Raw genomic sequence first — 70,914 nt, forward strand, 5'->3', positions numbered from 1 at the left:
CGCGCTTGGCCTGTGCATTTTTTAAATCTGAGTTTCTAAGAGCTCTACAAGATAAACAAAAAATTATCACCATTTTATAGCTGAAGAAACTGAGACTGAAAGGGCAAGGTTGACTTGTCTAAGGACATGAACTAGTAAGTAGTGAAATCAGCTTATAACAGCAGGCATATTTTAAATTGTGCCATTTGGCTTATGCAGCACTTTCACGTATATTTTCTCTGACCAGTAGTGCAGGGCTCTTCCCATCCTGACAGTCGGCTTGTGGCCTCTCCATCATGCCCAGCTGGTTATTAGCATGTTGCTGGCCCAGCAGATTTTAGGCTATAAATAGATGTATTTGTTGTCTGACTGATTCTTTTCCTGGAGTCAGCCACATTTACCCTTGCTAGAAACCAAGCCCTCCCTGCTTCTTGGCTCAGGTTAAGAGGCAGTTTTATGAGGCCCTGAGAAGGCACATGACTGCCTCCTTACACTTGTGTGGCACAGAAGAGCTCTCCAGGTGAGTACTAAATTGCCAAAGCTTAAAGGATGTGGAAGGGCAGTTTTGGGGTGGGGAGATGGGTTTACAACGGGATGCAGCTGTAGTCCCAACTCTATTACCTGCCAAGGGGTGGGGCTTTGCTGCTTTTTTATTTTTCGTTTTCCAGAGACAGGGTTTTGCTAGGTTGCCCAGGCTAGACTTTTACCCCTGGGCACAAGTGACCCTCCTGCCTCACCCTCCTGAGTAGCTGAAACTATAGGCAAGTGCCACGCCACTCAGCTCTTTCGGCTGTTTTCTACTTTCTTCAAATGTGTAGTATTTGGTGGTTAGTAGAGAAAGGGAGAGGAATGATTTGTTTCATAAACTCAAATTCGACTTCACAGCTTCTGTCTTCCTGATTTCCATAATTCTCATCTTCTATGGCAATCTCTAACTGCTGTTTCCCCGCATTCCCCCTTCCTCAGTCATTTATTTAAATGAGAACATGCCTTCTTCATCAGGAGCGTTTGAGGTTTGAGGTTCACTTTGTGAATTCTCTGAGATCAGCAGCTACTGCATCTTTTTCTTTGAGTTCTCCCTGCTCACAAGTGCCTGGCCTACAGTGGGTGTCCCAAATACTTGCTGGCAAGAACTTTGCAAGGATCTTGGAAGTTTTCAGAGAGAAAGAACTCAGAATTAAAGCAAAATAAATAGCACGTTTCTGCTTTAAAAAATAAGACTTTATGATCATTTCAAGCATTCAGGAATAAAAAGGGAGAAAATAGTATGATGATCATTCATATACCCCCACCACATATTTCAACAACTGTTAACATTTTGCTGTATTTGCTTCATCTATTTATACTCATAATCTCTGTGGAAGCACTGCAAAACAAATTATAGACATCAGGATACTTCCTCCCAGCAGCTTGCATCTTTAAAAACTAAGGACGGACCAGGCGCGGTGGCTCATGTCTGTAATCCCAGCACTTTGGGAGGCCGAGGTGGGCGGATCACCTAAGGTCGGGAGTTCAAGACCAGCCTGACCAACATGGAGAAACCCCGTCTCTACTGAAAATACAAAATTAGCCGGGTGTAGTGGCACATGCCTGTAATCCCAGCTACTAGGGAGGCTGAGGCAGGAGAATTGCTTGAACCTGGGAGGCGGAGGTTGCGGTGAGCCGAGATGGCGCCATTGCACTCCAGCCTGGGTAACAAGAGTGAAACTCCTTCTCAAAAAAAAAAAAAAAAATTGCTTTCTAAAAGAAAAGAGCAGGCCTAATGTCTCTGGAATACACCAGCACGCTGGGTGCATGTATAAAGGTCTCTGGGTCTGAGTCTTCATTGTATATAGGTGATTTCCTGGATTCCTTTTAACTCTAAAATCTCCTATTCCCCTGACAACAGATCAAATTTTTGACGAATGTGATGTCATGCTCCTTGTTGTCTCATTTACAGCCATTAGCTCTCAAGTATTGTGACACTTTGAGTAATCAAGGGCTATAGTTTTTTATGAGTTTGTTCAGCTTTGGTTACTTTTATACAGGATACATTCACAGCTAACCTAGTAACAGTTTACCTTCCAACTTTGAAGGCTGCATTTGCTGCTATGACATAGGAGTTGGTATGCCAATGGATGTCTTGACCAGCTGAATACTAGGGGCCCTTTGTCTCATCACTGTAGGCCAGGAATTTCCAGGCAGCCACTTCCAAAGCTACTGCTTGGTGCCTTGCCAGGTTTGGGGGCTTGGTTTAAATCAAAGTAGCAGACACCAGCCTCGGGTCCCCAGGCTTGGTGAGAAACCTCTAGTGAGCTGCTATTCCAACCTGTCTCCACAGGGGTAGCAAGCACAACTCACTGCTAGACTCAAACTATTTATTTTTTCCAATGACAAGATTCCAATTATCTTCAGGCTACTAAAATGTTCCAACAGCTGGGCGCAGTGGCTTATGCATGTAGTCCCAGCTACTCCAGAGGCTGAGGTAGGAGGATCACTTGAGGCCAGGATTTCAAGATCAGGGTAACATAGTGAGACCCCCATCTTTAAAAAGATAAATATTTCTCTATTTACGCAAATACCCTTTGGGTTAGCAGCACAAGGCTAGGTGGGAGCGTATAATCTGGAAGATGATTTCAATGCTGTACTGATAAATGGAATCTTCTTGTACATCAAGGACCACGGAATTGTGAGAGGAAAATTATCCAGGTTTAAAGCAAGTTCAAATTAGTATTTTAAAACATTATTTACTACTATATGAAAAACTGCTAGTGAGCAGGGGACTGGAGTAGATGCTAATAAAGATGATTATGAGACGGTTCCTGACATAGCTTTCTCTTAATGCTATTGGAGTGGAGTGTAAATTACGACGTTCTTTTGGAGGCAAACTGACATTATTTTACACTTACATCCCCTTTGACATAGTAATTCTGTATCTAAAAATTATCCTATGGAAATGCAAATACATGAAGATAAATAAATGTTCAAAGTCATTCACTGCAGCCTACAAAAAAATCTGGAAGTACTCAAAAATACTAAATAGAAGCACTTGGATATGAAGATATGGTGAGTCTAGTATAAATAAAAATTTAATGATGCTAAATTGATAATTTTCTCTTTCAACTAGTCATATCAGACTCCTTAAAATTTTAGCTAATTAAAGTAAGACTAAGAAATGCTCAGCCACATGCACAATGTGGGTATGAATTTATCTTCTCACTGATATATTTCAGATGATTTTGCATTGCATGTACACTTTTTGCTGTATGTTGTGTGGTGCTTTAATTCTGGTATTGTTCTCACAAACTTTAATAAACAACACAATGGGGCTAGGCGCAGTGGCTCACAGCTGTAATCCCAGCACTTTGGGAGGCTGAGGCGGGTGGATCACCTGAGGTAAGGAGTTTGAGACCAGCCTGACCAACATGGTGAAACCGCATCTCTCCTAAAAATACAAAATTAGCCGGGCGTGGTTGTGCATGCCTGTAATCCCAGCTACTGGGGAGGCTGAGGCAGGAGAATCACTTGAACCTGGGAGGCAGAGGTTGCAGTGAGCTGAGATCGCGCCATTGCACTCCAGCCTGGGCAGTAAGAGCGAAACTCTGTTTCAAAAAAAGAAGAAAGAAAAATGACTAAGTTTTTTCCCTTTTATTTAATACTAATTATACACAGAACACTTGCAGTATCAGCAATTAAGTTCGTCCCTTCAAAAGCAAATTCTTATGGCCAGGAAACAATGCTAATAATTATTTCTTGCCGGGCGCGGTGGCTCACGCTTGTAATCCCAGCACTTTGGGAGGCTGAGGCGGGCGGATCACGAGGTCAGGAGATCAAGACCACGGTGAAACCCCGTCTCTACTAAAAATACAAAAAATTAGCCGGGCGTGGTGGCGGGCGCCTGTAGTCCCAGCTACTCGGAGAGGCTGAGGCAGGAGAATGGCGTGAACCCGGGAGGCGGAGCTTGCAGTGAGCCGAGATTGCGCCACCGCACTCCAGCCTGGGCGACAGAGCGAGACTGCGCCACTGCACTCCAGCCTGGGCGACAGAGCAAGAGTCCGTCTAAAAAAAAAAAACAAAAAAAAAATTATTTCTTGTACCCATCCAAGCTTGCGTAGGAAGAGCACTGACCGGATTTTCTAGCCCTCTGGAGCTCCTCAATTACCTACAGTGCAACAGCACAACTGAGGCCTGATGCTGATTTTCTGGTGCTTTTCATGTTGCCAAAATCGGCAGGCCTGACTTCTTGACCATCAATTTAAGTTAGGTTTTAGTTTGGAGAACTATAGGGCTAGGCAAGGGAGTCCTTGCAGTAGTGGTCCAGGTGCTGTCACCCCAACCATCAACTGGAATCTGTAACAAATGGAAATTCTTGGGCCCTACCCTATACCCACTAAATCAGAAATTTACTGTTTAAAAAGTTCTCTAGATGTTTTAGGAACCACTATTCTAATTTACAGATGACTCTTGACACATACAGATTTTCTTCTGCCTCTGCCACCCCTGAGACAGCATAACACCTCCTCTTCTCAGCATACTCGACTGAAAACAAGTATGAAGATCTTTATGATCATCCACTTCCACTGAATGAACAGTATTTTCTCAACACTTTTTTCTCTAGCTTATGGTAAGAATACAGTAATACATAACATAATGTGTTTTGACTTTGTTATTGGTAAGGCTTCTGGTCAACAGTAGGCTGTTAGCAGTTAAGTTTTGGGGGAATAATAAGTCATATGCAAAATTTTCAACTGTGCAGGGGGTCAGTCCTGCTAGTCCCTTATTGTTCAGAAGTCAACTGCACTTCTTTTAAAATTTTTTTAAGAGGCAGGGTTTTGCTCTGTCACCTGGACTGGAGCGCTGTGGTGTGACCATGGCTCACTGCAGCCCCAACCTCCTGGACTCAAGCGATCCTCCTGCTTCAGCCTCCCAAGTAGCTAGGGGTTAAATCTTGACTTTACCACATAAACCTCTTCACAAGCATTGTCACTTAATTCTCAGAGAAATCCAGTTTCGGATAAGCAAACAGGTTCTGAGAGTTTAAGTAATTTATCCTAGTACTTTGCTACCATGCACACGGACCCTCATCTACCACCACCTGAGCTTGTGAAAAATGAGGAAATCTTGGGCTCCAACCCAGACCTGCATTTTATTTATTTATTTATTTATTTATTTATTTTGCTCTGGTGGCACTAATAGAGCATCAGATTTGCATTTTATCAAGCAAGGTCTCTAGATAATTCCTATGCACACTAGTTAGGGTTTGAGACATTTGGCCCACTCCACGTTATCCTAAGGGGTACAGCTGGGATAAAGGATGAGCCTGAGCCAAGTCTGAAAATGGCCACAGAGAAGCAACAGATGGATCAGAGAACCCTTCACGGGCAGCAAATAAATCTTTTCTAAAAGAGCCCAGGAACAGAGCGCCGAAGTTGGAAGAGAGAGGACAGCTCACTCAAGGGCCTTGTAATCGTGCTGAGGAGCCAGAAGGCAATGGACAGATACAGGAGTTTACACTGGAAGATAGAAATTTACATTTCTGAAGAGAAATGGAGAATCAGTAGGTTTTCAGCAGAGTTTTGTGGTGCAGCCACAGAAATTCTTCAAATTTACTAATCAAAACCAGGCATATAAAATTCACCCGAGTTTCCAATTTCAAACTAAGTTCACAAGGCTCTTCATTAGAAGTGCTTCAATAGTAAGTACCAAGTAGAAGAAGAACCTACCTTTTGGTTAGTTTTTTAAATAGTTAAACCTTCAGCCCTTATGAGAGGTGGTTACTGTATGATTTAACTATGCTTTCTCTGGGCCTGCAGAAGACTATTCAAATAACTAGTTTATTATTTAGGTTTCTCAAAAACCTATCTTGTTTTGCATGTAAACCTTTTGACTATATAGCTGGGTAGGTGGTTAGGCCATTTTCATCAAAAGTTGGTCATAAACTAAGTCTGTTTTGTCCTAAATTAGGAATGTATCTGCAGTACAAGTGGGTGATGCAAAAATGACAATGTTCTCCTGGGAACAAGATAACCAGCTTTATTATGTAATTTTGTCTAGGGATGGCTGCATGTATTTTATCAACATTTACTTCAAGCAAATTAAATTTGAAGCCTAGTAACATCTCTGAAAGTTTATGTCATTTCATTTTCTACCCAGTTGGGTACCTCCCAGTTGGGAGAGGTAAAATTGACCATTATCCGTGATTTACAAATGAGGAAACCAAAGAGGGGCTGTTGACTTGAAAAGCAGAGGTGGAACTCAAAAGCCATAGTCATTCTAGTTTCCATCCACCAACAGCTTTTACTGAATTGGGCTTTAGTATGATGTCTATGACATACACAAACTGGCAATACATAACAGTGCTGTAAAACTCATGACTGTCATGACTATAAGGTGGTCTACCAGGCTTCTGTTTGCATATTCAACACTACCACCCAGAAATAAAGGTTTCTCTTTGCCATTCTATTGTCCTACTTTATACCTCATTCCCACTGGCACTTTTTTTTTTCTTATTTTTTCTCTATTCTCCTTTATGATCACTTTGTACAACCTTTAAAAAAGTCACTTCAGGTTGACTACTTTAAAAACAAATCAGGGTTTTAAGAATTATTTTGGTATGCCTTTTAGAATTGCAAACAGTAAAGGGAGGGATACTGTCTCCCACCCTTTTGAACTGAAAAGTTTTGCTCACCTAATTTTAAAATTTGAATAAGAAACAAATCTTTATTTAAACAAAGAGAGGTAGAAAGATTATAGGTGGAAAATAAAAAGGCAAAAGAAACACACTAGAGTGGGGTCTTGAATTGGTCCACTTAATAACTGCCTTCCAAAAGATTAAATTTCAAAACAACTCTCACTTTTCAGTTGTAATTATCAAAACAATAATCATCACATGGCAAACTATAGAAAGAGCCAAAGATTCTCTACCTAAGATATAAAGAGATCACAAAATTGTCTTAAAATACAAAGAAAATTTTATTTGTATATCAAAGACTCTAAGAAATGATGACATAAGGTTAGCAGAGCTGATGTCAAGACACAAATAGGTTTGAAGTTATAGATGATAAATCACTTTGTTTTACTGAACCTTCCCTTGATTACGTTATAGACAGCATCCCTGGTATGCTCCCAGTTGAATCTTAAGCATGATGTGTCCGGGTGATATAATCGTAATTCCTTTCTGTTAATCCTCGTTATCTCTCTTTTTTTTCTTTTTCTTCTTTTTCTCTGGACTCTGAAAATAGCCAACAAGAATGCTTTGAAAGAGCTGTAACTGTATAGGTGAGTAATCACTTTTCTTTATAAAATGCAAAATCAATGTTTCCCTTGAAAACAAATTTAGGGAAAAGATTAAAATTGAAAATATGAAAAACCCACCTATAAAAGTAAGCTTCAGCAAATCATACTCTTCCCCTCAATGCAAACTTGATTTTTAGTAATAAATTCTAGATTTGTAAAATGGCCTTTTATAATATAAATACAAAGCCATTTCACTTTTACCTCCCCATCAATGAAAACCATTTTTTAAAATGCTTGCTCATTTCTGATATAGAAAATAGAATGAAATGTGGAGAACTGGCCCCTCCAAGTGAACGCCGATAATTAAAAACAAACATACAGCAATTGCTGTGCTGGTACATGGTTCTTCCTCAGAAAGTGGTTCTTCCTTAATGTGTTTCTTTTTACCCTTTTTCTTCTTCTTCTTCACAGATGTTTCTTCTTCTTCTGCCACTTCTTCTTCCTCTTCTTCAACTGAATAGGGTAAGTGTAAAGGCACAACAAATTAACACTGTATCAGATCTCACTCCTTCCAAAAATGTATGAGTCCTAGTTTTTTTCTGTCATTCTCATCAACTACCCAGTTTGTTTTGTTTATTTTATAATTGGGAAGGTCCTCCAAGGCCTACCACTAACTTTAACAAATGATATAGATAGAGCTCAGAGCAATTTTCTCACGATCATGAAGTCATGTATAAAAATCAGGATTAAAACAAAGATCATCTGATCTCCAATCATTATTGGGAAGAGAGTCAATTATATTAGAAATGGTTAAGAGCTTCCACTCTGAAGTCAGAAGGCCTGGGTTTAATCTACCTGCTGCAGCCCTGAAAAATTGTATTTACCCTTGGTAAAACTCCGTATCTATAAAACTTAAGAATGTCTTATCTTACTGGATTGTTACTGAGATTTAAAAAGATGATGCATAGAAAGCACTAAGTATAACGCTTAGCACACATTACAATAAGGACTCAACACATAGCTATTATTAGACATTCAGTGACCAGCTGGGTGCAGTGGCTCACGCCTGTAATCTCAGCACTTTGGGAGGCTGAGGAGGGAGGATCACTTGAGGTCAGGAGATCAGATCAAGACCAGCCTGGCCAACATGGTGAAATCCTGTCTCTAATAGAAATACAAAAAAGTTAGCCGGGCGTGGTGGCGCATGCCTGTAATCCCAGTTACTCAGGAGGCTGATGCAGGAGACTTGCTTGAACCCAGGAGGTGGAGGCTGCAGTCAGCCAAGATTATGCCACTGCCCTTCAGCCTGGGCAACAAAGGGAGACTCTGTCTCACAAAAAAAAAAAAAAAAAAAAAAAAAAAAAAAAAAAAAAAAAAAAAAAAGAGAGAGAAATTCAGCAATTCAGTGACCAAATAATATTCATGCCAGACTCTGTACTAAACAATTCGAGCAAGGCACAAAAGGCAAAAATATTCATTTCCCTATGAATCTTTTTTATTTTAGTGGCAGAGTGGAGAGACATAAACGATACATTACATAATAAAGTGGTAAGAATAAAAATAAAGCAGGAAGGGGAATGTTGGAAAAGGGCAGTATATATGGCCATTTTGGGCAGAATGGTCGGCAAACACCTAAAAGAGGTGAGGGAGTGAATGAATGATACATGTATCTTGAGGGAAAATCGTCCAGGTACAGTAGAGCAGATGCTTAAGTCATAAGGCGTGTTGGGAGGGCAGGTGGGATAAGTGGATGATAATAGGTTCAGGAAATAGCAAGCAGGCCAGTATGGCTGGAACAAATTTAGATTTAAAAAGCTAGTGGTGGTTCCACTGTGGCTACCACATACTTTCAAGTGGAACTGAGAGGATTTGCTGTCAGACTAGATTGAGTTATGAGAAAAAAGTCAAGGTTGATGGCCAAAGCAACTGGAATTGTCACATAGAAAATGGGGGAGGACTGGGCGTGGTGGCTCACGCCTGTAATCCCAGCACTTTGGGAGGCCGAAGTGGGTGGATCACAAGGTCAGGAGTTTGAGACCAGGCTGGCCAACATGGTGAAACCCTGTCTCTACTAAAAATAAAAAATTAGCTGGGCGTGGTGGTGCGTGCCTGTAATCACAGCTACTCAAGAGGCTGAGGCAGGAAACTTGCTTGAACCTGGGAGGCAGAGGTTGTAGTGAGCCCAGACTGTGCCACTGCACTCCAGCCTAGGTGACAGAGAAAGACTCTCTTGGGCGGGGGGGGGGGAAAGGGGGGAAATTGTGGGATGAAAAATTGACAAATAAATTGGAAAAGCTTATTGGATACACAATTGAGGATACAAAGGACAGAGTTGGTGCCTCAAATGCTACGTTTAGGGATCTCCTTACTTTTCAATAAAAAGAAGCATAAAAGTTAAATGAATTGTTTGTTTTCTCTATCAAGTATACTATCGACATTTGTAGATCATACACTTTTGACCACTAAGCTACTTAGAAACCAAGTTAAAGCAATCATTGTGTTAATGCTTTACTCTTTTGCTAGACTTGCTAGTAGGTGTTCAATAAACCCAGGTGTAACTAATAATGAGGCGTCTGCTTATCAACTTCACAAGACAGCCTAGTTAACTGGTGAGCACCTATTAGATATTGTAACTATGACGGCAGGCTACCAGTATGTATTCCTTCTAGTCCACTCCGTGTAAGAGAAACAATGAAGAAAATCACTGTTCCATCAATTCTATATTCATTCTTAACTATAAAACAAAAAATTTTCAACAACCAATTTAGAAAACACATTCCTTTTTTCTCTTAATTCTCAAAATAGTTCACGGAGGAGAAACTGAAGTTTTGGAACTCTTAGTAAAATACCTAATTTGACCAAACTTCTCATATTTCCTCTGTGAAGTCTGATAAATTTAATGATATCATAAATATTCCCAGAGAACATAATGGCATTATTAAAACACCATTAGCGTTCAATGAGCAGTTTTATAATAAAGTGCGATGACATGTACTTTTAAGACTCACAAAATCCACAGTTCTAGAGAAATGAGTATAAGTTGTGTTAAAAAAAAATTCAAACTAACCTTTAACTTTAATCTTGGCTTTTTTGGCTTTTTTTTCAGTAATTTCATCATCTTTATCTACCTGTTCTATTTTGCGTTTTTTAGAACAGGTTGGAAGTGTGGAGTCACCAGAAGGATCGTAAGTCTTCACTTCACTGAAAGACCCAAAAAGTTTTAGAAAAATCTCTACAAGTATCTGGAATTGAAATAATTCTCAAGAGATAAAGAAAATGCCATTAGATAATACTTACATAAGCACACAATGTTGTTTCATTTTAGTGGCTTTAGGGTAGTTTATGAAGACTAATAGTTTCCAAAAGTTAAAGGTATTAATATTTTTCAAGTAGGTCAATCACATTCAAGAGAAGTGGTGAGCTAAATGAATTCTGATTTAGTAATCAATGTAGTTACTATGGTACAGGAAAACACTCAATCAGCATGGGGGAAATGAAAGGAGAAAATGTCTTCACACCTAACTAGAAAGTGAAAACTGAACCAATCCAACTTTCAGAACACTGCGCAATGAAAAAAAAAAAAAAAATCTAAACCAAGCTTAGTATAGAAGTCTTCATCATAAGATCACAAGAACAAGAAAAGATACAAATACATACACATGGAAAAGATTCCTTAGAACCCAACATTTGCTTTTGTTCTAATGTAAGCAGAAAGAAAATACTGAAATGAGTGCCTAAAATGTGAACTGATGCTTTAAGCGTGTATGTTTAAAGTAAAAAGCACTAATTGCACAGGAACATTAAAAAAATTGGTTCAAAACAAGCTAAAAAATGTTCTGTTTTTTAAGCAGACTTGTAAACTGCATGACTATTTAATTTTTATAGGTTAAAGACATTCATAATTTAAGAAACGAAGACCCATGTTTGTCAACTAGAGATAAGTTATAGACTGTAAATACTGCAGAATGTATAGCTATTATAGAAAGCTTGGAAAATTCACAAAAAAGAAAATGTGAATGCCCACAGAAACACATTTGATTTCTCTCCAGAAAACACTAAATTATACTTAAATATGTATTTATAATTGGTACTGTTCTATATATTACTCTCCTCATCCACTTATACTGTAAGATTTTACTATTAAAATTCTTGAAGGAGGCCAGGTGCTGTGGCTCACGCCTGTAATCCCAGCACTTTGGGAGGCCGAGACGGGCGGATCACGAGGTCAGGAGATCGAGACCATCCTGGCCAACATGATGAAACCCCGACTCTACTAAAGATACAAAAATTAGCTGGATGTGGTGGCGTATGCCTGTAATCCTAGCTACTCAGGAGGCTGAGGCAGGAGAGTAACTTGAACCGGGGAGTCAGAGGTTGCAGTGAGCCGGGATCGTGCCACTGCACTCCAGCCCGGCAACAGAGAGACTCTGTCTCAAAAAAAAAAAAAAAAAACAACTTGAAGAATTATGACTCCTGAAAGTTTAATTTATTGGGTTAATGACTAGGAACATTTTGAAGAATCTTGATACATACTGTGAAATGGCTTCCTAGAATAGCTATACCACATTCTACCTCCATCATCACAACCTCACCAGCACTGAACATTGCCTCAAATGATAACTCAAATACCCCTCCACATATAAATCTTTTGTTAATCTGATAGTAAGTTTGAATGCTTTATCATACCTCAGGCATTTTTAGACTTGTTTTCTGTCTTTATACTTTTTACAGAATAGGTTTCTGTAGGGATTAACTCTGAACGAACTTTTTTTGAGACAGAGTTTTGCTCCTGTTGCCCAGGCTGGAGTGCAGGGGTGCGATCTCAGCTCACTGCACCCTCCACCTCCTGGGTTTCAAGCAATTCTCCTGCCTCAGCCAGGCACCCGCCACCACACCCAGTTAATTTTTTGTATTTTTAGTAGAGATGGGGTTTCATCATGTTGGCCAGGCCTGTGTTGAGCTCCTGACCTCAGGTGATCTGCCCGCCTAAGCCTCCCAAAGTGCTGGGATTACAGGCATGAGCCACTGTGCCCGGCTGAGTGAACTTTTTGATAAAGAACATATTATAGAGGAACTTTAGATTAAAAAAATTTACTATCAGTATCTGGAAATGAATAAATTAAATATGCATATGAATGAAAACTAGTAGAAGTTAATGTGGAAAACTAAATGGCATGGAAAAAAATTAGGGGTGCACAACATGGTTAACTACAGCTAACAATGTATTATATTCTTGAAAACTGCTAAGTAGATTTTAAGGTGTCCTCACCACAAAAAAAGTACATAAGACAATGAATGTTAATGAGCTTGACTTAATCATTCCTCAATGTGCACATTTTCCAAGACAACATGTACACAATAAACATACACAATTTTCGTCAAATAAATAAATCTGAAAAAACTATGGGCACATCAAGGTGAAGTTTACAATAAAAAATTACTGTCAATAATTAACATTTAAAAAAACTATTCACCCCATCCTCACTTAAATGTACTCACCTTTTGTGTTCATATTTTTCTGTTTTTGCTAATGCCTTTCCTGTTCCACTTATTTTTCTTATCTAAGAAGGAAAAATCACAAATACAATTCTAAGTTATAATCTCTTTATAATACACTATACAGTCTATAGTGAATCAGTGGGCCAGCAAACAGCGATTTCTGCTATTTTTTGTTTTGTTATTTTGGATAGCATATCCTAATGGCAAATGCAGTTGGATACATCAATTCTTGGTAAATAATAGCATTTGTTAACAGCAGGCCCAAAAAGAATACTTTAGACATACTAATAAGTATCATAAAACTGTTTAGCAGATGAAGTTAATAAATTTACTCAGTTTATTAACTTTTGACAAGTAATACTTCTGGAATAGGCATGATGTGTTCTTACCCCTCTGTCTTCCAAAGTTCTCAACCTGGCCTCTAATTTGGCTCTGTTCTCAACTCCCATTGCAGAACTTGAATCCTCACCAAAAGCATCATAACGGATAGCCAAAACAGTTTTGGCTGCCAGCATTCGAGAAATCTAATAGAAAAACATGAAGAACTATATTCCATGTTCAGATGTAAAATCCTCAATAACTTGGATGTTTTAAAATCAGGAGTTATAAAACTATTATGAATCATACAATTCAAATCATCCGTTGTATTTCAACCTTTGCCACAATCTAATGGCCATATATCACCACCAACACTTCTGTGGCTGAAAAGATTTTACAGCAATTCATGTCAAATATTAGCCCAAACTAGGTTTTTTTTAAAAAATATTTTTAAACTTTAGTTTCTACTCAGTGACATTAGTGCTGTGCCTTGAGGTCACTGAAAACAAGTGCATCTTTTTCCTCATAACAATCTTAAATATGTGTGGGTTCTGGCCAGGCGCGGTGGCTCACGCCTGTAATCCCAGTACTTTGGGAGGCCGAGGCAGGTGGATCACAATGTCAGGAGATCGAGACCATCCTAGCTAACACGGTGAAACCCCGTCTCTACTAAAAATACAAAAAATTAGCTGGGTGTGGTGGCGGGCCACTGTAGTCCCAGCTACATGGGAGGCTGAGGCCGGAGAATGGCGTGAACCTGGGAGGCGGAGCTTGCAGTGAGCCGGGATGGCGCCACTGCACTCCAGCCTGGGCGACAGAGACTCCATCTCAAAAAAAAAAAAAAACAAAAAAAAACCGTTGGTTCTTTTTCCACCTAATTAACATTTTATGTTCTTGAACCCTTTATTTTCCTTCACCACTCTGCTCTAAATTTTATCAATTTTCAGTTTAGTTCTGTTAAATGACACATCTTTCAAAAACACTGAAAGTAGTTAACTTGTCTAAGCCTCAGTTTCATCATCTGTAAAATAGAGATACCTACATCTCATAAGGCTACTAAAGATTTAGGACGGGCACGGGTGCTCACACCTGTAATCCCAGCACTCTGGGAAGCCGAGGTGGGTGGATCAGGAGGTCAGGAGTTTGAGACCAGCCTGGCCAACACGGTGAAACCCATCTCTACTAAAAATACAAAAATTAGCCGGGTGTGGTGGCGCGTGCATGTAATCCCAGCTACTCAGAAGGCTGAGGCAGAACAATCACTTGAACCAGGGAGCTGGAGGTTGCAGTGAGCTGAGATCAAGCCACTGCACTCTAGCCTGGCGACACAGCGGGACTCCATCTCAAAAAAAAAAAAAGGTTTAGTGAATTCTGTCAAAGTGTTTTAGCATAATGCATATGCTATTTTTTATGATTCGTAAATGTTAGATTTTTTTTTTACTGCCAGAGATAATATTTTCAGTGTGCCAACCACAGGGAGATTCTAGGGGAAAAAAAAATACTAACACAATGGAAGAAACTGGCTTTAATTCAACCAATAACAGTTTCTTCTAACCTTATCTTTCAGTGTACAAAGTGCTTTTTAAATAACTCATCATTCTCTATTTAACAAGAAAGAGACAATAGAAGATTTAATGTCTACTACAGAGTAGAAGAAAAATGGGTTGTAAAAAATGAAAAAGTCCAACCTCAAAAACAAAGCAAAATCCTACAACACACCTTTCCTTTGTGTTTGGGACTCGTCTGGCCTACAAGTGAAGCATGATAAATGAGACCGTACTTAGGGGTATCCCGTCTAGATTTGAGGGCTCTGAAAAGTGCCTTTTCTGCTCCGAGAATCTGAACGGTAGAAGCTGCATGCTTGGCCAAATTTAAAAGAGAACCTACAAAAGAAAAAAGTTACAAAGAATGCACCTCCAAATATATGAATGTTCCACGTACTAGAACAAAAGACCTATAGAATTATTATAGCCACAATAATAAATAAAAATCACATATAATATAGAATTCTATAATCCAGAATTCCCTAAAAATCTTGATGTTTCATTTCTAATTCCTTCATTAGCACAAGCAGGTTTGCAATGAATGCCTAGGACAAACTGAAGGTTAAGCTTATTAACTTCAATGTTTCTATTCACCTGAGAGATGGTAGTGCTATTCTAAATTCCATTAGTATACTACAGAAGTGACATAAATGTCACATACACGAACACTAATGAGGTCCCTGCTTTCTGAGATTGTATCAAATGTTCTATTGCTTTAGATATGAAAAAGCCTACAAACACATTTATTAGGAAGAGATATTCCTAGAAGTATCTATTAATAGTCCCCTACCTGTGGTTTCACTTTGTGTGGTTTCAATTACCTGTGGTTAACTGCAGTCTGAAAATATTAAAAAGGAAATTCCAGAAATAAATAGTTCCTAAGTTTTAAATCTCTTGCTATCCCACTCAGCTCCCCCCAGGACATGAATCATCCCTATCTACCCATTAGTCACTTTCGTAGTCCTCTCCGTTGTGCAGTACTGCAGTGCTTATATTCAAGTAACCAATGCACAAAAATAGTTATGCTTTTTTTTTTTGGAGAGAGAGTTTCGCTCTGTCGCGCAGGCTGGAGTGCAGTGGCGCGATCTTGGCTCATTGCATCCTCCGCCTCCCGGGTTTAAGCAATTCTCTGCCTCAGCCTCCAAGTAGCTGGGATTACAGGCACCCACCACCACACCCAGCTAATTTTTTTTTTTGTATTTTTAGTAGAGATGGGGTTTCACCATCTTGGCCAGTCTGATCTTGAACTCCTGACCTCGTGATCCACCCTCCTCGGCTTCCCAAAGTGCTGGGATTACAGGCGTGAGCCACCGCACCCGGCCCCATTGGCATAGTGTTATAACTGTTCTATTATGACTGTTGTTGATATCCTAGTGTACCTAATTTATAAATTAAGCTTTATTATAGATATGTATGTTTAGGAAAAAACAGCATATACAGTATAGGATTCAGTACTATCCTCTATTTCAAACATCCTTGGAGAGGGGAGCTTAGACTATATCCCCATAAATAGCTGGGGACTATTGTTATCAACATGCTGCTTAGTTGGATATGCTGTATAGAATATTTCCTGTCAGAAAACAGACTCAATATTAATGCTATGAACTTAAGTACTAGACATAGTTTTAAAAGTTTAACAAATACATAGTTCAATTTTTTTTTTTTTTGAGATGGAGTTTCGCTCTTGTCACCCAGGCTGGAGTGCAATGTCCAATCTTGGCTCACTGCAACCTCCACCTCCCGGGTTCAAACGATTCTCCTGTCTCAGCCTCCCGAGTAGCTGGGATTACAGGCTCATGCCACCAAGGTTGGGTAATTTTTGTGTTATTAATAGAGATGGGGTTTTACCATGTTGGCCAGGCTGGTCTCGAACTCCTGACCTCAGGTGATACACCCACCTCAGCTTCTCAAAGTGTTGGGATTATTAGGCGTGAGCCACCAAGCCTGGCCAACAAATACATACTTCTATTAACTCCTGCCATTGCTTATTGCTACAAGTTTAGCTATACCTATGAAAATGGGTGGAGACAATGAAATCATCTGATCTTATGGCTGAGGGCACTTGAATGAAACCTTTGATTAATGATGCAGCTAAAGGAGTTATGCCAGGCTGGGCGCAGTGGCTCACGCCTGTAATCCCAACACGTTGGGAGGCTGAGGTGGGCAGATCACCTGAGGTCAGGAGTTTCAGACCAGCCTGGCCAACGTGGCAAAAACCCTGTCTGAACTAAAGATTTAAAAATTAGCCAGGCATGGTGGCAGCGCACGCCTGTAATCCCAGCAACTTGGGAGGCTGAGGCAGGAGAATTGCTTGAACCTGGGAGGCGGAGGTCGCAGTGAGCCACTGCACTCCAGCCAGTGCAAGAGTGAAACTCTGTCTCAAACAAACAAAAAAGGAGTTATGCCATTTTAAACACTCTGATGCAGATGATATATAAGATCTTTTTTGATGGATTATAACAATGTCTCCAAGTAACATAAAAATGATGAATCAGTACTTCATTGTACTTGTAGGTATTCAATTACATAGCATTTTAATTATAGCATATCATCCTTATAATACTGCCATACACATATACAAAGTTTTATTATAAATCAGTTGTTGAAAATATTTTTGAAAGTCAAATATATTACATACGCACACTCAATAGTGAAACTAAGGTAATCAATCGAGGGCACAAATCCTCTACAGTGATTTCTTAAAACTGTATTCAAGGCCGGGCGCGGTGGCTCACGCTTGTAATCCCAGCACTTTGGGAGGCCGAGGCGGGCGGATCACGAGGTCAGGAGATCGAGACCACGGTGAAACCCCGTCTCTACTAACAATACAAAAAAAAAAAACTAGCCGGGCGTGGTGGCGGGCGCCTGTAGTCCCAGCTACTCGGAGAGGCTGAGGCAGGAGAATGGCGCGAACCCGGGAGGCGGAGCTTGCAGTGAGCCGAGATCGCGCCACTGCACTCCAGCCTGGGCGACAGAGCGAGACTCCGTCTCAAAAAAAAAAAAACAACAAAAAAAAACTGTATTCAAATCTAGGTCTAGTGAGTTTTTATTATGAAAATATTAATTCTTTTATCCTCCTGCATTCATCTGATTGTTCTAATTAACCCTAACAAACTTCTAACAATGGACCACAAGTGTCTCAGAAGAGGTAGTGACTAAAGATGCCTTCATTATCCAAAAGGAAATCAGGCAAACAAATAGAAATCATCATTGAACACTTGGCCCTTAGTGATCTCCCACATACCATCTACTTTTGTGTTATTAGCTAAAATTTCTTTAATAGCGGTGGTTTAAAGATGTAAACAAAATCCTAACCAGAAAATACTTCAAACACTCATATTTATAAATTTCATTAAAACCATCACCTGCATGAGCAATAAGCCGTGCTCCAACTAATTCCCCAACCATGACTGTAACATTGGGTGCAATGGCCATCATTCGATTTTGTAGATATTCATAGAGCTGGGTTCGATATTCAGAGATTTCAATCACCTGGTATAAGGAATAAAGTAAGTAATAAATATCATATGAGTAAAAACAGTAAAAATTCCTGTCTAAAACACTGGAGCCCTCAATTATGACAGAGCAGCTACACAACCCTGGGTACTGGGTATATCACCTATGCCTAACATCAGTTTTCTTTTCTTTTTTTTTTTTTTCCCAGGCTGGAGTGCAGTGGCGCAATCTCAGCACACTGCAATCTCCGCCTCCCGGGCTCAAGTGATTCTCCTGCCTCAGCCTCTGGAGTAGCTGGGACTACAGGCGTGCCCGCCACCACGGCCCAGCTAATCTTTTGTATTTTTAGTAGAGACAAGGTTTCACCATGTTGGCCAGGATGGTCTCGATCTCTTGACCTCGTGATCCTAACATCAGTTTTCTATAAAATGGCTGCAGTGAGGACTTCATTATGTAATGTATGTAAACCACTTAGTCCACTGCCTGAAAATCTTAGTCAACCTAACTGTATTTTTAAAAGATTCTAAGCAACCCAGGCACAGTGACTCACACCTGTAATTCCAGCACTTTGGGAGGTCGAGGCGGGTGGATCACGAGGTCAGGAATTCAAGACCATCCTGGCCAACACGGTGAAACCCTGTCTCTACGAAAAATACAAAAATTAGCTGGGCATGGTGGCACGTGCCTGTAATCCCAGCTACTCGGGAGGCTGAGGCAGGAGAACCGCTTGAACTGGGACCTGGGAGGCGGAGGTAGCAGTGAGCCTAAGAACATGCCACTGCACTCCAGCCTGGGCTACAGGGCGAGACTCTGTCTCCAAAAAAAAAAAAAAAAAAAAAAAACAAAAAAACAAAAAAAACTATTCCATTCTGGTCTGGCCTGATTTAGTCTGCATGTGGCTGCTGTTCATGAGTGGAGCTATAGACACCTTAATACAGAGATAAACTTATAGTCAGAGTGTGCAGCACTGTGGGTGCTTTTCACTTAGGCACCTTGGCCAGCCAGCTGCTAGAGTATGTATTTTCCTTTGCCCCAAAGTTTTTGTTTTTGTTTTTGTTTTTTTAATCTCCTTGCATTGTTTTCCCATCTTGGGTTCTTAACAAGAAATCAAAAGCAGGGAGTTATACTCCTCCTGACAGATCTGACTTTTCTACTGAAAGGAAGAATTTCAAGGCAGCATGTCACTGCCTAAAATGTTTATGAGAGATGCAGTCAGATTGGCCAGAGCACTCAAGAGGGAGGCTTTACAAACCATTGCCAGGCCCCGAAACCTGCCCAGTCTACCCTCTACAGATTCCTGGGACAGAGAGAAGAATTGGTCCTCCGAAGAGGCTCCTGAACACCTGAGATTTAAACTTCTGTGACTTATGTTGCCAATTTGGTATTGAACATTGTGTAAAGGAAAAGATACCATATTATAGAGCTATAAAAGGGTCTTTGGAAGGCATTGAAATGACGCTGTTAGTTGGCAGAATTGGAAACTGACACCAAGTAATGTGATTTGCCTCATCTGGCCAGTGGCAAAACCAGGACTGGAATCCAAGGCTCTTTCTGCTCAGTTTGCCAGAGAGAGGAGCTTACTGGGCTCTAGAATGTTCATAGACCTACCATGTAATCCTATATCAATGATACAATATATTATCAGCTAACGTGGATTGAGTGCTAACTAGGTGTTAAGTGTTTTACATAAATACTCAGAATCACAACTACTCTATGTGTTGGGTCCTGTTATTCTATCCTACATATAGGACAACAAGATCAGAGAAGGTAGGTAAGTTTCCCAAGGTTGCACATCCGGTAAGTACTGGGCTCAAACCCAGTCCCTTCTGACTCCTGACTCCTCCCTTCTTGCTGCCTCCTTCTCCCTGCATTTCCTACATTAAGGTATTTGTGCCTGGGTTTTAATTGTTTGTGGCGACAGTTCTCTTCCCTCTTTCTCTCTGTCTTTCCTATGACTTTGAATTCCCCAGCCCTGTTGGACTGTTGTTTCTGGTTTAAATGACTGACATGGTTTTATTTGGGCTGTTGTCAGAGTGACTGGGTATGGTGAAGTCACCCTTTGGCAGGTGTTCCCTTGCGTGTCAGAGGAGAGTGGCGTCATGGTGAGAGGGGATGGCTGCCTATGGGGTGCAGGAGAGAGGAGCTTGGGACAACTCCAGCTGCAGGTTGGGGAAGTGACTGGTGGAAGCAGTGATTCATCACCCTGGATCTATGGGATTCTCACAATTTTCACGCCTTAAACAAAACTGGTGCATTTAAAAACTGTGTCTGGGAAGCCATTTTCTCTTGATTTACTTGGGCGATGAGGAAATTGTGTTTAAAGCTACACATATAAGAAAGTCAATGACTGCATTACAAAAGAACAATGAACAAATGTGAATTTTAGGTTTCTGGTTTCTTCTATTGAAAGAGAGAGCCTATTTTAATTTAAGAGCTATTATCACAGAGTTGTAAAGAGATATGAACTGAGAAAGGATCTCTGAATTTACAATTCAAATATATAAACCCTGGCTAAAATGCAATGAGACTAATTTTTGTGTGTGGCTCTTGAAATTGGTTGTCTAATCTCATACATATGTAATTCTATAGTCACACCCCTCGTTTGTGGAAATTCAAAAATATCTGCAGTCCTTCTTGGCTACCATTGATCTTAATCACCAATGGAGCCTAAGTAATCAAACTCGCTTAGCCACATTTTAAATGGCCCTGATTCATGAACTTGCTCATTTCAACACTGTGGAAATAGTACTCATTTGGGATTCAGATGGCCCTGGCTTCAGATTCAGATTCTGCCATTCCCTGTGCAATCTCAGACAAGTTACCTCCCTGAGCCTCAGTTTCCTAATTTGTCAAATGAAGAGGATTCGTGTGGGCCTCCAGAAGTTGTTGGGAGCATTAAATGAATTTATTTTATTAAAGAATTATGACATAACAGCTAACACAGAGCAAACATGTGTTAACTGGTAGTTCTTTTTTTTTTTTTTTTTTTTTTTTGAGATGGAGTTTGCTCTTGTTGCCCAGGCTGGATGCAATGGCGCCATCTTGGCTCACTGCAACTGCAACCTCCGCCTCCCTGGTTCAAGTGATTCTCCTGTCTCAGCCTCCTGAGTAGCTGGGATTACAGGTGTACGCCACCACACAGAGCTAATTTTTGCATTTTTAGTAGAGATGGGGTTTCATCATATTGGTCAGGCTGGTCTCGAACTCCTGACCTCAGGTGAATCCCCGACTCGGCCTTCCAAAGTGTGGGGATTACAGGTATGAGCCAATGCGCCTGGCCTTCTCTGCCACCTTAATTGATTTTTGGTTAATTCATTATTTAGACAATGATTGTAAATTACTTCCTTTTAATATGTATTTTCCCCTTTTAAGTATACAAATCATGATGGCATCAGATGAGGTAGTGACTGAACACCCTCATATTTATGTTATCAGGTGAACAACAGTAAGTGTAAAAATCATCATTGCCATCAGAAAAATTAGTACTACAGAGCTGGTAACACCACAACTAGATTCTCCAGGAGTAAAATTTACCTGGGTGCAAAGATGCAGAATATTGCAAATATCTTCTTCTGAAACCTCTGTTCCCATTGATATCTCTGCAGCTGCTTTCACTTCTGCTTCAACTTCTTCTGGCAGCAACTCAGAGAGTTTGGCAGAGGCATAGTTCTTCCTATCGCCTATGGAATGTTTGCAGAGGATGAGGGAGAATCACTCAACAAATTATATAAAATCCAGCAAACAGTCAAAAGAAAAATTAGAAAGCCAATGAAAAGAATGCCTAAACAAAACAACCAAAAAAATGAAGACGTTTGACCTAGTATAACAGTTTTCCTCATTTAAGGGTTTAAGTTTAGACATTAAAAGTCTTCCCACTGCCTTCCTCCAAAAAATAATCAGAGTAAAAAGAGGACAAAATATGCCACAACACTTATTACAGAATGTAAGTGGCAAAAATTTTAAAAAGACAGGACTAATAATAATGTCACAGACAATTTTATACTGAAGCTGGGGCCAGTAATTCGTAAGGCAAGTAAACCATCAATCAAGTTCCTCTGTACGTTAACAACAATCAACAATCAAGTTCGTCTGTATATTAACAGTACAGATGGCAATACTGCTATTTAGTATTAGGTACCAATGTCATGTTATAGGCCATCAAAATCTAAGTTAAAATTCATTTTGTTTCTTAAATTTAAGACACTAAATTGCTACACTTCCCAAATACATAGAAATTGCAAAAACCCTGGGAATCTTGCTTAACAAAATGCTGTATGTCATGTTTTAGGATGCAATCAAATTCATTTACTTTCAATGCCTTAAAGGATGAACCAATTACTCACCAACTTTCTGTAAACACTTGCAGTATGTCAAATTATCTGAAATAATTTTTCCTAGTTCAGGGAAATGCCAGCCATACCATTCTCTACATCGCATAATGTAGTTGTTTAGTTCTTTATCCAAGTCATCTAACAAGGCTGTAGTAGATTAAAAACAAACAAAAAAACCCGGGAACTTAAAGGGATTTATTGTGGTAAAATATACACAACATAAAATTTAACACTTCAGGCTGGGCGCGGTGGCTCATGTCTGTAATCCCAGCAGACAGGCAGATCAAGAGGTCAGAAGTCCGAGACCAGCCTGGCCAACATGCTGAAACCCCATCTCTACTAAAAATACAAAAATTAGCCAGGCATGGTGGTGCACACCTGTAGTCCCAGCTACTCTGGAGGGCTGAGGCATTAGAATCACTTGATCACAGGAGGTGGAGGTTGTAGAGAGCTGAGATCGTGCCACTGCATTGCAGCATGGGCGACAGAGCAAGACTCCGACGCAAAAAAAAATAATAATAATAATAAAAAATAACACTTCAACCATTTTCAAGTGTACTATTCAGTAGCATTAAGTATTCTTATGATGTTGTGCAACCATTACCACTATTGCCAGAGCAATTTTATCATCAGAAACTGAAAAATTCTGTACCCATTAAACAGTAACTCATTCCCACCTTCCCCCCAACCTCTAGTTATCTCTATACTTCTGTCTCTGAGTTCACTTAAAATACTGAGTTCACTTAAAATACTTATATGAAGTACCTAAAATAGGTACTTCATATAAGTAGAATCATGCAGTATTTTGTGACTATTTCACTTAGCATATTTTCAAGGTTTATCATGTTGAAATATGTATCAGAATTTCATTTCTTTTTAAGGCTGACTAACATTCCATTGTGTGTAGTGGCTGGGTGTACGTTACCCAAAATGCTTGGGACCAGCAGTATTTCAGAGTATTTGCAAACACGTATGAGGTTGAGGATGAGACTCGAAGTCTAAACAGGAAATGCATCTACATTTCACATATACCTTATATACAAAATCTTGAAGGTAATTTTACACAATATTTTAAATAATTTTGTGCATAAAGCAAAGTTTTGACGTGTGGTCAGGTGTGGAGTTTTCCACTTGTGGATTTGTGTGGTAGCACAAAAAGTTTTAGATTTTAGAGCATTTTGAATTTCAGATTAGGGACATTCAAGCTGCATCCACAACGCAGTTTATCCGTTCATCTGTTAAAAGGTATCTGGGTTGTTTCCACTGTTTGGTTTTGTAAATAACACTGTTATGAACATAGGTGTACAAGCGACTCAGTTCTGTTTTTAATTCTTTTGGGTATAAATCTAGGAAAGGAATTGCTGGTTGAACGCATTTCTTTTTCTTTTTTTGGAGACAGAGTCTAACTCCATCACCCAGGATGGAGTGCAGTGGCATGATCTCAGCTCACTGCAACCTCTGCTTCCTGGGTTCAAGTGATTCTCCTGCCTAAGCCTCCTAAGTGGCTGGGACTATAGGCATATGCCACCTCGACTGGCTACTTTTTTGTATTTTTAGTAAAGACAGGGTTTCACCATGTTAGCCAGGTTGCTCTCAAACTCCTGAGCTCAGGCAATTCACCCGCCTCGGCCTCTCAACGTGCTAGGATTACAGGTGTGAGCCACTGCACCCAGCCGAATACTTTTTGTTTTTTTTTTTTGAGACGGAGCGTTGCTCATGTTGCCCAGGCTAGAGTGAAATGCTGCAATCTCGGCCCACTGCAACCTCCGCCTCTCAGGTTCAAGTGATTCTCCTGCCTCAGCCTCCTGAATAGCTGGGATTGCAGGCGCCTACCATCATGTTCAGATAATTTTTGTATTTTTTACTAAAGATCGGGTTTCACCATGTCGGCCTGGTCTCGAACTCCTGATCTCAGGTTATCCACCAGCCTCGGCCTCCCAAAGTATTGGGATTACAGGCGTGAGCCACGGCCGAATGCATTTCTAAAACAGAAAAATGATTAAGATTTTGAGCTTTTTTTTTTTGGTGAGATGGAGATTTGCTCTTGTTGCCCAGGCTGGAGTGCAATGGCGCGATCGACTCACTACAACATCTGCCTCCAGGGTTCAAGTGATTCTTCTGCCTCAGCCTCCCGAGTAGCTGAGTTTACAGGCATGCACCACCATGCCTGGTTAATTTTGTATTTTTAGTAGAGACGGGATTTCTCCATGTTGGTCAGGCTGGTCTCGAATTCCCAACCTCAGGTGATCCTCCCGCCTCAGCCTCCCAAAGTGCTGGGATTACAGGCATGAGCCACCGTGCCCGGCAGCTTTTGAGCTTTCTAAAAACCATTTAATGACATAGCAGAATACACAACTACAAAGATTCCACTTACGTTTTTAACATTTTCATGGAAAAACACGAATTAACGTAATGTTAATTCTGTGATTCATATAATCTCCAAATAGTCAACCTCCACCTCCTGGGTTCAAGCAATTATCCTGCCTCAGCCTCCTGAGTAGCTGGGATTACAGGTACACGCCATCATACACATTTAATTTTTTTGTATTTTTAGTAAAGACAGGGTTTTGTCATGTTGGCCAGGCTGGTCTTGAAACTCCTGACCTCAGGTGATCCACCTGCCTCGGCCTCCCAAAGTGCTGGGATTAAAGGCTTGAGCCACCGCACCTGGCCTCCTTTCTCTTTCTCAACAGTTAGAATCATAAAAGATAGTTTCAACAGTATGAAAACGCATGAAGGACAGAGCAACAAATCGGACTTTGCATGTACTATACTTACAAATTGCCTGAACAATCATTGTGTCTACTTTATCAGCGCTAAATTTCAATCTATATCGAGACAGGCTGGGAAGAAAGGGGAAAATAAATTAGTAAGATAGCATCTAGGAAAAGCATTTAAATTAACACCTTAAAGTTTTTTTTGTTTTGTTTTGTTTTTTACTCAAATTGGCCTGTAGTCAGAGCTGTAATTGGTTTTCCTAAGAAGAAAAATCAGCTAAGTAGAAATGCACCATATGAGACCAGAAAATACACATTAAAAAAAAAAAACTATATATACTGCTACGACCTGTATTTCTGTAACATGAATGAGTTTACGTATGAATGACAAATAGGATAAGCTGTGTAATACAAAAGTCGTATTGGACTGGGCGTGGTGGCTCACGCCTGTAATCCCAGCACTTTGGGAGGCCGAGGTGGGCAGATCACCTGTTAAGAGTTCGAGACCAACCTGGCCAACATGGCGAAACCCTGTCTCTACTAAAAATACAAAAATTAGCCAGGCATGGTGGGGCACGCCTGAATCTCAGCTACTCTGGAGGCTGAGGCAGAAGAATCGCTTGAACCGGGGAGGCAGAGGTTGCAGTGAGCCGAGATCACGTGCCACTGTACTCCAGCCTGGGCAACAGAGCAAGACTCCGTCTCAAAAAAAAAAAAAAAAAAAGCCATATTGGTTCATGCAATTTTTTTATAGCACATATTAAGATTTATACTACCAGTTAAGAACTTTGCAGGACTCTTAACATCTGAAAACAGAAAGCTGTGGAGTAACATTATTGTCTGTATATAAACGTTCCTTCATCTCAGTACAATTAATATTTTGGGCCTAATTCCTTGTTGTAGGGGCTGCCCTGTGCATTATAGGACCTTTAGCAGTATCCCTAACTTTTATCCACTAGATGTTCATGGCAGACCCCACCTCACCTCCAATTGTGACAACCAAAAATGTCTATGGACATCGACAAATGCCTACCGAGGGACATCTGATTGTCCTTGATAGGGAACCACTGCTATACACAATGCAGATTTACCTAAGTTTGGATTTTTGACTCAGTTTCACTATTTGTTCTCTCTTAGAAATGCTTATTACAAAGCTCTCCCTGACCTTTGTGCATTTTTGCTCTTAACTCTAACTTAGCAGCTTCAACCCTTTCAATCTATGCCCACCTTTTAATTTTAAAATAGACCTTTTTAAATTGTAGTGTTTCTTTTTTGTTTCGTTTTGAGACGGAGTCTTGCTCTGTCACCCTGGTTGGAGTGCAGTGGCACTATCTCCGCTCACTGCAAGCTCCACCTCCCGGGTTCACGGCATTCTCCTGCCTCAGCCTCCCGAGTAGCTGGGACTACAGGCGACTGCCACCACGCCCGGCTAATTTTTTGTATTTTTAGTAGAGATGGGGTTTCACTGTGTTAACCAGGATGGTCTCGATCTCCTGACCTTATGATTCGCCTGCCTCGGCCTCCCAAAGTGCTGGGATTACAGACGTGAGCTAACGCACACGGCCTGTAGTGTTTCTTTTTTTTTTTTTTTTTTTTTTTTTTTTGAGACGGAGTCTCACTCTGTCACCCAGGCTGGAGTGCAGTGGTGCGAGCTCGGCTCACTGCAAGCTCCGCCTCCTGGGTTCACACCATTCTCCTGCCTCAGCCTCCCCAAGTAGCTGGGACTACAGGTGCCCACCACCACGCCCGGCTAATTTTTTCTATTTTTAGTAGAGACGAGATTTCACCGTGGTCTCGATCTCCTGACCTCGTGATCCGCCTGCCTCGGCCTTCCAAAATGTTGGGATTACAGGCGTGAGCCACCGTGCCCAGCCTGTAGTGTTTCTTTAATATGAGCTCAAGATGTCTTTTGAACTGTGGTAATAATTTTATTAGGATTACTATTTGATAGTACTGATTACAAAGTTGCACAGGTTTTGAGCAACTACCTACCATTATTTTCTTCACAACCCTGTTAACTGTAGTGCAATTCCAGAGTATTACGCTTTTCATGAACAGATGTATCACAACATAGCAATAATGCCTATTCTAAGGGACTTCTAATTAAATATGATAGGGTTAACATGCAATTAAAAATAGGGAGAAGACTGGGCATGGTGGCTCACACCTGTAGTCATGGCACTTTGGGAGGCTAAGGCAAGTGGATCACTTGAGCCTGGGAGTTCTAGCCTGGGCAGCATGGCAAAACTCCATCTCTACAAAAAGTTAAAAAATCAGCCAGGGATGGTGGTGCACACTTGTAGTCCCAGCTACTTGGGAGGCTGAGGTGGCACTGTTTGAGTCCAGGATGTCAAGGTTGCAGTGAGCCAAGATCGCACCACTGCACCCCAGCCTGAGTGACAGAGTGAGACCATGTCTCAAAAAAAAAAAAAAAAAAGGCCGGGCGCGGTGGCTCACGCTTGTAATCCCAGCACTTTGGGAGGCCGAGGCGGGCGGATCACGAGGTCAGGAGATCGAGACCACGGTGAGACCCCGTCTCTACTAACAATACAAAAAATTAGCCGGGCGTGGTGGCGGGCACCTGTAGTCCCAGCTACTCGGAGAGGCTGAGGCAGGAGAATGGCGTGAACCCGGGAGGCGGAGCTTGCAGTGAGCCGAGATCGCGCCACTGCACTCCAGCCTGGGTGACAGAGCGAGACTCTCTCTCAAAAAAAAAAAAAAAAAAAGGCCGGGCGTGGTGGCTCATGCCTATAATCCCAGCACTTTGGAAGGCCGAGGCGGGTGGATCATTTGAGGTCAGGAGTTCAAGATCAGCCAGGCCAACATGGTGAAAGCCCATCTCTACTAAAAATACAAAAATTAGCTGGGCAGTAGTGGTGCACGCTTGTAATCCTAGCTACCGGAGGCTGAGGCAAGGAAATCACTTGAGCCTGGGAGGCAGGGGCTGCAGTGAGCAGAGATCACGCCACTGCACTCCAGTCTGGGCGACAGTGAGAATCTGTCTCAAAAAAAAAAGAGAGACATATGTCTTGCTATGTTGCTCAGGCTAGTCTCAAACTCCTGGTCTCCCAAAGAGCTAGGATTACAGGGGTGAGCCACTGCACCTAGTCCTCTTTGCCTTATTAAATATCTGAGTAAAACAATCAAAACACAAATACACACCTATCCCATAAGACCACAGCAGATGAGAGAATCTGGGGGAATATTAAGTAGATGGAGGAGTGGCACGACTTAGCAGAGATAAAAGAGGGAAAGCCCAAGAAACAGGGCATCCAAGATCAGAGGAGTAGAGAATTCCTTTGATGAGGTTTTAAGGTTTTAAGAATCCAGACAATGGAGCCAGACTGCCTGGGTTCAAATCCTGGCTTTACCGCTTACTAGCTATATTGACCTTGGGCTTCAGTTTCATCTGTAAATGAGGATATTACTATCATCTTCTTCATAAGGTTCTGATGTGGTTCAAATGAGCATTTGTAACATTCTTAGAACACAGCTATGTTGAGTGCCTATCAAATAAAAGTAAGTTGACTTTATTTTCCAGTAATTCTCACCTGTGAGCCAATCCAAGACACATAGCTGCCATTTCACGTGGTTCTACCCCAGGGATTAATCCATCCATTTGTGAACGAATTCCTCTCATAAGTTCATTAACAACAGGACTATGGATACAACTGAGATTCAGCTTTTCCTACAAGAACAAGAACATCTATATTAAATAAAAAAAAAAAAAAAAAAGACTTTCCTGAAGTTATTATTATTTTTTGAGACAGAGTATCACTCTGTCACCCAGGCTGGAGTGCAGTGGCGCAATCTTGGCTCACTACAACATCCGCCTCCCGCGTTCAAGCGATTCTCCTGTCTTGGCCTGGGATTATTTCAGGCATGAGCCACCATGCCCAGCTAATTTTGTATTTTTAGTAGAGACGGGGTTTTACCATGTTGTACAGGCTGGTCTCAAACTCCTGACCTCAAGTGATCCGCCCGCCTCGGCTTCCCAAAGTGCTGGGATTACAGGCGTGAGCCACCGCGCCCAGCCTGAAATTATTTCTTAAATATTAAAGTGGCACTAATTTAAATATATGCATTTCTCAGTTGGACAAGAAGTATAATTTCTAGTGTGTTTGTAGAATACTTGAGTGTATCACTGGTGGAAGTAAAAACTGATACAAGCTTCCAGAAGACAGCTTGGCTACATAAATTAAAAGCTATAAAAAGATTAATATAATATGACCAACTAGCTGGTTTAAGGAGATCTTTTACTACCTGTTATTTAACTTCTTTTTAAAATTACAGGTTATGCGGGGCGCGGTGGCTCACGCCTGTAATCCCAGCACTTTGGGAGGCAGAGGCAGGTGGATCACAAGGTCAAGAGATCGAGACCATCTTGGCCAACATGGTGAAACCCTATCTCTATTAAAAATACAAAAATTAGCCAGGTGTGGTGGCAGGCGCCTATAGTCCCAGCTACTTGGGAGGCTGAGGCAGGAGAATCACTTCAACCCAGGAGGCGGAGGTTGCAGTGAGCCAAGATTGAGCCAATGCACTTCAGCCTGGTGACAGAGTGAGACTCTCTCTTAAAAAAAAAAAAAAAAAAAAAAAAAAAAAATACAGGTTGGGCGTGGTGGCTCACGCCTGTAATCCTGTAATCCTAGCACTTTGGGAGGCCAGGGCGTGTTGGTGGGCGTCTGTAATCCCAGCTACTCAGAAGGCTAAGGCAGGGGAATCCCTTGAACCCAAGAGGCAGAGGTTGCAGTGAGCCAAGCTCATGCCACTGCACTCCAGCCAGGGCAACAGAGCGAGACTCTGTCTCAAATAAATGAAATGAAATAAAAAAAGTAAATAACATAAAACAAAATATAAAATAATATAAAATATAAAATAATTAGCCAGCATGGTGGCGTGTGCCTGTAGTCCCAGCTACTGAAGACAGAGGATTGCTTGAGAACAGGAGGTCAAGTCTGCAGTGAGCTGTAAGACTGCGCCACCGCACTCCCGATTAGCTGGGACTACAGGTGCCTGCCACCACGCCCGGCTAATTTTTTGTATTTTCAGTAGAGACGGGGTTTCACCGTGTTAGCCAGGATGGTCTTGATCTCCTGACCTCGTGATCCTCCTACCTTGGCCTCCCAAAGTGCTGGGATTATAGGTGTGAGCCACCACGTCCAGCCTGAATTGTTCTGCTTTCTGTATTTGGGAGGCTATTTTCCTAGTCTTTCTTTCCACTCTCACATTTTATTTCATCTCCAGCAATACACCCCTACTAAAGTTTTCTAATAAATACATTTCTAAAAAATATAAGGACCCCATTTTTGTTGAAAAAAAAAATGTGGCTAGACAAAAATATGGCATGATATACATAGAACATTAAAATTATATATGGGTAGCAGATTTGTTAAAGCCAATTTTTATCATTTTTTGTTCTATATCTTCTACAACAAATAGGCATTACTTATTTGCTCAGTTCAGCTGATGTTAGGGGAAATCCATTACCATGTAGCTTAGAGAAAAGAAAAAAAAAGTATTGAGAACTTATGATAAGCAACTTATTGCAAAGGCTAGGCTTTGTAGTTGGTATGCTGTGAGATCTGACTAGCAGGAATGACCAAAAAAATCGTGACTTTACCTTTATGACCCCTCCTAGTTTAGCATCAGCTACTGCCAGCGGTTCATGGGCTTCTTTTACTATTTTCTTCAGAACTTTTTTCAGCTGCTTATTGATTTTGCCCTCCATCAGAGCTGTGAATGCTTTTCAGGAAAAAGACAAACAGAAGCATTAACTCTCAAATTTTTAACTTTGAGACCTTGTCCTAGTTGACATTTAAAAAAACAAAATAGGCCTTTCAAAGGGCTTGAATTTAATGTTACTTCTGAAATGAAATGATACATGTTTTATAAGTTACATGTTTCACAATTTCATTTGATCTTCCCACCCTCATTTTTGCTACAGAGCCAGGGGTAAAATCAGGTCCAGGGTTTCTTTCCTTCTCACAAGAATCTTCTCATGAACTCAAGAGAGAATCATGAAATCTTAGAAACAATCTTTTTGGGAAGACAAAGTAGATTCACTTTCCTTTGTCATTTCAAATAGACTGTCCTGAAATATCCTAAAATCATATCAAAACTAGTAAGAATGAGTGTGATCATTTTCAAAGTTCTGCCACAACATAAGCACGTTTGAATGAAGGCCTTATCTTTGCTTGTATCTCTGCTTGTACACCTCCAGCAATGTAAAACTTAGTAGCAAAGGCTACCTATTCTATTTTGAGACCGCTGGTATTTCTGGCAAGTTTTAAATTGGCTACTTTATAATTCTCACCCTTCCTTAGACCTATACTCCCTTTTTCTCGACCCACATGAACACCTCTTCTGATATTTATCTGACATTTGACTGAGGTAAAAGTATGCTTGGGTTACCCAGGCATGGTGGTGTGTACCACCAGCCTGGCCAATATGGCAAAACCCTGTCTCTACTAAAAATACAAAAATTAGCTGGGTGTGGTGGCACGTGCCTGTAGTCCAGCTACTGGGGGCTGCAGTGAGTCATGATCATGCCACTGTACTCCAGCAGCCTGGTGACAGACCCTGTCTCAACAAAACAAAAACAAAAACAAAAAACATAAAAAGTATGCTTGGGCTACGCGCAGTGGCTCAAGTCTGTAATCCCAGCACTTTGGGAGGCTGAGGCTGGCAGATCACCTAAGGTCAGGAGTTCGAGAGACCAGCCTGGCTAACATGACGAAACACTCTCTCTACTAAAAATACAAAAATTAGCTGGCCCTGGTGGCTCATGCCTGTAATCCTAGCTACTCGGGAGGCTGAGGTAGGAGAATCGCTTGAACCCAGAAGGTGGAGGTTGCAGTGATATCGTGACATTGCACTCCAGCCTAAGCGACAAGAGCAAAACTCCATCTCACAAAAAAAAAAGAAAACAAAAAAAAAGAAAAATGCTTGGCAGGAATGAAGGTCTATCAACAATTTCCAAAGTTAGGCAGTTTGTGCTTAATAAGTCAGGTCTTGCTCTTCCCTCCTGATCGTATATCCATTTGAATTATGATCAAATGGATAATCCCAGCACTTTAGGAGGCTGAGGTGAGCGGGTCACGAGGTCAGCAGATGCGACCATCCTAGGCAACAAGGTGCAACCCCATCTCTACTAAAAATACAAAAATTAGGTGGGCGTGTTGGCGTGTGCCTGTAATCCCAGCTACTTAGGAGGCAGAGATTGCAGTGAGCTGGGATTGCGCCCCTGTACTCCAGCTGAGGATCAGTCTCAAAAAAAAAAAAAAAAAAAAGACTTGCAAGTTGAAAACACAATCAAGAATAAAAATAAACCACATTTCATGCAAATAGCATATATGAATGTCTGAGACCAACACAAATTCAACGTCACACCCCAACAGACCTTATTTCTTTATTTAAAAAAAAACTGATGGCCAGGCATCGTGGCTCATACTTGTAATCCCAGCACTTTGGGAGGCCAAGGCGGGCAGATCACCTGAGGTCAGGAATTCCAGAGCAGCCTGGCCAACAGGCAAAATCCCGTCTCTACTAAAAAATACAAAAATTAGCTGGACATGGTGGTACCACCTGTAATCCCAGCTACTTGGGAGGCTGAACCCAGCCTCCTGGGAGAATTGCTTGAACTCAGGAGGTGGAGACTGCAGTGAACCGGTATCATGCCACTGCACTCCAGCCTGGGTGACAGAATGAAACATCTCCAAAAAAAAAAAAAAAAAAAAAATTTTTTTTTTTGGGGGGGGGGGGTCTCGCTACATTGCCCAGGCTGATCTTAAATTCCTGCCCATCTTAGCCCCTCAAAGTGTTGGGATTACAGGTGTTAGCCACTGTGCCTGGTCTCATCAAACTCTAAGGCTATGAGGTTTAAAATGTACACTGTGACATTTACAGCCATTTAGTTGTGGTTCTGTCACGTCAAAACTGCCTTATAACAGGCAGTGAAAACTGAACTCCCAGGGAAAGGATTCTGCTTTCTTTCTTTCTTTTTTTTTTTTGAGATGGAGTCTCGCTCTGTCACCCAGGCTGGGGTGCAGTGGCGCAATCTCAGCTCACTGCAAGCTCCGCCTCCCAGGTTCACGCCATTCTCCTGCCTCAGCCTCTCCAAGTAGCTGGGACTACAGGCGCCCGCCACCACGCCCGGCTAATTTTTTGTATTTTTAGTAGAGACGGGGTTTCATCGTGGTCTCGATCTCCTGACCTCGTGATCCGCCCGCCTCGGCCTCCCAAAGTGCTGGGATTACAAGCGTGAGCCACCGCGCCCGGCCGGATTCTGCTTTCTTAATTAGCTGATGTCCATTTAACTTTCTGGTGAAAACAGATAGGAAAAGGCATTGTAAATGTTTCTATGACAGCATTCTTGATAAAATTCACTATTTTCATTCATTTTCCCCAAAATATTTATTATAAACCTTCTATAGCTGTATACTTTGCTAGACTCTAGGAATTTGACAGTACAGAACAGTCTCTGCTCTCATGGAGCTTAGACTGGGGGGGGGATTGACTTTAAATTCTCAACTACTATGGCATTTTGTCCATTTACTGTACATTACTTAATTTTATGTTATTTTTCAGACGGAGTCTTGCTCTGTTGCCCAGGCTGGAGTGCAGTGGCGCAATCTCGGCACACTGCTACCTCTGCCTCCCAGGTTCAAGTGTTTCTCCTGCCTCAGCCTCCCAAGTAGCTGGGACTACAGGTGTGTGCCACCACAGCCGGCTAATTTTTTTAATTTTAGTAGAGATGAGGTTTCACCATGTTGGCCAGGCTGATCTCGAACTCCTAACCTCAGGTGATCCGCCTGTCTTGGCCTCCCAAAGCGCTGGGATTACAGGCATGAGCCACTGTGCCCAGCCTTATTGTACATTACTTTAAATAATACAAAGAAGCTAGGTAAATGAATCTGGAAATACTGCTCAAATTTCGAGTTTTATCATCTGTAACGTAGAGATGATGGTTACCTCCCTCACAGGATTCAAGAATTAAATAACAATTATGAAATCATAAGCATAAATCTGACAATCAGTATGTGCTCAATATATTAGGTATTAATAGTAAAAACCTGCTTGTTTGGGCAAAAGTTTGGCTTGTCCATTTAATACAGTTTAATAAGGACTGGCCAGAAATATCCCAAGCAGATTAAAGATCGTATGCAAAAAGGAATTCAGAAGAGGCTACTTGAGATCAGGACTAGGAACTGTTCACGTCCCAGTCTATGTCAACAACACCCCCTAGAGTTGGAATACAGCTAACACAATCTTGCTTGGAATCTTACCAAATGTTTACCCATACTTATAAGCTGTGATGAACAGGCTATCTTTTTAAAAATTCTCCAAGTTAATATTACTACAGTTTTTTTTATGGCTGTATATAACTCTAATTACTGAAGGGTTGGTGAAGGAGCCCGAGAACTATGTTTATAAAACAAAGAAACTGGCCCTATGGGTCTTCCTTCAGCCTACCCCTCTGCCAAGGTTAGGGTGGTCTGTTATGTTCCAGCATGTTTAGTTGGATTCCGAATTTTCAGACAAAAACTGTACCTTTCTCCTGTGGTTATTTAACAAAGTTTTTGCATCTGTCATATTCTTGCCCAGCTTTAAGCCATATTCTTCCTCACAGTCCTTCATTTTCAAACTACACTGCCAAACAGTTGGCTGATTTGTGATAAAGAATTTAGGCAGTTGAAAATTTAATGATTTGGGCTTTATATCTGCTCTTCCTGTTTTCCCTAACACTTAAAAAAAAACAAAACTGTAAGACCTACTGCAGTCAATTACAGTAAATAAACCCTATCACTCTGTTGTCCTGTGATGCAATCTAGTTGAAGAGTATGCGTCATCCATTCTTCTGAATCTTTTAAAAATAACACCTCTGTCAGTTTCTGTATAACTCTGAATATTGATATGCTTTTTTGAACTAAAAATCTATACCCCCAGAAGAGCTTTTTAAATTATTTTTCAACTGTGAATCCTGGCTGTTCTCAGGATTACAACTCTACCCTTGGATTAAAATGAGGAGAGAGCTGTATACTTGACCACATTACCTTGGTCCCTTGTAGAACACCTTTTACTGAACTGTGCTTCAGCATTATGTTGCTGGTTTCCACAGGGAGATCAACTTAACCACTTCTCACCTCTCCTCACACATGGGGAAAACCAGCCCTATGGTGAAAAAAGCTAACTCAATGTTGTCTCAGTGGTAGTGACGAATGAGTCAGATCACTTAAATTCAGTTCCAATAAGAATGCATCATTGACAACATTGAATAAGGTTAACACAGGCAACTGAAGCAAACAACCTTTTAACAAGAAAAACAAATAGCTAAGACTTAATTTTTTTTTTTTTTTGAGACGGAGTCTCGCTCTGTCACCCAGGCTGGAGTGCAGTGGCGCGATCTCGGTTCACTGCAAGCTCCGCCTCCCGGGTTCACGCCATTCTCCTGCCTCAGCCTCTCCGAGTAGCTGGGACTACAGGCGCCCGCCACCACGCCTGGCTAATTTTTTGTATTTTTAGTACAGACGGGGTTTCACCGTGGTCTCCATCTCCTGACCTCATGATCCGCCCGCCTCGGCCTCCCAAAGTGCTGAGATTACAAGCACGAGCCACCGCGCCCGGCCAAGACTTAATTTTTTCAAAAAAGCAAGCTTCTACTTTTTTACTTTACCTGCTAATGCTTCTGCTGTATCCTGAAATTTCTCAAAATGTTTTAGCTTTACTCTAGAATTTAAAAAAAAGAGAGAGAAACATGTTATTGGGGGCGGTGCATTGATTCAAAAGCCACATAACTTGGAAAGAAGTGCTTGACTGTTTCCAAAGCACACACCAATAAAACATGTCTATCACTGTGTATCACGGTGTGAAGTTAGATATTCTTCATACAATTACTAGTTTTTCTATATGTTAGGCTAGTAATGTTTGGATTATTAAAAGAAAGTTGTAGGCTTTGAAGGAAACTTTGGCCAAGAGTAAAGATGTTGAAGTTTTAATACAAACCCCTGTTGCATAAAGCTGTACAGAGGTGACTTTATTACACAGCACAGAATTGACTCAAGAAAAAGTATGTGAGTCCCTTTTAGGAATCTCATGATATTCATTTGTCTATCCTGTACAAATGCCATTAAAAAAAAATAGCTTATTGTCAGATCTCATTCTTGTTACATCCTAACCCTTTATTTATTTATTTATTTTTTGAGACGGAATCTCACTCTGTCACCCAGGCTGGAGTGCAGTGGCGCGATCTCGGCTCACTGCAACCTCTGCCTCCCGGATTGAAGCAATTCTCCTACCTCAGCCTCCCAAGTAGCTGGGATTACAGGCATGTGCCACCATGCCTGGCTAATTTTTTTTTTTTTTTTTTGAGACAGAGTTTCACTCTGTCACCCAGGCTGGAGAGCAGTGGCGCGATCTTGGCTCACTGCAAACTCCGCCTCCCAGGTTCACGCCATTCTCCTGCCTCAGCCTCCCACGTAGCTGGGACTACAGGCACCCGCCACCGCACCCGGCTGATTTTTTGTATTTTTAGTAGAGACGTGGTTTCACTGTGTTAGCCAGGATGGTCTCGATCTCCTGACCTTGTGATCCGCCTGCCTCGGCCTCCCAAAATGCTGGGATTACAGGCGTCAGCCACCGCGCCCAACCTCCATGCCTGGCTAATTTTTTTGTATTTTTTAGTAGAGACGAGGTTTCACCATATTGGCCAGGCTGGTCTCAAACTCCTGACCTTGTGATCCACCCACCTCGACCTCCCAAAGTGTTGGGATTACAGGCGTGAGCCACCACGCCCAGCCCCCTTTATGTTTTTGAGACAGGGTCTCACTTCACTGTCACCCAGGCTGGAATGCAGTGGTGCAATCACAGCTCACTGCAGCCCTGACTTCCCAAGCTCAAAGGATCTTCCAGCCTCAGTCTCCCAAGCACCACCACGCCCAGCTAATTTTTGGTTTTGGTAGAGATGGGGTTTTCCTATATTACCCAGGCTGGTCTTGAACTCCTGGGCTCAATTGATCTGCCTGCCTTGGCCTCCTAAAATGCTGGGATTACAGGTGTGAGCCATCACGCCTGGCCTCAGGTGTAGTATTTTATGCAGAAAGAAACATATAGTTGATTCATCGTTGTCTCAGTGGTAGTGACGAATACTGAGTCAGATCACTTAGATTCAGTTCCAACAAGAATACATCATTGACAACAACGAATCAGATTAACCCAACAAAGCATACAACCCTTTAAGAAGGAAAACTAGTCTTCTATTTGCCTAAAACAGTGTCATCTTTTTTTTTTTTTTTGGAGACAGGGTCTCACTGGGCCGCCCAGACTGGAGTGCAGTGGCGCAATCGCGGCTCACTGCAACTTCCGCCTCCCAGGCTCAAGGGATTTTCCTGCCTCAGCTTCCTCCCAGTAACTGGTATTACAGGCATGTGCCACCATGCCCGGCTAATTTTGTGTTTTTAGGAGAGACGGGGTTTCACCATGTTGGCCAGGCTGGTCTCGAGCTCCTGACCTCAAATGATCCACCCACCTTGGTCTCCCCAAGTCCTAGGATTACAGACGTGAGCCACCATGCCAGGCAACAGTGTCATCTTAAGCAAGGTTTTCTTATCTGGTTAAGGGAACATGCTAGTGTGGTCAGGTGTGGTGGCTCACGCCTGTAATCTCAGCACTTTGTGAGGCTGAGGTGGGCGGATCACCTGAGGTCAGGAGTTCGAGACCCGCCTGACCAACATGGTGAAACCCTGTCTCTACTAAAAATACAAAAATTAGCTGAGCGTGGTGGTGGGCGCCTGTAATCCCAACTACTTGGCGGTCTAAGGCAGAAGAATATCTTGAACCCAGGAGGCGGAGGTTGCAGTCGGCAGAGATTGCGCCAGTGTACTCCAGCCTAGGCTACAGAGCAAGACTCTGTCTCAAAAAACAAACAAAAAAACACAAAGATTTAAGATCTACACTAAGAATGAATCTTCCATGAAATTGTGATGAACGAAAAAGTAGTTCATGCTAGTTTTGCTGTTGCAAAACTCGCAATCACATTTGGTACTATCCGAGGTTTAAAGTATCCACTGGGTCTTCTGGAACATAATCCCTGTGGGTAAGGGGGGGACTACTGCCTTTAAATTAATTGAGATGGCCTATATTCCAAGTAAAACGTTTTTAATAATTAGGTTCATACCAAAATTATTCCTGAAACAGATTTCAAAACAGAAAACTACGAATGTAACATTATATAAATCAGGAAAAAATGTAAAAAATAAAACAAGCCCTAAATGTTAACTGCTAAATTATTGATTTCAAGATTACTTACATTTTGTTTGCTTTCTCTGGAGTTTCAAATTCTTTCCATAAACTATCAACCTCTTGAAGTTTCTTCTCATTTAGAACCTGTAATAAAATGTTTAAATAGTTTTCTTTAAATGGTACAGGTGAGGCATACACAGCTGCATTCTTCAAGTGCAATTTTACATGTAAAATGAAGGTGGTAGAAGCTATTTCTTTCACTAAGATAATGAACTAGTTTTCTCACCCTACATATATTTTTGGTCAAATTGCTAGTTTGAATTGCCCATTTAACAGCTGAATGGAATTCAGATCTAGTCCAGTCAGATGTAGTACAGTGGCTATTCACAGTCTAGGATCTACCTGGCCTCAAGTGATATTCCTGTCCCAGCCTTGGGCCGTAGCTGGAGCTATGGGGTCCTAGGGGGGTAGGGCAGGGAACCTTTCTTTCTTTTCATTTTTTTGAGATGGAGTCTCGCTCTGTAGCCCAGCCTGGAGTGCAGTGGAGAAATCCTGGCTCACTGCAACCTTCACCTTCTGGGTTCATGAGATTCTAGTGCCTTGGCCTCCTGAGTAGCTGGGATTACAGGCGTGCACCACTGCACCTGGCCGAAAACCTTTCTTTTAAAAGAGCCATTAATCCCTTTACAATAAAGTATTGTAATTATTAAAAACTTTTATTCGCGCCAAGCGCGGTGGCTCACATCTGTAATCCCAGCACTTTGGGAGGCTGAGGCAGGCGGATCACCTGAGGTCAGGAGTTCAAGACCAGCCTGACCAACATGGAGAAACCCCATCTCTACCAAAAAAAAAAAAAAAATACAAAATTAGCTGGGCGTGGTGGCATATGCCTGTAATCCCAGCTACTCGGGAGGCAGCGGCAGGAGAATTGCTTGAATCCGGAGGCGGAGGTTGCAGTGAGCCGAGATTGCACGACTGCACTCCAGCCTGGGCAACAAGAGCAAAAAACTCTATCTCAAACAAAAAAACAAAACAAAAAAAACTTTTATTTGTCTACTTTCAATAGATTATATTCATTATTTACTGCTACGATCATCCTAACATGAAAGTATTATGGATTTCTCTAAAACTATCATCAATTGTGAGACACATCTAGATGTGAGAAATTTTTAAAATACAAAAGAAATGTAGGGTACTTTAGTCAACAATATACTTATCAACATTTAGGTATATATTCTCCAAGACTATGAATGTCTGTGCAACACATGTTCATCATACTTTTAGGAATCACACTAAATGGCTTTTTTTGAGATGGAGTCTAGCTCTGTTACCCAGACTGGAGCGTAGTGGTGCAATCTTGGCTCACTGCAACCTCCGCCTCCCGGGTTCAAGCGATTCTCCTGCCTCAGTCTTCTGAATAGCTGGGATTACAGGCACGCACCACAACACTCAACTAGTTTTTGTATTTTTAGTAGAGACTGGGTTTTACCAAGTTGGCCAGGTTGGTCTTGAACTCCTGACATCAGGTGATCCACCCGCCGGCCTCCCAAAGTGCTGAGATTACAGGTGTGAGCCACCACACCCAGCCCCCTTGTATTGTTTTGAGGCAAGACCTGGACATTTAATTTTACCTGTTAATATTTCAGTTTGTATCTATAAAATATAAAGACTTGTTTTAAAGCTAGTACTATTGTAACAACAATGCTGAAGATTGCAATGGTAATAGTTGTATGCTATTTCTACTTAGAAATGGAAATTACTCTATCTTAAAATGATAAAACTTAAAATGGATTTTTTTTTTTTTTTTTTTGAGACGGAGTCTTGCTCTGTCACCCAGGCTGGAGTGCAGTGGCCCGATCTCGGCTCACTGCAAGCTCCGCCTCCCAGATTCACGCCATTCTCCTGCCTCAGCCTCTCCGAGTAGCTGGGACTACAGGCGCCCGCCACCACGCCCGGCTCATTTTTTTGTATTTTTAGTAGAGACGGGGTTTCACCGTGGTCTCGATCTCCTGACCTCATGATCCGCCCGCCTCGGCCTCCCAAAGTGCTGGGACTACAAGCGTGAGCCACCGCACCCGGCCTTAAAATGGATTTTTGTATACAAATATTTATCATTACCCTGGCTGAAAAGAAATGATTAAAAATGTGAGACAAATCAAAAAAAACTTTGAGACAAATGTAAAACAGAAAATGTAGCAATATCTCTAACTTTCTTATTTAGATGGTCTTTATTAGCAATGTTTTCTTCAAGATGTTGCAGTTGGGAACACAGTGGTTTTATTTGTCATAGTAATGGTTTTGGCTGATATAACATAGTCTTTGAAGACCTTTGTGTGCTCATGAATTGTCCTGATTTTATCACATCTCCTTTGTTTAGTAGAGATGGGGTTTCACCGTGTTAGCCAGGATGGTCTCGATCTCCCGACCTCGTGATCCACCTACCTCGGCCTCCCAAAGTGCTGGGATTATAGGCGTGAGCGACCCTGCCAGGTCGACAGTATCTTTTAAATATGGCAATTTTGTTACCCAAATGTTATTTTCAAATATACTTGCTTTTCAGCTAGAAAAAATGTGAATTTTACTCATGAGTCATATCCCCTATTTGATACATGTCCTCTTAAAAATAGTGAACTTCGGTATGGTTAGCTGCATTCTCTGAACAATTTCAAAAAATTGTAATCAATGTTTTCAGTATAGTCATGAGACTTGGTGAGATGTCTTTGGATTCTAAAACTTCATGATATACAAAGTTAGAATTATTAGTTTATTGGCCGGGCGCAGTGGCTCACGCTTGTAATCCCAGCACTTTGGGAGGCCGAGGCGGGCGGATCACAAGGTCAGGAGATCAAGACCATGGTGAAACCCCGTCTCTACTAAAAATACAAAAAAAAATTAGCCGGGCGTGGTGGCGGGTGCCTGTAGTCCCAGCTACTCGGAGAGGCTGAGGCAGGAGAATGGCGTGAACCCAGGAGGCGGAGCTTGCAGTGAGCCGAGATCGTGCCCACTGCACTCCAGCTTGGGTGACAGAGCGAGACTCTATGTCTCAAAAAAAAAAAAAAATAACTATTAGTTTATGAATTGTTAATACGAACTCTAGGCTTTGTAGTTGTTTACTGCTTTGTGTGACTCTAAGTTTTCCTAGTTTCCAACATATCTAATTCAACCATGTGATTAAATTTATACATCAGAACAAATCCCTAAAATCATCTTGTCACACTCTTCTAAGTTTTATACAACTTGCAATATTGTGTTTCTTTTACTGAAAATAATACATAACCAGACTAGAACTGCGTGTTAATGTGTAGATGTGCCATATTATGGACTTGATAAATAATGCTTATTAGCAAGGTATAGTTTTAAATTTACTAGCTGTGTTGTTTTTCCAGAGACAGGGTCTTGCTTTGTTGTCCAGGCTGGAGTGCAGTGGTGTGGTCCTGTGTCACTACAGCCTCAAAATCCTGGCCTCAAGCGATTCTTCTGCCTCAGCCTCCCAAGTAGCTAAGACTATAGGCGCACACTGCCACATCTAGCTATTTTAAAAATCTTTTTGTAGAGACAGGGGCTTGCTTTGTTGCCCAGGCTGATCTCTAACTTCTGGACTCAAGTGACCCTCTTGCCTTGGCCTCTCAAAGTGCTGGGAGTGCGGACAGGAACCATGGCGCCTCACCTAGCTGGGTTTTTTCAATAAAAATACATGCATTAGTATCTCTGCATACTCTATTTCACAAAATTTAACATGCTATTCTTTTTTTTTTTTTTTTTGAGACGGAGTCTTGCTCTGTCGGCTAGGCTGGAGCGCAGTGGCGTGATCTCAGCTCACTACAACCTCCACCTCCCTGGTTCAAGCAACTCTCCTGCCTCAGTCTCCCAAGTAGCTGGGATTAAAGGCGCACGCTGCCATGCCCAGCCAATTTTTTATTTTATTTTATTTTATTTTAGTAAAGACGGGGTTTCACCCTGTTGCCCAAGCTGGTCTTGAACTCCTGAGGTCTGGCAATCTGCCCGCCTCAGCCTCTCAAAGTACTGGGATGACAGGTGTGAGCCACCACACCCGGCTTATGCTATTCTTTTACACTCCCAATTGACCTGTCATCAATTGTAAGACATCCCAATTTTAGGGATGTTAAATATGGGGGTTGTGCCTTTTAGGATTAATCCCATCCTATCTAACACTCGGGCAGCTAATACAGTATATTGGTGAGGGTGTATGGAATTAAGAATTTTAACCACTTTTTTTGTCTTTTTTTTTTTTTTTGAGACAGTGTCTCACCCTGTCATACAGGCTGGAGTGCAGAGGCGCGGTCTTCTCATTGCAACCTCCACCTCCCTGGTTCAAGTGATTCTCCTGCCTCAGCTGGGACTACAGACGCGGCAACACACGCCACCATGCCCGGATTAATTTTGTATTTTTAATAGAGACGGGGTTTCACTATGTTGGCCAGGCTGGTTTCAAACTCCTGACCTCACGATCTGCCCACCTCAGCCTTCCAAAGTGCTGGGATTACAGGTGTGAGCCACCACACCCAGCCTCCTCATTTTCATTTTTAATTGACTGCTTAAGACTTTGTGTGGTTTTTATTTTGTTTTGTTTTGAGATGAGGTCTCACTCTGTTGTCCAGGCTAAAGTGCAGAGGCTCAATCACGGCTCACTGCAGCCGTGACCTCCCTCCCACCTCAGCCTCCTGCAACAGCTGGGACTACAGGCAAGCACCACTGTGCCCAGCTAATTTTTTTTCCGCCCTGTTGCCCAGGCTGGTCTGCAACTCCTGGGCTCAAACAATCCTCCTGCCTCACCCTCCCAAAGTGTTAGGGTGACAGGTGTGAGCCACTGCACCCAACCTCTATGTTCTGTGTAAATATTTGATGCTAACTTTTAAGTTTTACTTCCCCAGACAATATGAGCAAGTTAATGTTTTATGAAACTTGTTTGAATGCAGGATAAAACTGATAATTAGTTTAAAATGTGCACTGCTCAAAAAGAAACAAATCCATACACAAAACAAGTGTGAAAAAGCTCTTGGGTTAGCTTCAGAAGCATTACGCTAAGTGAAAAAAGCCAAACACAAAAGACTAAAATACTACTCCAATTACATGAAACTTCTAGAAAAAATTATGCAGAAAGAAAGCTGAACAGTGGTTGTCTAGAGCAGGACTAACTTGAAAATGGGCATGAGAACTTTTTGCAACAAAGTGTACTATAAAACTGGATTGTAACTAAAACCCACAGGTGAGTTATACAGTATGTAAAGTATGCCCAATTAAGTTAGAAAAAATATATTGCTCAGTACTTAGGTTTTATATACACATTTGGTATATACATCAAAAGTCTTTCTCCAAACCTTGAGAAAATGAAGTGACACAAAATGCTACACTGCACAGCCACACTGTACAATATAACCATTAAAATTCAAATAAGTTAAAATTCACTTCCTCAGTCCTATCAGTTACATCTCATGTGAATGGTTATACGTACTAATGGCTACCACACATGGAAGAGCAGCTGAAGGAAGTCTGGTATGAGCAAGACTAAAATCTTATGCTGTGTGCCATGTGACACAAGGACACAGGTGGAATTTTTTTTTTTTGAGACGGAGTCTTGCCCTGTCTCCCAGGCTGCAGTGCAGTGGCGCGACCTCAGCTCATTGCAACCTCTGCCTCCCAGGTTCAACTGATTCTCCTGCCTCAGCTTTCCAAGTAGCCGGGATTACAGGCGTGAGCCACTGCGCTCGGCCACAGGTTGAATTTTTATAATATCCTAGAATTAATCACAACAGTTCCTTTACACAATGTCTTTACATTTATATATATAACCCTGTTAATGAGCAATAACTTTTTGGAAGTGTTTTCCTTTTGAATCGCTCTAAACACGGAAGTGGGCAGAACACTGTACCTCATGCCTGTAATCCCAGCACCCTGAGGCCAGGAGTTTGAGACCAGCCTAGGCAACATAGTGAGACTCTGTCTCTTAAAAAAAAAAAAAAATTTAAGCCAGGCATGGTGGCTCACGCCTGTAATCCCAGCACTTTGGGAGGCCAAGGCAGGTGGATCACAAGGTCAGGAGTTCAAGACCTGCCTGGCCAATATGGTGAAACCCCATCTCTACTAAAAATACAAAAATTAGCCAGGCGTGGTAGCAGGTGCCTGTAATCCCAGCTACTTGGGAGGCTGAGGCAGGAGAATCGCTTGAACCCAGGAGGTGGACGTTGCAGTGAGCCAAGATCATGCCACTGCACTCCAGCCTGGGCAACACAGTGAGACTCCATCTCAAAAAATAAATAAATACAAATAAAAATAAATAAATATTTAATTAGCCAGGCATGGTGGCTTGAGCCTGTAGGCCCAGCTACTTGGGAGGAGGTGGGAGGATCACTTGACCCAGGAGGCCAAGGCTGCAATGAGCCGTGATCCTGCCACTGCACCCCGGCCTGCGTGACAGAGCAAGACCCTGTCTCAAAATAAAATTTAAATAAATAAAATAAACATGAATTTGTATGTGTACATGGGTTATATATAAAATGTTTTCCTCACTGTAAATGGAGATTTAAAAAAAACTTCAAGACCAGGTGCAGTGGCTCACGCCTGTAATCCCAGCACTTTGGGAGGCTGAGGCGGGCAGATGACCTGAGGTCAGGAGTTCGAGACCAGCCTCAACATGGAGAAAGCCCATCACTACTAAACATACAAAATTAGCTGGGCATGGTGGTGCATGCTTGTAATCCCAGCTACTCGGGAGGCTGAGGCAGGAGAATTGCTTGAACCTGGGAGGTGGAGGTTGCAGTGAGCCCAGATTGTGCCATTGCACTCCAGCCTGGGCAACAAGAGTGAAACTCCGTCTCAAAAAAAAAAAAAAAACAAACTTCAAAAAACTTCTAAAGCATTCTCATCAAAGCATGAATTGTATGCAACCAATATAATTTTATATCCTAGCATTTTGAAGGTTATGGGAAAGGAAACTAATAACCTTGAACTGTATGTCTACTTTTTCAGGAGATAAGATTCACCATATTATATATATTAATTTTACATATATCTTAATATTTGCCCTTTTAAAGTGTACAATTCACTTTTTAGTAGTTCATTTTCACAAAAATGTGCAGCCATCACTAGTTCCGGAACGTTTGTATGTCTTTTATACTCAAAAATGATCAATGTTAATTCCAATAATTACAAACTAATCAATGTCAACATATTCGAGCTTAACTAGTTATTTCTTTAGTACTAGATTACATAAACCACAATTTAATCATTTTGAACAGTAACTTGCAGATAAATAGCACTGCAAACTCCAACGGAATACTCAAAGACATTTTTATGGAGGAGGACACTTTTCATTAATAGAAATCAGTAATTCGAGACATGGTTGAGTATTTTAGGACCCAGGTGTAGAAATCCGACCATTGATAAGCCAATTCCTTCCTACCATGGGAGACAACCAGTGCACTGTGCAGAGTTGCTCCTCTTAATACCCAGTACAGGACAGTATACTATAGCAATTAACGGTGAAATTCATCGATAGACACTGACAGACCACATTGTCTAAGAGAATTTGGAGCTATGCAGAACTCTACATGGTAATTTAGATAAGATCCCAAAAAGCTGGAGAAAAGTAAAATTGACATGTTTCGTAGCTCCAAAGGGGACTAAGGAGCTTATTACAAGTTCCTTAAAACTACTAATACTGCAACTGCAGATAACTCCAATTAAGGTAAAAACAAGCAAAACTGCCTTTTCGGTTTTAATGATTTTATTGGTTTTCTTAAAAATAACAAGTATTTGACGTATCAAATGCAAACTGCGTATTTTCAAATGTCAGAAGTGAAACATGGAGAACTCTGCACCCATCCAGACTTTCTTGCATCCACACCACAAATAGTTTTTTGGTTCACAGCTAAAATTGTATTGCACTTATTTTTATCTAGCGTTTTTGCTTTCTACCAACACATATATATGTAGAATATACATAAAAACTTTATTTTTCATTGCTATATTCGCAGAGCTCAGAAGAGTTGCATGGCACAAGAAAAGGTACTCAATCTCACTCATTCTTCCTAACATCTCAACATCATCTTGCGATACGAATGTCTCACAGTTCAACCATTTCAGTGCTGACGAACTTGTCCAACTTTCCTCCACGAAAACAACCAAATCTCAAATTGACATCACCAGCCCAGATGTTTTCCCCTAAGCTTCAAATTTGAAATACTGAACTGCCCAATCTACACAACTGCATTATCAGGTCTAATAGACAATGCAAGCTTCGCACAGCCCAAACCGGAAATCTTTAGTCCTTCCCCCGCAAGAAACTTTCTTAACATCTTATTTAAACCAAAACCCCACATTCAATCTATTAGCCAATCCTTTCTGTTCTACCTTCACAATTTTTATCTATATTTGTTTCTCTCCATACCAGGCAACTTCATCTTGTCTAAATGAATGCAAAAGTATTCTTGCTGCCGTTCTTATCTCCTCGAGTCTAATATCCACACAGCAGAGCAACCGTATTAAGACAAATTAGCAGGTCATTCCTCTGCTTAAATCCTTTCGACTAGCGGAGCACGGTGGCTCACGCCTGTAATCCCAGCACTTTGGGAGGCCGAGGCAGGTGGATCACTTGAGGTCAGGAGTTCAAGACCAGCCTGGCCAACATGGTGAAACCCCCGTCTCTACTAAAAAGCAAACAAACAAACAAAAACAACTAGCCAGGCGTGGTGGTGGATGGAGGCCTGTAATCCCAGCTACTCGGGAGGCTGAGGCAGAATAGCTTGAACCCGGGAGACGGAGGTCGCAGTGAGCCAAGATTGCGCCACTGCACTCCAGCATGGGCAACAAGAGCGAAACTCCATTTCAAAAAAAAAAAAAATCTTTCGATAATTCCTCAAAACATCTAGAATAAAATCCGAATTCCCTATAACCTGTTAAATTCTAACACGCCTCCTGCCCACCTCTTCAACGGCAGGAAATAAAATCCTCTAATGCAGAACGGGTCTCCCCAAACGGCGGGGCCACGTGTTACACGTAACATGGCTCTCAGGTGTAAAGGCTTTCTCCCTCCTCCCAGAACCCGGGCCATAACAGGCACCCACGCTACACTGAGTAGTTCCGTGCTTAAGTCCTTCCCTCTCCTCATCTGTCCAGCACCCGCCCTCCCCCTTTAACGGCTCGCTCTCCCACTTACCTTAAAGATGGCGTAGCCCACAGACGTTTCAAACAGCACCAACATGGTGAGGCCGGGTCAGGGCGCCTCACGGCCCGCCACGAGCTGTGGAGTCAGTTCAAAAACACCGACTACGCTGCCCCAAAAGGCCCCCTAGGCCGCGGCGGGCAAAGCACAAATGTGCTCGCCGTCCCGGAGAGAATCAGAACACGTTGCCCAAAGCCTCCACGCTGTACTGGGACTGGGACGCACAAACGCGCTTCTCCTTCTCTAAGGATTCTGGGATAGCGACGTCACTTCCGACAGAAGACTGCCGCAGGGATTGCCGTCACTTCCAGAATGTTCCCGCCACATCTGACTGGGGCGGGCAGAGAAAGTTTTTATCGCGGTATCTACGGCCTGAACCGAGCCTTTGCGCCTTTTTTTCTTTCTTTTTTTTTTTTTTTTTTTTGAGACGGAGTCTCACTCTGTAGCCCAGGCTGGAGTGCAGTGGTGTGGTGTGATCTCGGCCTACTGCAACCTCCGCCTCCTGGATTCAAGAAATTCTCCTAGCCGGCCGCGGTGGCTCACGCCTGTAATCCCAGCACTTTGGGAGGCCGAGGCGGGCGGATCACGAGGTCAGGAGATCGAGACCATCCTGGCTAACACGGTGAAACCCCGTCTCTACTAAAAATACAAAAAATTAGCCGGGCGTGGTTGCAGGCGCCTGTAGTCCCAGCTACTCGGGAGGCTGAGGCAGGAGAATGGCCTGAGCCCAGGAGGCGGAGCTTGCAGTGAGCCAAGATCGTGCCACTACACTCCAGCCTGGGCAACAGAGCGAGACTCCGTCTCAAAAAAAAAGAAAGAAAGAAATTCTCCTTCCTCAGCCTCCCCAGTAGCTGGGACTAGAGGCACACACCACCACGCCCAGCTAATTTTTGTATTTTTAGTAGAAACGGGGTTTCAGCATGTTGGCCAGGAGAGTCTCGATCTCTTGACCTCGTGATACGCCCGCCTCGGCCTCCCAAAGTGCTGGGATTACAGGCGTGACCCACTGCACCCGGCCTCTTTTTTTGAGACAATCTGGCTGTCGCCCAAGCTAGAGTGCAGTGGCACTATCACGGCTCACTGCAACTTCTAACTCCCAGGCTCAAGCAATCCTCCCACTTCAGCCTCTGGAGCAGCTGAGACCTGGACTACAGGCCTGTGCCACCACACCCAGCTAGTTTTTTGTAGAGACAGGGTTTCACAATGTTGCCCAGGCTGGTCTCGGACTCCTGACCTCAAGGGATCCTCCCACCTCGGCCTCCAGAAGTGCTGGAATTACAGGCATGAGCCACCGCACCCCGCCACCGCTAGAGATTTAAAGGGGAAAAACTTCACGATATTATTTTGTTAACCCTCTGTGAATTATATGTTCACTTTGAGAGAAACAAGGAGCTGTCTCGGTGCCAGTCTGCCTCAGGCATCTAGAATTTGAAATGCCAGTTCGTGCCGTTTGACTTTATCCCCTTTCAAGCCCTGCCTGAGGCGAAGGCCTCAGAATGACACCACTACTGTCACTATATTTGTGAGCGTTCCTGGCCATTCTCTTCTGTCTGGCCAAATGAATTATTAGCACAGTTTTCTCTCAATAAGCCTCTCCTATTTTTGCTGCATTTGTTAAAATGACCCCAGGGTATGAATTTAGACTGTCTTTTTTCTCTTTTTTTTCTTCTTTGTTTTTTTTGAGACGGAGTTTCACTCTTGTTGCCCAGGCTGGAGTGCAGTGGTATGATCTCTGCTTACTGCAACCTCTGCCTCCCGGGTTCAAGCAATTCTCCTGCCTCAGCCTCCCAAGTAGCTGCGATTACAGGCATGTGCCACCACCCCTGGCTAATTTTGTATTTTTAGTAGAGATGGGGTTTTTCCATGTTGGTCAGGCTTGTCTTGAACTCCCGACCTCAGGTGATCTGCCCACCTCGGCTCCCCAAAGTGCTGGGATTACAGGCATGAGCCACTGTGCCCGGCTGAATTTAGACTGTCTTCTTGGTTTAGTGTTAATTGCTTTTCTGTCTCAGGGACTGGGATTAAATACCCCAGTTGTTTCACAAGTCTGTCTTCCAACGGGAGTAAAATTTCCTCACTCACTTCCCAGGCCCTATATGTAGATTGTTCCTAATCGTTAAATTGCAACCTGCTCGGAGAATTGCTTGAACCCAGGAGGTGGAGGGTGTGGTGAGCTGAGGTCTCACTACTGCACTCCAGCCTAGGCGACACAGCGAGACTCCATCTAAAAAAAAAAAAAAATTGCAACCTGCTAAAGATTGTGGAACATTAAATAGGTAGCAACTCTGCAACCTGAGATCAAGAGGAAAGAAAATCCTGGGTTGAATAACAGAAAGTTACAGGACAGAGGACTCTAGGGTGAATTCTTTTTTTTTTTTTTTTTTTTGAGACGGAATCTCACTCTATCGCCCAGGCTGGAGCACGGTGTCACGATCTCAGTCACGATCTCAGCTCACTGAAGCCTCTGCCTCTTGGGCTCAAGTGATTCTCCTGCCTCAGCCTCCCCAGTAGCTGGGATTACAGACACGTGCCACCATGCCCAGCTAGTTTTTGTATTTTTAGTAGAGACGGGGTTTCTCCATGTTGGCCAGGCTGGTCTTGAACTCCTGACCTCAGGTGATCCGCCTGCCTCAGCCCCCCAAAGCGCTGGGATTACAGGCGTGAGCTACCACGCCCAGCCTAGGGTGAATTCAAGAGCTTAATTGGCCGAGTGCATGGTTCACGCCTGCTATGGTCCCGCCATTGTACTCCAGCCTGGGCTACTAAGCAAGACCCTGTCTCAAAAAAAAAAAAGCATGGTTGATTATAGTTATAGCTATAATCCAGTGTAGTCAGGGAGACAAGAGAGACGAAAATTACCTGATTGGGAGAGGGGTATGTGTGGGTGGATGAGATAGAAACACCATGTCTGTTTATAGTGTTATTTAACTGCACAGTATTTTTCTGTCTAGTCTCCTTAGCAGAAGTGACATCTGCTAGAGAATTGAGTCTACTTTACATTTATTTGTGTCTGTATAGGATGTTATGTTGTGCTACTCATGAAATAGAATCTAATTAATTCTTAAAAATTTAATGAATGAATGTCTGCAGGAAGTAAAAATTCTTTTCCTTACATGTAAAGCCTTAAATCCTGTTCTCAAAATGAAATGAAACCACTTATTCGATGAGAAATCTCTTTGCCATGGTATCTCCTAGAATTTGTCCTTGCACGTTACCATTTACATAGTCACCTCCATATGATACTTTAATCAGGAGTTCAGAGCTGACTCTGATTTTGGGTTTGTAACTTGGCCAAATAAAGTAATTGGAGATTTTCTTTTTTTTTTTTTGAGATGCAGTCTTGCTCTGTTGCCCAGGCTGGAGTGCAGTGGCACCATCTTGGCTCACTGCAACCTCTGTCTCTTGGGTTCAAGCAATTTTCTGCCTCTGCCTCCTGGGTAGCTGGGATTATAGGCCCCTGCCACCACGCCCCGCTGATTTTTGTATTTTTAGTAGAGATGGGGTTTCACCATGTTGGCCAGGCTGGTCTTGAACTCCTGACCTCGTGATCCACCCACCTCGGCCTCCCAAAGTGCTGGGATTACAGGCGTGAGCCACTGCGCCCGGCCAGTAATTGGAGATTTTCTCTTGCAAGGGAGAAGTAAGAGTCTCAGTACTTTGTTAAAGTACTGAGTGAAGGACAGATAGCAAAAAGAAATATAAGAAGGAGAATATAGGAGAGTACAGATGATAGAAGGGCTTACAATTTTTTTTTTTTTGAGACAGAGTTTCGCTCTTGTTGCCCAGGCTGGAGTGCAATAGCATGATCTCAGCTCACCGCAACCCCCGCTTCCCGGGTTCAAGCAATTCTTCTGCCTTAGCCTTCCGAGTAGCTGGGATTACAGGTATGTGCCACCATGCCTGGCTAATTTTGTAGTTTTAGTAGAGACAGGGTTTCTCCCTGTTGGTCAGGCTGGTCTCGAACTCCCGGCCTCAGGTGATCTGCCCGCCTTGGCCTCCAAAAGTGGTGGGATTACAGGTGTGAACAACTGCTCCCGGCCAGGGCTTACAATTTTACTGGTGGCTAACATGGTGAAATAACAAGGATGAGAAATATGGTTCGTCTGTCCTCTCAGTACACCCCAACTCCACCCTTGTTCCAACTAGAATATAAACTCTATAAAAGTTTGTTGCAAAATCTGCAAGTACTAGGCTAGTATCTGGCACATAGTAGAGATTCCATAAACATGACTAATAACTAAGTAAGTGAATGGATGAATGGAATGAGTGAATGGTAGGATAATTTCAAGGTGCTAGTAGAGCCTCTAGGGACTTTTTGGAACCTACTAAGATTAGCAAAAGATACCATTTTGGTCAGACACCTTCCATGTGCCTGGTAACAAGAAGGGGATGTTCTGGGTGGTGAACATCTTTATGTATTCAACAAATATTTGAGTGTCTACTCTGTGCCAGGCATTCTTTTTTTTTTTTTTTTTTTTTTGAGATGGAGTCTCACTCTGTCGCCCAGGCTGGAGTGCAATGGTGGGATCTCAGCTCACTGCAACCTCCGCCTCGCGGGTTCAGGAATTTTCCTGCCTTAGCCTCCTGAGTAGCTGGGACTATACAGGTGCGCACTACCACACCCAGCTAATTTTTGCCTTTTTAGTAGAGATGGAGTTTCACTATGTTGGTCAGGCTGGTCTCGAACTCCTGACGTTGTGATCCACCCACCTCGGCCTCCCAAAGTGCTAGATTACAGGTGTGAGCCACTGCACCCAGCCTGTGCCAGGTAATTCTTTTTTTTTTTTTTTGAGATGGAGTTTCGCTCTTGTTGCCCAGTGCCCAGGCTGGAGAGTGCAATGGCACGATCTCCCGCTCACCGCAACCTCTGCCTCCTGGGTTCAATCAATTCCCCTGCCTCAGCCTCCTGAGCAGCTGGGATTACAGACCACCACACCCAGCTAATTTTGTATTTTTAGTAGAGACGGAGTTTCTCCATGTTGATCAGGGTGGTCTCAAACTCCCAACCTCAGGTGATCGGCCCACCTCAGCCTCCCAAAGTGCTGGGATTACAGGCATGAGCCACCGCGCCCACCTGTGCCAGCCATTCTTACAGGCACTAGGGACACAGCAGTGAAAGAAACATGTAAAAATCTCTCTACTTATTATTACTCTTATTTCCCTTCTCAGATAAGTAATGCAAGATCATACAATCTTCCTCATAGTTTCCTTTAGGAGTACCCAGAAGATGGACATGGAAATTGTTTCTGTTTTTTTTTTTTTTTTTGAGACGGAGTCTTTCTGTCTCCCAGGCTGGAGTGCAGTGGCACGATCTCGGCTCACTGCAAGCTCCACCTCCCGGGTTCACGCCATTCTCCTGCCTCAGCCTCCTGAGTAGCTGGGACTACAGGCGCCCGCCAACACGTCCGGCTAATTTTTTTTTGTATTTTTAGTAGAGACGGGGTTTCATCGTGTTAGCCAGGATGGTCTCGATCTCCTGACCTCGTGATCCAGCCCGCCTCGGCCTCCCAAAGTGCTAGGATTACAGGCTTGAGCCACCGTGCCCGGCTGGAAATTGTTTCTATCATACACTGACCTGCCACGTACAGTGCTATATTTTCTTTTTTTTTTTTGAGACGGAGTCTCGCTGTGTCGCCCAGGCTGGGGTGCAATGGTGTAATCTTGGCTCACTGGAACTTCCACCTCGCGGGTTCAGGCAATTCTCCCGCCTCAGCCTCCAGAGTAGCTGGTATTACAGACACACACCATTATTCTTGGCTAATTTTTGTGTTTTTGTAGAGACAGGGGTTCACCATATTGGCCAGGCTGGTTTTGAACTCCTGACCTCAGGTGATCCGCCCGCCTCAGCCTCCCAAAGTGCTGGGATTACAGGCGGGAGCCACCATGCCTGGCCTACAGCGCTGTATTTTCTTGCTCTGGTGTCTGCTGGTATTGCAGACCTCTATTCTATTGACTGCTTCCACTTTGTTGAACGCAGGTGCTGCCCATACCATTGCCCACCTTCTCTATATCGCTACCTTCATGGGTTGATGTCCCTTTCCAGCCAACAGGGAATCAACTTTTGTGCCTTCTAATTTGTTCTTTCAGAGTTGTTGGCCCCTTGTGTCACATATTTTTCTTTTTGCCAGAGTCCTTTTTTTCCAGAGACCATGGGTGCTTGGAGAAATCAGGCTACTAGGATAATATGTTGGGAGATGGACAGAAATAGGCTCAAACCTCTGACCATGTGTTCTAACAGCCAGCCTTTTTGTTTGGTCTGGCTCATGCAACTAGATGCATGATGGTTTTTTCTCATGATGCTATTGTCTTTCTGGGCAGTCCAGCATTTTCCGAGGACTTCTTGCCATCAAATCAGTACTAGTATGAACCTCAATGTCTTTCCCTCACTTTACCCTGTGGGCCCTATGCAAATCAAGGGTATTTGTTTCAGTTGAGTTTCTATTTCAGTTTAAAAGTTTCCTGGGGGCCAGGCGCGGTGGCTCATGCTTGTAATCCCAGCACTTTGGGAGGCCGAGGCGGGTGGATCACAAGGTCAGGAGATCGAGACCACGGTGAAACCCCGTCTCTACTAAAAATACAAAAAATTAGCCTGGCGTGGTGGCGGGCGCCTGTAGTCCCAGCTACTCGGAGAGGCTGAGGCAGGAGAATGGCGTTAACCCGGGAGGCAGAGCTTGCAGTGAGCCGAGATTGCGCCACTGCACTCCAGCCTGGGCGACAGAGCGAGACGCCGTCTCAAAAAAAAAAAGAAGAAAGAAAGAAAGAAAGAAAGAAAGAAAGAAAGAAAGAAAGAAAGAAAGAATTAATTCCTGGGTTTGTAAGCAGAAATGAAAGGGAATAGAATAAAAAAGTTGGGGGCCTTGAAAACAGGAAATGCTGACTGCTTCTAGCCCTAATAGTAAGAAATTAAGAAAAGTTTTATTTTTTCTCTTCCCCTTATCCCTTTCTCTCTTCTTTTTTCTCTCTTTCCCTTTCTGAACAATTTAGCCCCAAAGCCATTAGCTAGGGCCAAGTTGACTAAGTGTCAACATGGTGTCATCTGAAGAGGAATGTCAGAGCCTGACTAGTGTGAAGAGGGTGTCCTGTGAAGGAAAGGCCCAACCATGGTGTCAGAACTTGACAAGAGGGAGAACATCCATGTAGACAATTGCCTCGCACAGAATGTTGGAGCTTGCGTGAAGTGAGGACATCCCCACGATGTGAACTCTGAGAGCCCACCAGTAGAGCTGACCCATTGTGAAGGGGCCTTCACAATACTTACCCAGTGGGATTTCAAAATTGCTGTGGTCCAGTGACCCATGTGTCCTCAATTCTTCCTTCTTCTGAATGAGGACGTTTTTTCCCAGTTTTCCTGTCTATGTTGCATTATCACGGGTGTGGGTGTATATGGGCAGATTGTGTTTTTAGTTCACAGGTCACCAGATAATAGAAAGCCATATCTGAGGGGGTCGGGCGTGGTGGCTCATGCTTGTAATCCCAGCACTTTGGGAGGCTGAGGCGGTCGGATCATGAGGTCAGGCGTTCGAGACCAAGCTGGTCAATATGGTGAAACCCCGTCTCTACTAAAAATACAAAAATTAGCCAGTTGTGATGGCAGGTGCCTGTGGTCCTATCTACTCGGGAGGCTGAGGCAGGAGAATCACTTGAACCCAGGAGGCAGAAGTTACAGTGAGCTGAGAGCACACCACTGCACTCCAGCCTGGGCAACAGAGCAAGACTCTGCCAAAAAAAAAAAAAGAAAAAAGAAACAGAATATTTGGTAAGGAAAAGGGCACACTGTTTCTCTCTTTTCCTTTCACTGGGTCACAAGTGACATTTAGTTGTGACATTGTGTTTGGATTCTGGCCAATGAGAGAGGGTTGAAGTCAGGTCATTTCTAGGCCTTCCTCATGCTTTTTCTTTCTTCCTTTTTTTCTCATGCTTTCCCTTGACCTCTTGAATGCAGAGAGAATCAGTTCAAGACTCCGAGGACATCCTACAACAGGGATTGGCAAATCATGGCCCATGCATCAAATTTAGCTCACAATCTGTTTGTTTGTTTGTTTGTTTGTTTGTTTGTTTTTGAGACAGAGTCTTGCTCTATCACCCAGGCTGGAGTGCAGTGGTGTGATCTTGGCTCACTGTAACCTCTGCCTCCCGGGTTCAAGCGATTCTCCTGCCTCAGCCTCTGGAGTAGCTGGGACTACAGGCGCCTGCCACCATGTCCGGCTAATATTCTGTTTTTGTAAATAAAGTTTTATTGGAACACAGTAATGCTCATTCAATTACATATTGTCTATGGCTGTGTTCGTGCTTCAATAGCAGAATTGAATAGTTGTGACACAAAAGCCTAAAACATTTGCTATCTGTCCCTTTACAAAAAATGTTTGCAGATGCTTGCATGACAAGATAGTGCCAGCACAAGTTGGTAGGAGACCAACTTGATTCCTTACACCAGAATATTAAAGGATGCTTACTGGCCAGGCGTGGTGGCTCACGCCTGTAATCCCAGCACTTTGAGAGGCCAAGGTGGGTGGATCACGAGGTCAGGAGTTCGAGACCCGCCTGGCCAACATGGTGAAACCCTGTCTCTACTAAAAATACAAAAAAATTAGCCGGGCTTGGTGGCAGGCGCCTGTACTCCCAGCTACTTGGGAGGCTGAGGCAGGAGAATGGCGTGAACCCGGGAGGGTTAAAAAATAAATAAATAAATAAATAAAGGATGCTTACTGAACACCCAAGTCAGACTATGATGTGAATGACAAATAAAGCTTTACTTTGTGGAGACATTGAGATTTTTTAGTTATTTGTTAGTAGCTAGTTATCTTCTCACTAAAACACTACTCTCCTCAGTACCTAGACCAGTGTGCCTGGCTCATGGCAGGAGCTAAACAATTATTTGTTAAGCGAGTAAATGAATAGTAGAAATAATACAGCTGGGCACGGTGGCTCAGGCCTGTAATCCCAGCACTTTGGTAGGCTGAGGTGGGTGGATCATAAGGTCCGGAGTTCGAGATCAGCCTGGCCAACATGGTGAAACCCCATCTCTGCACAGGATTCTATTCTAGGGATGTAGCATGATTTATCTGATTCCCATTAATAGGCATAATTATCTGATTGCCATTAATAGGCACGTAATTGTATACAGTTTATTAGCTATCACCAATAATGCTAAAAAGAACATCCTTGAATATATATGTTTATAAATGTGTATTACTGAATAATAAATTCTTAGACGATAAATTGTCCCGTGTAAAATTTGTATGTATGTGTAAAATTTTGACAGATGTTTTCAAGTTGCCCTTTAATACAATTGTACTGTTTACTCTCCCACCATTCTTGATTGAGAGTGCCCATTTTTCAAACCTTGACGATTGTATTAGTTTGCTTTCATGCTGCCGATAAAGACATACCCGAGGCTGGGCAATTTACAAAGAAAGAGGTTTAATGACTTATAGTTCCACATGGCTAGGGAGGCCTCACAATCATGGTGGAGGGCAAGGAGGAGGAAGCCACATCTTATGTGGATGGCAGCAGGCAAAGAGAGCTTGTGCAGGGTAAGTCCCTCTTATAATACCATAAGATCTCATGAGACTTACTATCATGAGAACAGCCCAGGCAAGACTCACCCCCATAATTGAATCATCTCCTGCCAGGTCCCACCCACAACACGTGGGAATTATGGGAGCTACAAGATGAGATTTGGATGGGGACACAGAGCCAAACCATATCAACGATACTGGGCATTATTTATTATTTTAATCTTTGCAAAACAGATATGTAAACATTGTATCTCATTTTAATTTGCAATTCTTAGAGATGCTATTATTAGAGATGCTGACCTTCTTTTCATGGGGATGAGCATTAGAATAAAAAATGTAAGAATCAGCTATCTTTTCACACTTGATTACACTTTTTTTGTTTATTTTTTTTTTTTTTTTTTTTTTCCCAAGACAGAGTCCTGCTTTGTCACCCAGGCTAGAATGCAGTGATACGATCTTGGATCCCTGCAACCTCTACCTCCCAGACTCAAGCAATCCTGCAACCTTAGTCTCCCAAGCAGCTGGGACCACAGGCCTGTGCCACTATGCCCAGCTAATTTTTGCATTTTTTGTAGAGGAATCATATAATATATGACCTCTTGTGCCCAGCTTCTTTCACGTGGCATAATGTTTTCAAGTCTCATCCAAGTTGTAGCACTTCATTGTGTTTTATGACTGAGTAATAATCCTTTGTAAGGATATACCATAATTTGTTTATCCATTCATTTGTTGGTGGACATTTGAATTGTTTCCACCTTTTCACTATTATGAATAATGTTGCTATAAACATTTGTATACAAGTTTCCTTGCAAAGATATGTTTTTGTTACTTTTGGATATATAACTAGCCAGGAAATTTCTGTGTCATATGTTAACTCTATATTTAACTTCTTTGGGAACTGCCAAACTGTTTTCCATAGGCACTGCCCCATTTTTGATTCCCATTAGCTATGTATGAGGGTTCCAATTTCTCCATATCCTCACCAATACATATTCTTTTCTTTTTTTTTTTTTTAAGAAGGAGTCTTGCTCTGTTGTCCAGGCTAGAGTGCAGTGGCGCAATCTCGGCTCACTGCAAGCTCCACCTCCCGGGTTCACGCCATTCTCCTGCCTCAGCCTCCCGAGTAGCTGGGACTACAGGTGCCCGCCAGCATGCCCAGCTAATTTTTTTTGTATTTTTAGTAGAGACGGGGTTTCACCGTGGTCTGGATCTCCTGACCTCGTGATCCACCCGCCTCGGCCTCCCAAAGTGCTGGGATTACAGGCGTGAGCCACCGCGCCCGGCAACGCCCGGCTAATTTTTTGTATTTTTTAGTAGAGATGGGGTTTCACCATGTTAGCCAGGATGGTCTCGATCTCCTGACCTCATGATCCATCCGCCTTGGGCTCCCAAAGTGCTGGGATTACAGGCATGAGCCACCGTGCCCGGCTATTTTCTATTTTTTTTAAATTATATCCACTTTAGTGCATGTGAAGTGGTATTACATTGTGGTTTTGATTTTCCCTCTTTATTTTTAATTAATTAATTGATTGATTTGTGAGGTGGGGTCTTGCTACGTTGCCCACATTGGTCTTGAACTCCTGGGCTTACAGGATCCTCCTGCCTCAGCCTCCTGAGTGGCTGGGATTACGGGTGCACACCACTGTGCGCAGTCATTGATTTGCTCTTTTTTTTTTTTTTTTCCTGAGATAGAGTCTTGCTCTGTCGCCCAGGCTGGAGTGCAGTGGCTCACTGCAACCTCCGACTCCTGGGTCTTGAACTCCTGGCCTCAGGAGAGGTGTAAGCCACCACACCCTGCCTGATTTGTTCTTTTAGTTTATTAAAACAAATCTTTCTCTTACAAAACTTCACAAGTTGCACTTTTTTTGTATAAATGTAGGGTAAGTGGGAAATCATTGTGTACAAATAGGGTGCAGTAGGAACTCTTGTGATTTTATTTAGACTGTGTAGGCTGGGCATGGTGGCTCACGCCTGTAATCTCAGCACTTTGGGAGGCTAAGGCAGGGGGATCACAAGGTTGGGAGTTTGAGGCCAGCCTGGCCAATATGGTGAAACTCCGTCTCTACTAAAAATACAAAAGTTAGCTGGGCGCGGTGGCTCACGCTTGTAATCCCAGCACTTTGGGAGGCCGAGGCGGGCGGATCATGAGGTCAGGAGATCGAGACCACGGTGAAACCCCGTCTCTACTAAAAATACAAAAAAATTAGCCGGGCGTGGTGGCGGGCGCCTGTAGTCCCAGCTACTCGGAGAGGCTGAGGCAGGAGAATGGCGTGAACCTGGGAGGCGGAGCTTGCAGTGAGCCGAGAGCGCGCCACTGCACTCCAGCCTGGGCGACAGAGCAAGACTCCGTCTCAAAAAAAAAAAAAAAAAAAAAAAAGAGATTCTCCTGCCTCAGCCTCCCAAGTAGCTGGGACTACAGTCCTGTGCCACCACGCCTGGCTAATTTTTTGTGTTTTTAGTAGAGATGGGTTTCACTGTGTTAGCCAGGATGGTCTCGATCTCCTGAGCTCGTGATCCGCCCGCCTCGGCCTCCCAAAGTGCTGGGATTCCAGGCGCCCGGCCTGGAATTATGGTTTCTTTTGAAGCAATGCAACTCTTTTAAGAAACTAGGTCTCTTGGGAAGTGCTGCTGCTTGCAGTGGGAGACTAGCCTATTTTGGGCCAATTTTCTTGTTGAGAGCAACCAGAAAAAGTAGACCAAAAAAAAAAAAAAAAAAGAGAGAGAGAGAGAAACATACTTGTTTTAAGGCATCTGAGACTTACCAAGGCAATGAGAATTTAGGGGGAAAATCGCAGAGAGAAGAGAAGCTCAGAGAAGTGAATCCTACTTTGGTGCTACTTTTCCCCTTGTGGAATTTACTGACCCAAAGGTGATGGGTGAGATGAGAAACTGGGCAAAAAGCAGTGGGCAAGAGTAGCTAAGCAGGGCTGTTGGGTTGAGGAAACAAAAACTAGTGTTCAGCTGAAGAATAAACATTTTTTCCTCAGGTACACATGGATCACTTACCAAAACTGACCATATGCTAGGCCTTATAGTAAGTCTCGACAAATTTCAGATCATATAAAGTGTGTTCTTTGACCACAGTGAAATTAAGGTAGACATTAATAACAAAGAGATATTAGAAAATTTCTACATATTTTTAAATTTAGGGATAAACTTCCAAATAATCTGTGAGTCAAAGAAGAAATTACAGCTGGATATGGTGGCACACGCCTATAATCTCAGCTACTCTGGAGAATGAGGCAGGAAGATCCTGTGAGCCCAGCACTTCAAAAGCAGCTTGGGCAACATAGCAAGACCCCATCTTTAAAAAAATTCTTTAAAAAAGAAGAACATCAGGGAACATTAAAGTATACTTCAAATTAAATAATAATGAAAATATTAGGTATGGAGCGGTGGCTCATGCCTGTAATCCCAGCACTTTGGGAGGCTGAGGCAGGTGGATTCATTGAGCTCACAAGTGTGAGACCAGCCTGGGCAACGTGGTAAGACCTCACTGCTAGAAAAAATACAAAAGATTAGCCGGGTGTGCTGGCACAAACCTGTAGTCCCAGCTACTTGGAAGGCCGAGGTGGGAGGATTACCTGAGCCCAGGAGGCAGAAGTTGCAGTGAGCCAAGATTGTGCCACTGCACTCCAGCCTGGGCCACAGAGCAAGACTCTGTCTTAAAAAAAAAAAAAGTATATGCTTTTCTTCATACTTGATGTATGTTTCAAGATAACAATACAAACATTATTATTATCAAACCAGTTTAAGATTTATACTTCTTGTTCCTAGAATATATTTGATTAGGGTTGTACAATCGAATTACTGTTTTTGAAATAATTTCTCTGAGGGGTCTAACATAATCAACTAGAGGAATTATACTGAAATTTGAGCCCAGGAGATTTCATTCATACTTAGGGTCAAACCGTTTTTATTTCAGAAGGAAAAATAAGATATATGACTGTTGCTATGTTCCAGCTTTGTAGAGCAAGTTTTATGAGATATAGTGACTTAGGTCAAATACTTTGTTTAGGTATACTTCTATTAATGTTTTTCCTTGATTAGTTCATCTTTCATCTGAATGGGCCATTTTTCTTTTGATTTCCAGAAAAATTTACTCTGATGTTAGTAAATATTTTAATGAAGTTTATTCGCAAATTTGATAAAAATAAATACAACTTACAACTTTTGAAATCAGAAACAAAACTAGGCCAGGTCCAAAAATCACCAATCAAATGAACATCTAAGTTATATTTTGGCTCTAAAAATAAGTGGAAAAAAATCACAGTAGGAAGTTGAATCTTTTACTCTGTATCTTTTCTCCTTTAACCCAATTAAAAACAAATTTTTTGTCTGGCGGCGGTGGCTCACGCCTGTAATCCCAGCGCTTTGGGAGGCCGAGGCGGATCACAAGATCAGGAGGTCAAGACCATCCTGGCTAACATGGTGAAACTCTGTCTCTACTAAAAATACAAAAAAATTAGCCAGGCATGGTGGCGGGCGCCTGTAGTCCCAGAAGAATGGCATGAACCTGGGAGGCGGAGGTTGCAGTGAGCCGAGATTGCGCCACTGCACTCCAGCCTGGGCGACAGAGCGAGAATCTGTCTCAAAAAAAAAAAAAAAGAACTACTGCTGCTCTAGCTTATTTCAGCATACTCTCTGACCTTCAATTTAGATGTTATTTATGTATTTATTTTGGAAGCTTTTCCTGACAAACTTGCTTGGATGTAGGCTCCCTTAATAATCCTCTTCACCTGTTACTAGCAGCTCTTTTCAAGGCCATTGTATTTTTTTTTAATATAATGGTTTTAGTGACATAATCAGCATATACTGCTCATCTCTTTAAAATATATAATTTTTAGTATATTCATATAGCTGTGCAACCATCACCAATCAATTTTAGAGCATTTTCATCACTTCCAAAAGGAACTCTGTACCCATCAGCAGTCACTCTCCCTTTTCTCCCTAAATTACCTCAGCCCTAGTAGTAGGCTGGAGCAGTAGCTCACTAACGTTGCTTTGAACATTAGTGTACATGTTTTTGTTATATGTTTTATTTTTATTTTTAGAAACAGAGTGTATTAGTCTGTTCTCACATTGCTGTAAAGAGCTGCCTTAGACTGGGTAATTCATGAAGAAAAGAGGTTTAATTGACTCATAGGTCTGCAGGCCTAACAGGAAGCATGACTGGAAGGCCTCAGGAAACTTACAATCATGGACCAAGGCAAAGGGGAAGCTATCACCTTCTTCACATGAGAGCAGGAGAAAAAGAGAGTGAAGGGGAAAGTACTACGCACTTTTAAGCAACCAGATCTCGTGAGAAGTCACTCACTATATTGAGAACAGCAAGGGGAAAATCTGTCCCCATTATTCATTCACCTCCCAAGTCCCTCCCCCAACATTGGAAATTACAACTGGACATGAGATTTGGGTGGGGACACAGAGCCAAACCGTATCACAGGGTCTCACTGTGCTGCCCAGGCTAGAATGCAATCATAGCTCACTGTAATCTTGAACTCTTGGCCTCAAGGCATCCTCCTGCCTTGGCCTCCCAAAGTGCTGGGATTACAGGCATGTGCCACTGAGTCTGGAATGGATATATGTTTTCAATTCTCTTGGGTATATACCTAGGAGTGAAATTTCTGGGTCTTTTTTTTTTTTTTTTGAGACGGAGTCTTGCTCTGCTGCCCAGGCTGGAGTGCAGTGGCGTGATCTCGACTCACTGCAACCTCCGTCTCCCGGGTTCAAGCCATTCTCCTGCCTCAGCCTCCCGAGTACCTGGGACTACAGGCGCCCACCACCACGCCCAGCTAATTTTTTGTATTTTTAGTAGAGACGGGGGTTTCACTGTGTTAGCCAGGATGGTCTCAATCTCCTGACCTCGTGATCCGCCCGCCTCGGCCTCCCAAAGTGCTGGGATTACAGGCGTGAGCCACCGTGCCTGGCCAATCTCTGGGTCTTATGGTGACTTTATGTTTTACAATTTTGGGAACTGACAGACTGTTTTTCAAAACTTTTTTTTTTTTTTGAGACAGGGTCTTGCTGTGTTGTCCAGGCTATAGTGCATTGGCTCACAGGCTTGATCATAGCATAGCACACTAAGGCTTCCACCTCCTGGCCTCAAGGGATCCTTCTGCCTCAGCCTCCCAAGTAGCTAGGACTATAGGCCAGTGCCACCATGCCTAGCCTAAAGCATTTTATATTCCTACTAGCAGGGTATAAGGGTTCTAATTTCTCCATAGCCTTGTCAACACTTGTTATTTTCTGTCTTTTTGAACATAGCCCTTCTAGTGGGTATAAAGTGGTATCTCCTTGTTTTTTTTTTTTGAGACGGAGTCTCGCTCTGTCACCCAGTCTCAAGCTGGAGTGCAATGGCGTGATCTCAGCTCACTGCAGCCTCCTCCGCTTCCCAGGTTCAAGCGATTCTCCTGCCTCAGTCTCCCGAGTAACTGGGATTACAGGCCTGAGCCACCAAGCCTGGCTAGCTTTTGCATTTTTAGTAGATATGGGGTTTCACCATGTTGGCCAGCCTGGTCTCCAACTCCTGATCTCAAGTGATCTGCCCATCTTGGCCTCCCAAAGTGCTGGGATTACAGGTGTGAAGCACCGCGCCTGATCGCTTTTTTTTTTTTGAGACAAGGTCTCACTCTGTTGCCCAGGCTGGAGTGGAGTGGGATGATCTTGGCACACTGCAACATGTTGCCCAGGCTGGTCTTGAACTCCTGGGCTCAAGAGATCTGCCCACCTGGGCCTCCTAAAGTGCCGGGATTACAGGTGTGAGCCATGGTGCCCGGCCTCCTTGTGTTTTGTTTGTTTGTTTGTTTTTGAGACGGCGATCAAAAAAACAAAACAACAAACAACAACAAAAAAACAAAACGAAGTCATTCTTTTGCATGTGGATGTCCAGTAGTGGTAGTACCAACTGTTGAAAAGACTGTTTTTTCACCATTGATTTGTCTTGGTGTTTTTGTTGATGTAAATGTGAGGGCTATTGATTTATTTCAGGATTCTCAATTCTATTTATTTATATTCTTATCCTCCATGAGTATGCCCATAGGGCCATTGTGTATGCCAGTAGGGCCATTGTGTTTTACAGAAGAAATCTAAGAAGAATCATTCTTTTTTTTTTTCATTAAAAGTCATGTTTACTAATCTAGCACCATAATTCCAGTCTTAGAACCTCCCATGCAGTTGGAAAGGGAATATGGGAAGAGGTGAGTATGTTGGAAATGTAGGGTAGTTCTCAAATTGAGGCCAATTTTGCTTGCTCTAAAGCTAAAAATACAGGATCTAGCAAAGAAGAGCCCAGAGCCCGGAGATGAAAACAAAATCTTTTGGTTCAGATGGTAAAGGAGGCCCTCAAGAGCAGTAGAATCAGTGTATCCCGAAGGCAGTGCTGGAGGCATTCTCATGAAGTAGTGGGTTTCTTCTTGGCATCCAAGTACTTTTTAATTTCTTCAAACTTTTTAGCCAGGTTTGGTATGTCATAGTTCTGAGCCAGATACATTCCAACCACGTTGCCCAATGTAAATCCAAGCAGGAATTGGAGCATGATCTCGGTGGGGAGGGCAAGGAGGGCGCAAAGGGCTGCTGCAGCTCTGCGGGCCGGTCCCAGCCTGCTTCCCCATGCGAGGGGGACGGAATCGCCCCCCCAACCTTTTTTTTTTGAGAGGGGAGTTTTGCTCTTGTCGCCCAGGCTGCAGTGCAATGGTGCGGATCTCGGCTCACTGCAACCTCTGCCTCCCGGGTTCAAGCGATTCTCCAGCCTCAGCCTCCCTAGTAGTTGGGATTATAGGCGCCAGCCACCACGCCTGGCTAATTTTTGTATTTTTAGTAGAGACGTGGTTTCACCGTGTTGGCCAGGCTGGTCTTGAACTCCTGATCTCAGGTGATCCGCCCGCCTTGGCCTCCCAAAGTGGTGGGATTACAGGCGTGAGCTACGGCGCCCTGCCAAGAAAAATCATTCTTTAACCTTAACTCAAAGCAACCAATTCAAGGGTTGGAATTACCCACTCCCCATTTAGAACTTTCAGCAGCGGTCTTTAGCATCAGCAGCCATCAAGATTGTGTTGGGTCGTTGCTTTCTTGTTTTAAATCACGGTCATGTGTTTGGCAAGGGTGCCGGTTAACCGAAAATGTTGGTTCTAGAGCTAGAAGTACCAGCATTCAAATAAACATATTTGGGGGTGGGGGATTGATGAGCAAGACTGGGAGGAGACAAAAGAAGTATCTCGGCTCAGTCGTCAGAGACGCGCAAGGTGTAAGGGAGAGAGCAATCTAGGCTGTGAGAGTCGCTCCAAACATTGAGACATGGAGCCAGGACCTTTGCTCCTGGGGGATGGCCCTAGTACTGATGCGCAGGACCTGGTCCTTGAAGGAGCTGACAAAACTGCCGTTCACCCGCGCGACCACCGGCAAAGAAGCTGCACAGCCTGCCCCTCCTCTTGGCTGCTCCCCCACCCATTTCCCGCCTTGTCTTTCCTCTCTTCTCTCTCCCTCCTCCCTGCGCGAAGCGGAAGTGACGCGAGGCATAGCGGAAGTTACTGCAGCCGCGGTGTTGTGCTGTGGGGAAGGGAGAAGGATTTGTAAACCCCGGAGCGAGGTTCTGCTTACCCGAGGCCGCTGCTGTGCGGAGACCCCCGGGTGAAGCCACCGTCATCATGTCTGACCAGGTACCGGGCTGGGAGCCATCCGACGGCGGTGGCCAGGGCCTTCCCTGCAGGTCTGCCTGCCGCTAGGCTGGGGTCGGGGGATGTAGGCGCGGGGGAGGGGCGCGCGGAATGGGGGAGGGGGCGGCCGGTGGGGACTAGGCAGGCGAGGGAGAGGAGCCGACTAGGGCCGGAGGTGCCGGGGCCTGCTGCGGGGCTCCCGGAGCCGCCCTCCCTTCTCCCGGCTCGCTCATCACCCCCTGTACCCCAGCGCCTCTGGTCGCGGCCTCCCTCTTGTCGTCCCACTTCTTTCTCCCGGGTCGACCAGGTGCAGAGCCCCGCTGCCACCTCCCTGAGAGGGTCCCTGGAGAACCCGTCCGTGTCCCTCCAGAGGACTGATCGCAGAAGCAGGGCCCTAGGCCTCAGTTATGTAACGGGAGAGAATCCCTGACTGGGAGGCTCCGTGGCCCTGAGAAGCGACTGGACTCTCCACTTTTTGCTGCTTCGTCGGGAGGGCGTGGGGCGGCGAGGGAGGGAGACGTCCAATGTTGTTGGGAATCCTGCCTTCGTTCGGACTGGAGCTAGGGCATGGATGCCGCTGCTCTCCTCTGAGTCTTTTTCCGTGTGGGGATGCAGAGCCGTCGCCTCTTTACTGTACTTTCCCGTTTCTTAGTCGGGATTGGTTCATCCTAGCTCTCCAGTTGTAAGAGAGCATTCATAATAACCAAGAAAGAAAATAGAATTAAACTGCTAGAGCAACAAAAAGCATCTCACCTGGGCATTAACCTGAAGAAGACTCATATTTTTGAGGAAAAGCATAGGAAAACTTTGTGTATGTAGAGTAGTTGCAGAATATTTGCAGAAAGTTGCCTGCTAAGGCAAAGTGCTCCAGCTGTTAGTATCAATAATTTACTTGGGATTTGCACTTAATCAGTAGTGATCGATTTCCCCTTTTCTTCCTCATCCTGTTCTAATTAAACAGCTTTATGGCTAGTTTTTAATTCATAAAGTTTTTGTCTGGTCTTTTGTTTGCTCAGACGACTTTGACTTTTTTTTTTTTTTGAGACGGAGTCTCGCTGTGTCGCCAGGCTGGAGTGCAGTGGTGCGATCTCAACTCACTGCACCCTCCCGCCTCCTGGGTTCAAGCAGTTTTCGGGCCTCAGCCTCCCGAGTAGCTGGGATTACAGGCACTCACCACCACACCCAGCTAATTTTTATATTTTTAGTAGAGACGGGGTTTCACCATATTGGCCAGACTGGTCTCGATCGCCTGACCTCGTGATCCGCCCGCCTCAGCCTCCCAAAGTGCTGGGATTACAGGCGTGAGCCACCGCTCCCGGCCGACTTTGACTTTTTACATTATTTTTGGACTTTTACTCGTTTATTGGTAGTTATTCAGAAAACTATTTTTCATTCAACTCCACGATGTACTTGAACTTTTAAATTTAACACACCTATTCCCTTGGCTTTTAACCCAGTTTTATACCATTTGGTGAGAGCAAGTGAGGTTTTTGCAGATTGGTACTATTGTACAAAATATACACTTAACATTTTAAAGCTTAACCATAATCTAGATTAATTTTGGATGGATCTACTTACTAATAATCTAGATTAATTCCCAAGTGGGCATTATAAGTGTTTCCCTAGGTAGTTGTTTACTTGGTTACTAGGAAGAAAAGTATAGATGTAAATGCTTAGTTTCGTCAGTCTTTTATTTTGCTTCTCAGAAGCGTCTAGGAAGCATTTTGAAATTTATTGTAGACTGATGGAAGAGCAACATAAATAAATATAAAATTAGAATTTATTGCTCCATTTTGAAGTGAGGTTATTTAAGAGAGACATAAAGAAATGAAGCACCTAGGATACAAATAGATTCTTTTATTTCATGTTCATACTAGGACATTATTTGTCTTTTTCACTGTCATTCTTTCATAAGTGTTCAATGGACATTTCTAGAAACTAACATGACTTGTGATAAAACAAATTAAATGTGGAAGCAGATGTGAAAATCCAGCTGTTTTTATTAAGCCAGACATTAAGGAGATTTGCAAAAATGTGTAACAGTCCCACTCTTTCATTAATTTTTTGAAAAAAAATTTTTTTTTTTTTTTTTTTTGAGACGGAGTCTTGCTCTGTCGCCCAGGCTGGAGTGCAGTGGCGCGATCTCGGCTCACTGCAAGCTCCGCCTCCCAGGTTCACGCCATTCTCCTGCCTCAGCCTCTCCGAGTAGCTGGGACTACAGGCGCCCGCCACCACGCCCGGCTAATTTTTTGTATTTTTAGTAGAGACAGGGTTTCACCGTGGTCTCGATCTCCTGACCTTGTGATCCGCCCGCCTCGGCCTCCCAAAGTGCTGGGATTACAAGCATGAGCCACTGTGCCTGGCCTGAAAAATATTTTTAATAAAAATATATATTTGTTAACATATAACAGGTTTGTTGGTATTTTAAAATGAATTAGTGTTTAAGACATTTCCCAGTTTTCAGTGTTTAATACTGTAAACATCAATAGATGTAACCAACCTAACAAAAGCTTTATGGGATTCTAAATAAATTTAAGTGTAAGATTCCTGAGAACAAAAAGTTTGAGAACTGTTGCTGTAGGCTGATTGACCAACATCATTAGGACTCGCCGGGTGGCTCCTGCCTGTAATCCCGGCACTTTGGGAGGCCAAGTTGGGTGGATCACGAGGTCAGGAGTTCGAGATCAGCCTGACTAACATGGTGAAACCCCGTCTCTACTAAAAATACAAAAAATAGCCGGGAGTGGTGGTGCGCACCTGTAATCCCAACTACTCAGGAGGCTGAGGCAGGAGAACTGCTTAAACCCGGGAGGCGGAGGTTGCAGTGAGTGGAGATCACTCCACTGCACTCCAGCCTGGGTGACAGAGTGAGACTCCGTTTAAAAAAAAAAAAGACTCAGTACATTGGCCGGGTGCGGCGGCTCACACCTGTAATGCTAGCACTTTGGGAGGCTAAAGTGGGGGAGTATTGCTTGAGCTCAGGAGTTTGAGACCAGCCTGGGCAACATAGACGTCGTCTCTACAAAAAATAAAATTAGCCAGGCATGATGGCCTGTACCTGTAGTCCCAGCTACTCAGAAGGTTGACATGGGAGGATCACCTGAGCCTGGGAGGTTGAGGTTGCAGTGAGCCAAGATCATGCCACTGTACTCCAGCCTGGGCGATAGAGACCCTGACTCAAAACAAACAAGACCCAGTACAAGTTCAGTGTTGAGTGCTAAGACTTAAAGAGTTATAAAGCTGAACCCTTAATCTTAAGAGGTTTATAAGTGAGAGCAAGAATTTCCAAATCCTGTATTGTTTAATATCAGCTTGAGACTAAACCACTGTCCTAAGAAGACAACCTTAATTTGAATCAAGTTATTTTAGAGTGATGTGTTTTCTGAGGCACCTCTCAGAAGGTTATTGTCTGGTGCTAAAATAGTGAAATTGAGTAATAACTTAAGGTTAAAATCGGTGGACATTACACACAAGACTTCAATTGCTGGGTTCTCCATTGATTAATGAAAAAATGATTGTTTTTGGAATTTGAGTGAAACACTTCTTAATGGCTTACGCCTGTAATCCCACTACTTTGGGAGACTAAAGTGGGTGGATCACTTGAGGCCAGGACTTTGAGACCAGCCTGGCCAACATGACGAAAGCATGTATTTACTGAAAATACAAAAATTAGCTGGGCCTGGTGGCTCACGCCTATAATCCCAGCTACTTGGGAGTCTGAGGCGGGATGATCGCTTGAGCTCGGGAGATGGAGGTTGCAGTGAGCCGAGATCATGCCACTGCATTCCAGCCTGGGTGACGGAGCAAGACTCTGTCCCCCACCCCCCCCCCCAAAAAAAAAAGTAAAGGAAAACAAAAAACTTTTTTTTTTTTTTTTTTTGAGATGGAGTCACAAAAAATTAGCCACCATGCCTGGCTAATTGTTTTGTATTTTTAATAGAGACGGGGTTTCAGCATATTGGCCAGGCTGTCTCGAACTCCTGACCTTGTGATCCGCCCGCCTCAGCCTCCCAAAGTGCTGGGATTACAGGCATGAGGTGCCGTGCGCGGCAAAACAAAACAAAACAAAACAAAACCAAAAAAACCAAAAAACCCACTTCTTTATAATTTTAAGAATTCCGACATCATCTAGTGGATTTGTGTACCATTATTAAATAATCCTTTAAAACAAGTTCTAAACCTAAGGCCCATAGACCATAAAGACTGAAAGTTCGCTTACATTGTATGGAGTGTTTTGTGAGTATTTGTGCATATGTATTTTTTTTTTAAGATGGAGCATTGCTCAATTGCCCAGGCTGGAGTGCAGTGTGGTGTGATCTCGGTTACTGCAACGTCTGCCTCCTAGGTTCAACTGATTCTCTTGCCTCAGCCTCCCTAGTAGCTGGGATTATAGGCGCATGCCGCCACACCCGGCTAATTTTTGTAATCTTTGTAGAGATGGGATTTCACCAGGCTGGTCTCGAACTCCTGACCTCAGGTGATCTGCCTGTCTTGGCCTCCCAAAGTGCTGGGATTATAGACGTGAGCCCGGCCATATATATATATATTTTTTTTTTTAAATAGGAGAAAGGACCCATAGTCTCATCAGGGGTACGTGATTCCTCAGAATGGTTAAGGACCATCCTTTAACCAGTAACAAATCTGATTAGGTGTTTTCCTTTAGCCCAGTCTCACCTTGCAGCAAAACAAAGCACTCGTACAGAACCAGAAGCTTAATATCAAAAGGATAAGGGTAATTTGTACAAATATTTTCCCCTTCCTCCTTTCTGATATTTGAGTTTATAGTGTTTCTTTTTTATACCAAAATCATCAAAGGTAGCTTGGTCAGCTCTTCAATTCAAGTCTGTTAATTGTAGCAATTGGATGACTGATTGTTCCACTCTAACTGAATCTGTATTAACACTCCCGAAAGAGAGATTGAATGATTTCCTTTTATCTTTAGTCAAGGATTTGGAAGCATTGTGTAATTCTGATTATCTGATACATTACCTCAAAATTTTGTGACTTAAAACAACAGCCATTTATTTTGCTCATAAATCTGCAATTTGGACAGGGCTCCGTGGATTAGACTCACCTCTGCTTCTTGGTGTGTGGGGCCTCAGCTGAGATGACTCAAGTGGCTGGGGGCTGGAACAGCTAGTTGTCAGGTGAGATGAGACTGGATGAGGCAAGTGTCTCCATATAGTCTCAGAGCCTTTCTTAGTGGTTTCATCATGTGATCTCACCATGGAGACCCCAGGGTATTCAGACTTAATGGCTCAGG

At 42.9% G+C, this 70,914-nt stretch overlaps 3 protein-coding genes and 4 non-coding genes across 10 annotated transcripts in view; 1 reads left to right on the forward strand and 6 right to left on the reverse strand.

Annotated features, from left to right (window-relative positions):
* Positions 1–4,075: 4,075 nt before the first annotated feature.
* On the reverse strand, positions 4,076–47,717 carry NOP58 (NOP58 ribonucleoprotein). 4 transcript variants are annotated; one of them, XM_032754918.2, is made up of 15 exons: positions 47,474–47,717; positions 38,366–38,442; positions 35,735–35,787; positions 30,683–30,804; positions 28,611–28,747; positions 25,121–25,185; positions 22,355–22,489; positions 21,546–21,691; positions 17,921–18,047; positions 14,731–14,894; positions 13,083–13,217; positions 12,694–12,755; positions 10,262–10,395; positions 7,574–7,707; positions 4,076–7,189 (listed from the first exon to the last, which is right to left on the reverse strand). In XM_032754918.2, the coding sequence occupies exons 1-15, from the start codon at positions 47,516–47,518 to the stop codon at positions 7,139–7,141; spliced, it is 1,587 nt and encodes a 528-aa protein (XP_032610809.1). In that variant the 5' UTR covers positions 47,519–47,717; the 3' UTR covers positions 4,076–7,138. The 4 variants fall into 4 exon arrangements, 3 of the variants coding, with proteins under 3 accessions (XP_032610809.1, XP_058295637.1, XP_032610810.1); XM_058439654.1 differs by lacking the exon at positions 47,474–47,717 and adding an exon at positions 35,115–35,232 and having other exon boundaries at positions 38,366–38,384; XM_032754919.2 differs by lacking the exon at positions 35,735–35,787.
* LOC116809937 (small nucleolar RNA SNORD11) lies at positions 17,690–17,773 on the reverse strand. The gene has a single exon (XR_004370097.1). It is a non-coding gene; the product is annotated as a small nucleolar RNA SNORD11 (small nucleolar RNA).
* On the reverse strand, positions 21,395–21,484 carry LOC116809938 (small nucleolar RNA SNORD11B). Its single transcript, XR_004370098.1, has one exon. It is a non-coding gene; the product is annotated as a small nucleolar RNA SNORD11B (small nucleolar RNA).
* LOC116809928 (small nucleolar RNA SNORD70) lies at positions 35,252–35,336 on the reverse strand. The gene has a single exon (XR_004370092.1). It is a non-coding gene; the product is annotated as a small nucleolar RNA SNORD70 (small nucleolar RNA).
* LOC116809927 (small nucleolar RNA SNORD70) lies at positions 37,175–37,262 on the reverse strand. Its single transcript, XR_004370091.1, has one exon. It is a non-coding gene; the product is annotated as a small nucleolar RNA SNORD70 (small nucleolar RNA).
* A 16,417-nt stretch (positions 47,718–64,134) lies between the features above and the next one.
* Positions 64,135–64,877, reverse strand: LOC116810437 (short transmembrane mitochondrial protein 1-like). The gene has a single exon (XM_058427437.1). It carries the CDS (start codon positions 64,532–64,534, stop codon positions 64,391–64,393), a length of 144 nt encoding a protein of 47 aa, XP_058283420.1. The 5' UTR covers positions 64,535–64,877; the 3' UTR covers positions 64,135–64,390.
* A 619-nt stretch (positions 64,878–65,496) lies between these two features.
* Positions 65,497–70,914, forward strand: part of SUMO1 (small ubiquitin like modifier 1) — a 33,451-nt gene continuing 28,033 nt past the window's right edge. Inside the window, exon 1 of the mRNA XM_032754922.2 lies at positions 65,497–65,654. Within this exon, the coding sequence (XP_032610813.1) occupies positions 65,643–65,654 (12 nt within the window). The 5' untranslated portion in view covers positions 65,497–65,642. The remainder of the gene's footprint in view (positions 65,655–70,914) is intronic.

This window comes from Hylobates moloch, unplaced genomic scaffold, assembly GCF_009828535.3.
Source record: "Hylobates moloch isolate HMO894 unplaced genomic scaffold, HMol_V3 SCAFFOLD_1, whole genome shotgun sequence".
NCBI classification, from domain to species: Eukaryota; Metazoa; Chordata; class Mammalia; order Primates; family Hylobatidae; genus Hylobates; species Hylobates moloch.

What these genes read in the sequence shown, in the direction of transcription:
- NOP58 (XM_032754918.2), bottom strand. Translation starts at nt 47,518, where the DNA reads ATGTTGGTGCTGTTTGAAACGTCTGTGGGCTACGCCATCTTTAAG. An exon ending in TGGGCTACGCCATCTTTAAG is followed by an intron (nt 38,443 to 47,473) that starts GTAAGTGGGAGA and finishes ATTTTATTACAG; the next exon opens with GTTCTAAATGAGAAGAAACT. An exon ending in TTCTGCATCTTTGCACCCAG is followed by an intron (nt 18,048 to 21,545) that starts GTAAATTTTACT and finishes TCCTTATACCAG; the next exon opens with GTGATTGAAATCTCTGAATA.
- LOC116810437 (XM_058427437.1), bottom strand. Translation starts at nt 64,534, where the DNA reads ATGCTCCAATTCCTGCTTGGATTTACATTGGGCAACGTGGTTGGAATG.